The 72,089-nt window shown below is 36.4% G+C and overlaps 2 protein-coding genes across 4 annotated transcripts; one reads left to right on the plus strand and one right to left on the minus strand.

The window, feature by feature from the left end:
- Window positions 1-776: 776 nt before the first annotated feature.
- Window positions 777-34,801, minus strand: LOC149821295 (zinc finger CCCH domain-containing protein 11-like). 3 transcript variants are annotated; one of them, XM_089982760.1, is made up of 9 exons: window positions 34,432-34,801; window positions 34,225-34,309; window positions 33,984-34,129; window positions 33,826-33,914; window positions 28,959-29,052; window positions 19,926-20,114; window positions 19,489-19,619; window positions 19,281-19,383; window positions 777-1,228 (listed from the first exon to the last, which is right to left on the minus strand). In XM_089982760.1, the coding sequence occupies exons 1-9, from the start codon at window positions 34,603-34,605 to the stop codon at window positions 1,052-1,054; spliced, it is 1,188 nt and encodes a 395-aa protein (XP_089838886.1). In that variant the 5' UTR covers window positions 34,606-34,801; the 3' UTR covers window positions 777-1,051. The 3 variants fall into 3 exon arrangements, with proteins under 3 accessions (XP_089838886.1, XP_089838887.1, XP_089838888.1); XM_089982762.1 differs by lacking the exon at window positions 777-1,228 and adding an exon at window positions 16,721-16,788; XM_089982761.1 differs by lacking the exon at window positions 28,959-29,052 and having other exon boundaries at window positions 33,989-34,129.
- A 15,959-nt stretch (window positions 34,802-50,760) lies between these two features.
- LOC149821296 (ethylene receptor-like) lies at window positions 50,761-61,301 on the plus strand. Its single transcript, XM_089982276.1, has 6 exons — window positions 50,761-50,842; window positions 54,929-55,863; window positions 59,783-60,151; window positions 60,273-60,539; window positions 60,697-60,824; window positions 61,000-61,301. Exons 2-6 carry the CDS (start codon window positions 54,958-54,960, stop codon window positions 61,238-61,240), a joined length of 1,911 nt encoding a protein of 636 aa, XP_089838402.1. The 5' UTR covers window positions 50,761-50,842; window positions 54,929-54,957; the 3' UTR covers window positions 61,241-61,301.
- Window positions 61,302-72,089: the final 10,788 nt, after the last annotated feature.

Here is a 72,089-nt window from a genome sequence, read left to right on the forward strand (position 1 = left end):
CCAAGACTGATGGTTTGGTAATGAGAAAAAAACACAAACCAAACAAATTTCTCAGAGTGAACATGCCAGCAAAATTTTGTTTGATTATTTCATAGCCCCTTAACAGCTCTGCATCAACCTACTGCAGACCAAGTCAATTTGGCACAGATTTTTCTTTGAATTCACTCATTTGTAACCATGATTAGATGTTGTTTATGTTTAAATAGAATCACTATTTATTAGCAACACTTAAGCTCAAAAGAATCCGATTCACCTTGTGGAGTCTTTGTTGGATTTTATTAAATTCACGAAGGAACTAAACATGTTATCAAAAGCTATATAGGAATTTTTATACGATTTACAGTTGGGATCTGATTGAAACATGGATCACAACGTTTTCAAGTTAAAACCTAAATAGTTGTGTGATAACCCATGTGAGCTCTTCTTAACCCTTTATTGAAAAAAAATGAATTGATTTTACGATAATACTACAATTAAAAAAAACACAAAAGAAAACATCTCCCCTTATTTATAAAAATTAGGGCTTCCTACTTGTGTTTCTTTGTTGAACAGAAAAAACAACAAAGTTCATCCAAACAACTATTCTGTTCCAAATAAACAATATAAATATAAACCAAGTACATTCAAAATTTACCTAGATTTTCAAACCAAATCAATTGCAGAACTCCAAAATTAACTTTGCCTAGATGATATGTTAGGATAGACATCTGGACAAGAGAATTAAACCAACACTCCTAAATTGGACACAACAATAACTGATTGAAAATGGGCAAAAGTAAACTCAATAATTGCAAAGCTGCACTCATCCACATTAAGCTTAATCAAGAGTATCCGCAGTGCAGTTTTGTTTGCAATTACCACACAAGACACATTGTCTACAAAAGATACCTAAAATACTAGACAATTCACCAAAAAATGTTGATGACATCAAGATCAAGAATCAAGCTATATGTCCGAGAAAGGACAATCAACCATGATCACTGATAAAGATTGTGTTTTCCAGCTTGCTGCCAGTGTTATTGAGACAGACCAGGGTCTAATACAAACAGGGTCAAGACGATGTTTTTATGCCTGGTTCACAAATCTGGATTGAAGTTCTTGATAAGCTGGCTTCGAGCTCATTTAGCTCATCCATGTCCAATTCATCATCATCATCATCATCAGGAAGCACTTCATCTTCATCAGCAATTGATGTACTTTGTCCCTCTGGGGCTGGACCATCCTTAACCTTAACAAAGATTCACCAAATGCATTTAATATATATATGATACATAGTAATGAACATGCTCGCATTCACTGCGAAAATGAACAAGATTCATATCCTTAGACAGTACTCAAGATCAAAATGGGTTATCATAAATTTCGAAAATATTAATTTATGGAACTTGACACAAACCATAAAAAATAGGCAGCATATTCCTGACCTATCCACCAAAGATAAAATGAGTAGCAAGGGATGATGTCAATGGTTGATGCAGAGTGCAGGTCGATCATTTAGGTCAAGCTATCACGGACTCCACTGATTCATGTGGACAGTATGCTCCACTGCTTGCAATTAATTCAGTGTTCCTCCATAATTCATTCATTATCAAATAAATGGTAAACTCATTAGGGATAGTGTCAAAGTGTAATGAAAAATTCAAGACTGTTCAGTTAGGTTAAGGCTGTGCTACACTACCTACAATTGGTTCATCAAAGAATGAATGCAGCACCAAGAAATATGACAAATCAGTAGTCTACCAAAAAGCTGTACTAACAGAAAACAGAACAGTGCCTGCTGAAAAAAACCACAAAATAAATAAACCGATACTGACTGCCAAGTGGACCAGTAGATTATTCTCACAGTGCACATATAGGTTCAAGAAAACAGAGACGGCTGATCTTAAATTGTTCATTATTTTGATTATTTGCATGACCATGAGATGCTATGTTGCGAGTGCTTTGTATTAATAGATAATGTCAGTTGGATCTGGATATTGGATCCAGATCCATATCTGGATCCAGTATTCAGATCCAATGATAAGAAAACAGAATCAGACGTTATGTGTGTGTTGCTTTCCTATTTTGTACTCTTCTTTATTGATTCCTTTTATCTCAGTTTCATCCAGATCCAATGATAAGAAAACAAAATCAGACGTTGTGTGTTACTTTCCTACTTTGTATTCTTTCCTATTTTGTACTCTTCTTTATTGCTTCCTTAAGGACTCCTATGTAAAGAATATTGTAATGTTGTGCTTTATAAATAGAGCATTAAACCCCATTAGGGATGCACATGAGCCGAGCCTGGGCTGTTCCAACTCAGCTCATTTCAAAGTTACTATGTTCAAGCTCGACTCGATCTCGGAGCCGAGTTTGAATGGTACTGTCCAGGCTCTGCTCGGTTCCAAGCTCGAGCTGAGCCGAGCTTAAACAGTATATTCCAAAAAGTAAATTGTAAACAATATTTGAGAAGCTGGGTTTCGATCCCTGACCTCTCCAAACATTGCACAAACAATGCGCCACTACGCTAGATATTTTTTTTTATTCTAACAGCCCAAAAAAATTATAAAAAATTAAAAATTCCGTAGATTATCATGCAGGAAAAAAAGCGTGTTACACTGCAGTATTCGAACTCCGCACCTGTTGAAGAAAAGGTAAGCGCCCTACCCATTAAGGTAACAATAGCTTGTCGATTATTTTTGCAAATATATTATATGCATACATTAACACGAGCTTAATCGAGCTTTTCGAGCCCAGATGAATTTAGCAGATTGATCAGGCTCGGTTCATTTATGCACACCGAGCCTGGACTTGTATTCAAGCTTGGCTCATTTATATTCACGAACGAGCTCGAGTCGAGCTTAAACGAATCAAGTCTAAGCCGAGCTAGCTCGGCTCATTGTGCATCCCTAAACCCCATGATTTCCCTATTGGGAATCAGTGCAACAGCAACTCCTCTTCTTTTTAGGATCCATATACAAGGTACGACCACTCGCAAGATAAAGCCCAACGTTGAAGATTTCGAGCTTCTAGTACAGCTGATCCCTGCTCAACGGAGAATAAAAGATGTGCAACTTGAAGAGCAGACCCCACAATTCTTTCATCTTATATTCAAATCTGGTTTTCTAATCAAAACTTTTTCGGATAAAACCCTCTTTTGGTTTTCAAAATTTCTGGATCAACAAAATGGTGATCATGGTGGGACCGCTCGCTTAGACATCAAAATCAGTATCTTCAGGATATTAGCACTGCGAGGTTAGTTTTACTAATTTCTTTATATTTTCGAAGACCCGAATCCAAAATCTAATTCTGTTTCATTTTCCTATCTATATCCTTTTATCTGTAAGTTGCATTTAGCCATTAGAAAATAGACGGCCATCACTATGTTTCTCATTTTCGGCATGGATTCGAATTTTGACTCTAAGGCCTCTGAAAATGTACGAAAATCAAGAAAACAGTTAGTTGTCTGATTGTTTTCTATTGACCTGCTTTTGTTCTTTGAACCATATCTCAGCACTCCGATTTGGAAAATCGACGTTTTCACAGCCATTGGAAAGCTAAGATCTGAGTTGAAACTCTTCTATTTTGAGTTAGAACTGAAAACATTGCTAGGGTCATCATTTTTTAGTTGAAATACTACACTCTGTTTTCACATTATAAATATGTTGCACTTGAATATTTTGAATTACAAGTGGGAAGCACCCTGACTATAATTCTTTACGGGCCTATGGATGCATTTACTATGTTCACATAGACAAGTCTCTGAGGAATAAATTTAAACCTATTGTAAATTCGTTGGTTAAGATAATAATTATAAAGGTTTTAGATGCTATGATGTCAAAAATAAATATCTACGGATTTCTAGAAATGTAGTATTTGATGAGAGTTCTTTTGAATATGATCTTGGTGCAGAACGGGTTCAAAAGGAAAAAAAGAAGCAAATTTCAACACCCATTGATGATATCTCACAACAAAAAGAGCCTCGGATAGTCTTGGGTAGCAAGGGGAGATCTCTACTATTGAAGAAAATGCAGCTAGAGAGGGCAGATGAGCAATGATGAAATCGCAGCCAACCAACATAATGAAATGGTTAAAATGGGTGACAACCGAAATTCAGAAGATCAAATATGAAGAGACTTTCAATCCTGTGGTTAAAATGGGAACAATAAGAATCATTTTATCTCTAGCAGTGGATCATGGCCCTGAATCAACTTATGTCAAGAATGCATTCTTACATGGAGACTTGAAAAAAGAAGTTTACATGGAACAACCACAGAGATACAGTGAAAATAATCCGCGTAAATATGTTTGTAAACTTAAGAGGGCAATATATGGGTTAAATCAGGCTTCACGTTCGTGGCTTAAGAGTTTCTCCTTAAAAATACAAAAATATGGCTTCTACAAATCTTCTCTTGATCATTCACTATTTATCCACAAAGGCAAAGGATACATGATTGTTTTGCTTATATACATCGCTGATATCATTGTTACATGGAACTCAGATAAGCATATTCAAGAAATAAAAGAAGTGTTGAACAAACGTTTTAAGATGAAGGATCTTGGTGAGTTGAAAAAATTCTTGGGAATTGAGGTTGATAAAAAAAAAAGATGGGTTGATCCTAACTTAATATTAGTATATTGTGGATCTCTTCCGTAAGACAGGTATGTGCGACTGTAAACCTCTACTAACGTATGTTCCAATGTGTTAAATATATATATAACTAGGTTAGTTTAGGTTTTTACTTTTTTTGTTTGATTCCAACTAGTCAACAAATGTTGACTAGTCAAACTTAAGGGACGTTGGGAGGGTCCAACGGCTCTCTTTGGAGGCTCTTTGGAATGTGTATATAAAGGGGTGAAACCCCCTCACTTAAGTAATGCTTCTTGCATATTTTAGTTAATAAAATATTATTTTTTAAGCTTGTTTCAGCGACCTTTGGTGGGTTGTGTGTGAGCCCATTTATGGCTTTGTGTGTTCTTTTGGTGCTTTGGTGGAACTCTTTTTGAGTGTTCACTTCGATGATTTGGTGAACATCTTCGGAGGAACTCATTTTCTTACATGGTAGAAGAGCTTTCTGATCAAGATGATTTCATTTTTAGTGCATTGGTAAGCATACTACTCAAGTTTTGAAAGAGTATAGCGATTGTGTTTCAAGAAAAAAGATTGGTGGTGCTCATTTTGTAGAGTGTTTGTGCTCTCTATTAGTGGTGAAGCACGATAGGGGACCCAGCCCTTGCCGTTCTGTAGGGAAGACAGAAGGCAGCAGGGGCTAAGTCCCCTGCCGACCTTTTGTTATAGCAAACAGGGGCAGGGGCTTGGCCCCTTGCCGACCTGCTGAGAGGTAGAAAAACGACAGGGCTCAGCCCCTACCATCTTGCAGAAGACAAGAAGGACTCGGCTCCTGCCGACCTACCGCAAGCAAGAAGGTGACAGCAGCGGCAGGGGCATTGCCCCTGCCTGCCGACCGGTCAAGGGGGAACAGGGGACGACAGGCCTTGATCTTGCTGACCCATCGAGACAAGCACAGGAGACAGGGGCTTGGCCCCTGCCAACCTTGCCAAGAGACGACTGGCAAGGCAAAAGCCCCTACCCGACCAAGGTGAGCCAGGGCTTCGCCCCGCCCACCGAGAATCTCAAGCGGCAAGGGCAAAACCCCTGCTAGAAAGAGACTCAAGAGGCAGGGGTGAAGCCCCTACCAAAAAATCGATAGAGGCAGGCCCCCGCCGTGCCTGCCCTAAAGGTCCGATCGACCGGGGTTGCGGCCCCCTGGGGTTCCTTTCTGTAGGCAGGGTGAGGCCCTGCCTCTTCGTTTAGGCAGAGGCCTTGGCCCTGCCATTAACGCACTCTGGCAGGCAGAGTCAAGCCCTGCCCCTTCCCCATCCGACAGGGGGCCGCAACCCCGGCCAATCAAACCTTTAGGGCAAGCAGGGTGGGGGCCTGCCTCTATCGATTTTTCGGCAGGGGCTTCGCCCCTACCTCTTGAGTCTCTTTCTAGCAGGGGTTTCGCCCTTGCCGCTTGAGATTCTCGGTGGGCGGGGCGAAGCCCTGGCTCACCTTGGTCGGGTAGGGGCTTTTGCCTTGCCAGTCGTCTCTTGGCAAGGTTGGCAGGGGCCAAGCCCCTGTCTCCTGTGCTTGTCTCGATGGGTCAGCAAGATCAAGGCCTGTCGTCCCCTGTTCCCCCTTGACCGGTCGGCAGGCAGGGGCAATGCCCCTGCCGCTGCTGTCACCTTCTTGCTTGCGGTAGGTCGGCAGGAGCCGAGTCCTTCTTGTCTTCTGCAAGATGGTAGGGGCTGAGCCCTGTCGTTTTTTTGCCTTTCAGCAGGTCGGCAGGGGGCCAAGCCTCTGCCCCTGTTTGCGATAACAGAAGGTCGATAGGAGACTTAGCCCCTGTTGCCTTCTGTCTTCCCTACAGAATGGCAAGGGTTGGGTCCCCTGTCGTTCTCCGACACCCTCTATAGCTTCAGTAGGTCGGCAGCGGCGAAGCCGCTATCTCTGCCTCCCTTAATGAATGCCAGGTTGGGTCGGGCTCACAGACGAGATCGCCCTGCCCCTCTCGTTTCTTTACAAATTGCTAACTATTTACCTTTTTGCAGCTTGCACGACGGATCCCGCTCGTGCTCCACGATCCGAGCTCTACATCACCTACACGTGTAGGCGCACACAGTGACGCAACCTTCTGAGGTAGGGGAAAGTCGCACAGGGACTTTGGATGAATTAAATAAAGTAGTTAAACCCTGAGATAAGAACAATTGATATTTTCATGCATGTGTTCATATAGATGAATATGACTTATAATTGCTTGTTCTTTACTTGCCTTTATTTTTCTGAAATTACATGTTTTCTTATAGTTTAGTTCTGCAGTTAGTCTTCTGTCATTACTTTCCTTTAATTGCTTCTTGTTGTCGTCATACTGCACATGCTTAGATTTGCTAGTATTAGTTCTAGCTTGTGTTCCATCTGTGCGTTGCTAGATGCAACTAATTGTACCCTGAGTCGATTACTCGAAAGGAATGATTGGATCCACGACAATCCCAAGACTTAGTTTGAGATTTTTTGTTTCGTAGTGATTGAGCATGCCAAGTATATTACTACTTTTAAGTTATACGAAACATTGTGTGGGGTTATCCTTCGAGAAACCCATGACCTACTATTATCGTTAAACCTTTTTTACTGGTACGGTATATTCATTACAAAGAGTAGTATCAGATGTTGTTGAGCACCTCGAGTTGTGTCTCTGTTGAAATAAATAAAAATAATGATGTTCGTCTCTACAGGCCAAATGCTCAAAGAATAATGCATGTCAAGTTTGAACTAAATGAATTGCAATATATTAAATGTTATCCTTTCATCGTAGTCGTACCTTTGGACAGGTACGATCGTACCTTTGAAGAGGTATATCTAGTTTGTGTTACGATGATTGGATGATGGGGTTGTGGCAACCTCGAAACGTGTAAATAACACAATGTTGAGATCACATAAATGGTGATGATTCGCCTTCACAGGCAAGATGCTCGAGTTGGTTGAAGACCAAAGCATACGTACTCATTCGAACCGCTGACTCCCATTAAAAGAGAAGACGGGAAGGTATAAAACTCTGATGGACAGGCCATTAATGACATTTACAGGCAAAAGACTTGGCTTCCCCAATCATCGAAGTTAGGGGAAAGGGGCTATAAAAGTTAGCTCAACACTTCTACAGAAGTTTGATGCATCCTTTGAAACAAGTGGAACGAGTGGCCTTTGGGGAATTCTCTCTTGGCCACTGATCATCCCCTTAAGAGATGACTGAACTAGCTATTTGGGGTATTGAAAATACATGGCATAATAGACCCCTGAACTAGTCTCAGTTGTTGTTAGAAAGTGGCTTTGAATACATTAGGTTCAATAAAGAACCCATACACATGCACATGAAGTGCGAATAAACCCATTAAAGGGAACAACACAAGCACATAATGTGCTAACACATAAACCCACACAAGGGGCAAAAATATGACATAAAGTCATAAGTTGAATATTATTGAAAAAGAAGGAAGAAGGGGGTATAAAGCCCATACAATGGAGCATAAGCTCCTCTAAGGAGAGTAAAGAATACAAAGGGGGAGACCCCTATTTATAACACAAGAGAGGGGCCACCAAGGGGGCTCCCAAAGGAGTCGTTGGGAGCCCCCAACGGTCACATTTGTGACCGTTGGGGGCTCCCCAATGACTCTTTGGGGAGCCTCCCTAGGTGGCGCAAACCACAAAAAAGGGAAAAATAAAAAAGAAAATTAAAAATAAAATTACAAACATATTCCAAATGGAATATGCGTAAAAACTGTGAAATGTCTAAACTACCCCTATGCCTATAAATAGATAAATATATATTATATATATATATATAATTAGGATAATACATATGCATATATACCATATATGAATATGTATTATCATTTATATATATATAAAATATATATAATATTACAATTGTCGAATGATACATTTTAACACCCCCCCTCAAGCTTTGCGTGGGGGAACGAAAAGATTGAAGAAAGCAAGAGGAAGAATCTCAAGGCTTCAAGAGCCTTCAGGACGAATGCCATTGTAAATGTCTCCCTCCAATGTCTTTAACGATGAGCACCTTCCATGATCTATCCAAGGTACTTCTTTTCCTCTTATCTTCAAGATCCTGAGGAACAACAACAAAGAACAAGTAAAAAATATCTTTGCACTTTACTCAAAAAGGAACATTCCTAACAAGGTGCAAAATTTATGCATAATAGGATTAATTACTTTAGCATGAAAAGAAAATTTAGAAAACCAAAGTTTTCAAAATCATATATCATGTTTAAAGAGTGAGCGGAAACATATTGCAAGAATGCATAATGCATTCATAAGGTACAAACACAACCCCATAATGGGAGAATAACAAAATAGCCCACTAAGGGACACCACAATAATCCTACGAAGAGGCATAAGCAACATATACTTTATTGAATGAGATCCTAAAAGGCCATAAAGAGCATATGCATATATTATCATGAAATGAATTAATACGTAAAGGAATCATTAATGAACATGCTTCAAACATGTAATGAAGTGCCAAACAAGAGAAACGAAGTCTCCAAGCATACATTAGACAAAAAATAAACACAAGAGTTCACAAGGTTTTAAATCCATTTACGAGACAAAACGAATAGTGTTATTTGAGTAGAGAATCTTACCCATTTAGGAAAATCTCACTCAATTGACAAAAAAGGACATATTTTGCATACAAAAGTGGCCAAAATACCATAAGCACTTAGTATATAGATTAAATGCCAAAAAATCAACTTGATTTTAAAATATGCATATCAAAAATATGATTCACTTGAATATCTTTAAAACACAAGTCATGAATGAAATTTTGCAAATTTCAACAATAGTTCATCCATTACAAACAACTACCTCATTAGTCCTCCAAAACCCATAAATCAAGTGTATAAGCTACTAGATCAAGAATATAAATATAATGTTATTAAAGGCCAAAGACACAAACAAAGGTGTGCAAAAGAATCTCTTGTCTATAATATAATAATACTTGAAATGAGTGCATGTACGACAAGAACAAGAGAATACACGCCAACATAGACCAAAAGCATCGCTTGTCTACGTAAAAATACACTCAAAACCAAGTATGTTCAGCTACTAGAACAAGAGTAACAAGCCAACCATGGGCTAAAACACAATACATCTCTTGTCTACATAAGATGGCACTTGAAATGAGTGAAATAAGTCAACCATGGGCATACATCTCAGCGACTAGAGCAATGACACAAACGCCAACATGGACTAAAATCACACACCATGGTGTGAATCAACGTGCCTTGTCTACATAAAATAACACTCAAGACAAGTGTGTTCAGCTACTAGACCAAGAGAGCAAAAGCCAACAAAGGGCTACCAACACACGAAGGTATAATAAAATTCTTGTCTACATATGATGACACTTAGATAAGGGGCATAAAAGGAGAAGACTTTTGAGGTAATCAAACTTGTAATGACAAACATATATATATAAATCAAACCTTGAATCAATAAAACAATATTCTTCAAAAAAGAATACCCATAAAAACAACATTTTGGAATAAACTATGTAAAACTATCTTCAACAAGATACAATAACCGATAGTTAAATATTCTTGAAAATAAATGTGTGAACATACGCACACCAAGAACATATGGAACACTTGTGCACAAAAGCACAAAATCACAAATGTGCAAATGCACTCATAATTTTCATAAACAATGGAAGGTTGGGCAATAATCCCTAAAACCTTGATTTCAATATACCTTAAAACATTTTAAGGTTTCAAATATCATATATCCATCACATTTATATATAAATAAGAGCATCCATAAGATCAATGGCCAACATCAAACTAGTGACACACTCATATACCAAATCATTCTAGAGTCTCAAGGTGCCCATAACTCACCTCAACCCCCATCTATAATATGGTAAGTGGACAATCTAAAAAGACATAACAACGAGTGTCACACTCATAATTAGAGATCATATACCAAATCATTTTAGAGTCCCAAGGTGCCCATAACTCACCTCAACCACCATCTATAATATGGCAATTTGGACAATCTAAAATGATATAACACGAGGTGCCCATAACTCACCTCAACAAACATTTCTAATAAAACAATAATAAGGCCAAAACAATGATGCATTAAAGAAACATGTGATGGACAAATATAAATGCCACAAAAAGGCAATAAACACTTTAGGAATCATTTTTCAAAGAAAAGAGGACCGATTAAAAATTGAATCAAAGGTCCAATATAATCCATCACAATAATATGCTTTATAACAACAATTTTGCATAAACATGAATTATGCTTAATCCTAAAAAGAAGTCATTTATACAAAAAAGACTTATTATGCAACTAACACAATTATGAAATATTAAGCAACATCATGCGTAAGAACCGATTTGGAATAATCAAATAATCAAAAACAAGCCTCAACTATGATAGATATAAAGTGCAATTAAATACACACCAAATGATAATAGATGCACTTTTATGCAATGCAAGATTTTTAAATGACAATAATCTTGAATAAGCAAATAACAAACTTAGGCCAATATAGACATTCATAAAGATGGTGAAGTTTGAAAAATCTTATGAAATCCACTATTGTAACTTAAAAAATGATGCTCACAACCAATCTCAAAAGATCCACAAAGGGTTACAAGTATTAATGAATCGTTGAAGGATATTATGCAAGGAAAAAGATACTCACAAACAATCTTCTCACAACAACCATGAAATCTTCATAAAAGAGTATATACTCACAAGAAGATTATAAGGACTGAAAGGCTCCTTAAAGAGAGCTCAAAACACACAAAATTCCTAAAGAAGGGGGAAACTCCACTAAAGTGAGAGAAATTCCAACAAAGAAGAATAATAGATTTGTTAAAAAAACCTTATGATAAAGTAAGATTGTACTATGGCATAAATCTATAAAATTAAACATTTATTGAGGAAAAATTCAAAAGCTTTTAAGTTTTATCAAAAAACATGACTTAATAGATTATTACGAACTCCTAATGTAATAAGTACGCAACAAACATTAGTGAAGACCATAAATTTTATAATGAGACAAGCTCTTTAAATCAAATTGAAAAATCTTTTAAGAGTATAAAGATGCAAAAAAAATCACCATATTCCATAAGACTATTTTAAAACTTAATTCAACCAGAATTATATAAAAAAAAAACTTTCTTAATTAAATATTGCTCATATAAAAAGGACACATTGGGTAAGTGAATCAAAACTTATTAAGGAATTTAGCATTTTTCGAAAAACTACATCTCACAAACATTTTAATCTTAACATACCTTTCTTTAAAGACTTACCATATATAAAAGGTATTCTTATAAACAAAGTTAGATTTAAAATATAAATTCAAGGCTCCAACGGTCATAAATCTTTACCGACCCATTAAGTTTTGATCAATCATATATCTAATTTTTTTTCGCCAAACAAGTTATCATTTTCAAATTTTTCAAAGAAAAACATACGAAAAAGTATGTATACGAAAAAGATTCAATAGAGTATCAAGTAACTCAAATTTTTATAAAAAGACATAATGACAAAGAGTACACATAAAAAAAACACATTAAATTCTTCATACAATACTTAAGGAAATAGAATGCATACCTAATAACTTTAAGAAAGAAAAGAGAGAGAAATAAATACTTCACCATTTTTCTTTAAAAATTTCTTGAATACCACGCTTCCCGATGCACCAAAGAGCAACTCAATCTCAACTTGGCTTTGATACCATGTTAGAAAGTGGCTTTGAATACATTAGGTTCAATAAAGAACCCATATACATGCACATGAAGTGCGAATAAACCCATTAAAGGGAACAACACAAGCACATAATGTGCTAACACATAAACCCACACAAGGGGCAAAAATATGACATAAAGTCATAAGTTGAATATTATTGAAGAAGAAGGAAGGGGGTATAAACCCCATACAATGGAGCATAAGCTCCTCTAAGGAGAGTAAAGAATACAAAGGGGGAGACCCCTATTTATAACTCAAGAGAGGGGCCACCAAGGGGGCTCCCAAAGGAGTCGTTGGGAGCCCCCAACGGTCACATTTGTGACCGTTGGGGGCTCCCCAACGACTCTTTGGGGAGCCTCCCTAGGTGGCGCAAACCACAAAAAAGGGAAAAATTAAAAATAAAATTACAAACATATTCCAAATGGAATATGCATAAAAACTGTGAAATGTCTAAACTACCCCTATGCCTATAAATAGATAAATATATATTATATATATATATATATATATATATAATTAGGATAATACATATGCATATATACCATATATGAATATGTATTATCCTTTATATATATAAAATATATATAATATTACAATTGTTGAATGATACATTTTAACAGTTGTTTCTACGATTTGTGCCTTATGCGTACCCTCAAGGCCAGCTAATATCGAAACATAAAATTAATTTATTCTCATTGCTAGTCGAACTGTTTATGCCTGTTGTGGCATTACACTTGTTAGTTAAACTACTAACGTCGTTCTTTACTTATAATAACTAGCTATTCAGGCTAGCTAACTGCTTATAATGATGCTTACACCTTGTGTTGGACATTCCCTTCAGTTTAGTTGCTCTTTGCTTATGGTGCTCATGCTAGAATAGATGTAATTTCTCGCAATTCAATTATACATGTTATCATTGTCTTTAATGAAATAAATTGTTTATCTTATGAATCTCCTGCTTTATTTATTTTATATTGTCTATCTGTACACCTACCAGTTAGTCATAAAACTGACCTATTTCATGGGCAGGTGATGAGTAGTACTTTTCAGACGGTCGATGGTGCGATGCAACATGGCTCGAGATCATCCTCTTTCTGCTGACATCCTGGCTATTCTTTGTAAGTAAAATTGATTTGTAAGCTAACGTGCCCATAATTGTCAACTTGTTTTCCTCTCTAAAAGAAAATTGTTTCCGCTTACGATTTGAAAGATCAAAATCCTTAACTTTGAAAGGTTTTCTCTAAATGTTTGCAAAATTTACAAGTTGAAAATTTTGGGGCATTACACACATGGAGTTGTCCCTCTTACATCCAATCGGCTTCCAGATCATGTTCCAATAGAAAAAAAAACTTCCAAAAGGAATCCCCTCCTAACGGAAAAGGGAAGAATGTCCTCCCTATCTCCCCATGTTGGAATGTCTTGATCATCAGAGCATCCTATCGTCTACAAGGCGATCTTTCCTCTATCTAAAAGAGAAGAGAGACCAAGCGAGTGAAGAAAGAGACTTTGGCATTTTCTTCGAATATGAGGAATTGAATGCCCATGCCTTTCTTTGAAAACCAACCGTCAAAAGAGCCACAATTCTTAGGTGAAGATACATTCGTTGATCAACTTTACCTTTTTTCCATTCTTCTTGCCACCTCTTCCTCTCCCCATCTCACCTTGGAAGCAAAAGACTCGACAAGAGCCTTTCTAAGAGGGAGGGACGACCTACCCTTCAAACTCTACTACTATATTTATGGAATGAATGTTTGAATCATGCCCTTCTACTGAGAATCCACACTCCCTTTGAATCTGAAGGATCCCTCACAAAGCCTTGATACCCGAATAGAATCCAAACCTCTAGTTGTTTGTCGCTTCAACAGTATGTCGTCTCTGTAGCGACAGGAACCATCTGGTCAAATGATAAAAAGCACCAAGGAGAATGAGAGTAGGATTTGAAACAACTGCTTATGCCTGCCCGGAAGACTTTCCATCTTATTTTGTCCCAGGAACCTTTATCCTGCTCCCTATGGCTATTCACCAAGAGCTTGGTTTGAAAGGCTTAGGGAAGCCATTATACACTTTGGCTGAAAAAAAAAGTATAAGTGATCATATGCCCTTTGTTAAGAGAGGTAAGAAAACATCAACATTAATTGTTTATGTGGATGACATTGTTATCACAATTGATAATGAAGAAGAAATACAAAGGTTGAAGTAATACTTACATGAAGTGTTTGACATCAAAGACATTGGATCATTGCAATATTTTTTAGGTTTAGAAGTATTGAGGTCAAAGAAGGGCATACTTCTATCTCAAAGAAATATGTCTCAGACTAAGTCACAGGGACTCGGCAAAGCAGGTGCTGCACCTGCGTCGACGCGACGCGGGTGCGCATGCGGGTGCGGCACCCAGTGCGGTCAACACGATTCTGGGTGTGGTCAACGCACCTAGGGTTGTTTTCATCCAATTTTTTAACGTAACTTGTGTTTTCTTCTTGTAACTTGTGTTTGGTTGGTAAATACTAGCCGATACATGTTCCTATGCATCATGGAAAAAATAAGGATGTTACCACTAATGGTTACTTAAAGGAGTTTCATAGAAAATGAAAGAAGAATTAATTTTACATGATTTTTAGTTACTTTTATCTCGGGAATTAATTGTACAAAGGAACAGACTGCTCAGTTCCCATTAATTACTCTATCTCTCTCTATATATAAGTAATCAATAAATGCATTAGAAAAGTTAATTGCTTTGACCGGTAAAATATCATGTCCACTTATGTTTTACGCCCTGCAGTATGGGGATGAAAGTGGGGTTGGGTAGACCTGACCCAACCCGAATTGACCTAGCTTGACTCGGTCATGCCCAAGATGAACATTCATTAATGTTAATGTTGTTAACTGTTAAAACTTAAAAATTATATATATATATATTTTTTTTTTTGCCTCAACCCCGCACCCAAGGTTTTTGAAAGTGCCGCACCCGCACCCGCACCCATGTGACATAGGTCTCAGATCTACTTGCTGAAGTAGGAATATCAAGACGTGAAATAACTGACACCCCATTGAGAAAAATCATAAATTGGGGTCACCTAAAGCTAATACAATAGAAGATACAGAAAAATATAAAAGGCTTGTGGGAAAACTACTATACCTGACTATAACTAGGGATGACATTGCATATGTTGAGAGCATGGAGAGCCATTTCATGCATTCACCTTCCACAACCCATATGAACACTGCACCATATCTTGAGATATTTGAAGCTGAACCCAGGAAAAGAAATTCTTTATGCTGACCATGAACATTTTGATATGCAACTGTATGTGGATACCGATTGGACAGGAGCAGTGGAAATAAAAGATGCACTTATGGGTATTGTGCATTAATTGGTGGGAAATTACTTTTGTGAAAGAGAAAAAACGAAGTTGGCAAGGTCAAGTGCAAAGACCAAGTAACGAACTATTGCCCGTGGTATATGTGAAGGCTTGTGGTTGAGATATCCACACAGAATTGAGCAATGGTGTTAAAAACCTCATTCGTTTATTTTGTGACAACAAGGCTGACATTCAAATTACATTAGATCGGGTATGCCATGAGAGAACCAAGGACATACAGATGGATTGCCACTTTATTAGAGAAAAAATTGAGGAAAAACTCTTTTTCATGTGTCATGTTCCTACACAACTTCAACTAGCTGATATTTTGACAAAGGAGTAAAGAAGACAGGATTACAGGAGATTATCATCAAGTTCAGGATGTTAGACATTTTCTGCCCAACTTGAGGTGGGTGTTAAAAAGTATGTTAAAGAACACAGTTGCCATATTTTGTTGTATTAGGTGCATTCTTGTCCTTATTAATTAAAGTGGTAAATAGTCCATTGTATAGTTTTATAAAGGGGAGATTTAAATAGCCACAAATAGCATGAATGAAAGAATCTAATGGGCCCTATGTAACATGGGTACTTCTACCAGCCCTTCATACTCTAGTTGTACCCACACTGGTACTTGGTTACTTTGGGTATGGGTCAACTGAGTTTCAGACTTGATTCAACCCATTTTATCCATTTAATTATTTAACGAATATGTAGTTCACACTCGGAATCAAATGAGTCTAATGTTAACTATATACTTTTTCACTATGAATTGTTAGTTATATTTCGTTAACATGTTTTAAATCTTTAGTTTGTATTTACACTCCAACTTCATGTGTAAAGCATTTTGCCAAATATAGTACAGTTATATATATATATATATATATATATGTATATATATGGCTGTACCTCTGTATCCATCATTTCAGAAATTCCGGAGTCGTACCCTGTACCCACGCCCGTACCTATGTGACATAGATTGAGCCCTATTCCTCTTTTTCTTCTTCACCTATGATTCCATTTCTCTTTCTACCTATTCTTTCCTTCTCGTTTTCCTTCACCTGGTATTCATTATTGTGAGTAGGGAATTACACCTCGGCAATTTAAACAGAGTACCATGGTAATCTGGATATTTAACACAAGCAATATGTCAGATTCGTAAATACAACCAAATATGGAGCTAAAGCCACCTGCATAACAATATAATAATGATGTTATAGAGCAGTTAACAAGAAGAGAAAGTAGGTCCAAACATGGGAAAGCAATTATCAACATATGGTTCAACAGAATATATACATGTACATAATACTTTCTGCACAGCAATGAAATTATATGTTATCCTAGTTTCAACGCTAGTATAATGTCAGTTGTTTAAAATTATTATCCTCAGAAGTGTTGGTAATAATTAGTTGTCTTTTTAGAACACCTTTACTACTAACCTTCAGCTTAGTCCAATAACAAACTGCAGTATATGCTCAAAGGTTCAGCCATTATTTGGTAAATTTTATCTTGTGTTTTCCCTAAAAAAACACCGACCACAGTATGCAGCATAAATTATGCACAAAAACTGTGTCTCTATTTCTGACTGAATGCAATCATTGTCTTTCTCAAGATTCCCAAACTTTAACATGTTAGCAGGATTGTTCTAAGTATCTCATAATCATAGTCACCGGAATCGCTTATGCAACTTGGGAATCACGATTCCCAGGAAGAGGAATCAGAATCAGTCAATCGGTCAGGAATTGTGATTCCTAGTAATGGGAATCACGTAGGAATCGTGATTCTCATACAGGGAAATCTTGATTCCCATGATATGGGAATACCAATTCCCATGACTGGAAATCCTGATTCCTTCAAGAATCCCGGTTCTCATAAGATGAAATCCTGATTCCTTTACATGAGAATCCTGATTCCCTTAAGAATCCCCATTCCTTTGTTCACAAAAAGCAATTCCCTCTAGAATTCTGATTCTTTCAGGAATCCCGACTCTTATGCTCGTACAATATTGTTTACTGCTTCCTAAATGACTCCCCATACTGCTTCCTACTCACTTCCCATTTCCTGAATCCTTTAAAATTTTGAAATGACCACTTCTCAATTCTGATTCTTGTACCGCTTCCCGATTCCAATTCCCACTGGTAACTATGCTCATAACTGCCATTAGATCTCTTGCACTTTTTCTTTCTGAGGTTTTTTTCCTCCCATTAGATGCAAAATTGTCAAGTTCAAATACTACATCTGATGCAAAAAAATGGTCCAATTGCTGTATCTCTTCACTTTTCTTCCCATTTTACATCAGAAAATTCACTCATCTCTCATCTTTGAATCCCTTCAGAACTTCCCAATGCTGATGAAAGCATGATACATCCACTATGATAGTGATACAGCTAAAAACTAGTTATGAAATACCAGTAGAAAGAACAGTTTGACCTCATCAACAAAAGAAATGTGAAAGAGATCTTTTGCTGAATAAGAAAAAAAAATGACGAAGTGACCCTTTTAATATGAGATGCAGGAAAAAAATCAAACCTATGTATAGCATAGGTCAAACAAAACTAGAAAATAAGTGATAAAGATATCCATAAATTGTATACTCAGGTTAAAAAAATTTCAAGTGTTGGAATATTACCAAAAGGGTAACAGAGAATGCCCGCACACAAGGAGCTCCAAGTGGAAAAAACTAAGGGTATGCTTGCAACTAGGGGTGGCAAAACCTGACACGACCCGCCAACCCGCCTCTTAGGCGGGTTCGGGTTTGACTTAAACTAACCCGTTTAATAAACGGGTCGACCCACCTAACCTGTTTATTAAACGGGTCGGGTTCATGTTAGGGGTATGCCAACCCGGCTGACCCGTTTAATAAACGGGTTAGGCGGGCGGGTCAACCCGTTTACCCGAACCCGACCCGCCAACCTGTTTACCCGACCCCGACCCGCCCGCCAACCCGCCCGCTAACCCGCCAACCCATTTACCCGACCCAACCCGTTTATTAAACGGGTTGGTGGGTCGTGTCGGGTTACCCGTTTAATAAACGGGTCGGGTTCGTGTTTGCCACAGCCGACCCGTTTATTAAACGGGTCGGGTTCGGGTTGAGGTATGCTGACCCGGCGGGTCGACCCGCCAACCCGACCCGATTCCCACCCCTACTTGCAACACCTGTGATTTTGTAGCTTTCACAGGTTTCTTGTGATTATGAATCACATTTTAGAACTTTCACAGGGGCATTGCAAACATGCAAAAATGCAACCTGTGAATGTGATTCCCATATGTGAACGTTGAAGCCTTAAAACTTGTGCAAGTTTTAGACAAGTCTGACGGTGTATAAAACATTCACAAGCATTAAAGCTTAGCTGTGAATGTGTTCAAAGTAATGACATGACATAACATGACACATTCTTACATGATAGATTTTCACACAAGTCAAATTCACAACCTAAAAGTGAACATGAGAAAGTTAATGATTGAGAATGTGAACCACATAAATCACTTTCACAGGGGCAAAACTTTTACAGCTACAGTAACCTGTGATCAAAACAAACATGCCCTAAAACTCAATCCTTTTACACAACACATTCACAAGCTAAAGTTCAGCAAGGACCAGCAGCTAACAATCTTACCGACTCTTCATTTGCATCAGATTCTTCCTCTCTCTGATACTTCTCATAAGCCTCAGCATCATCCACAAACAAGCTAGCATCTGACAGAAACAACTCACGGCCACTACAAGGAAGCCAGATTATCAAATGCACAGCCAAGAGCAAAGTAGAAATGATAAAGGGGGAAAATAGAAAAGATGAAGAGAAAGAGAAAAGGAACTACAATCACCTCAAACGATCATTTTTAGCTCTCTCAGCTCGCAAAGCAGCTAACCCAGCTTCTCTTTCCTCCACCTTTTTCTCTTTCCATTGCATGAACAGCTCCGGAGTGAGTGGTGTAGAGGCAGTCAATTTTGCACGCTATTTAACACAAAAAAAATTTAATTATGCAACAGAGGATTAACTATAATATACATTTTTGACCGAGCATCAGTCACCAATGCTAAAATTTATTAATCAGGAGCCTTTCTTGCAAAAGTGTACCACTTAGTATGTAAGAAGTTATTTACACTTGCAATGTAGTTCAACTGCCAACTAACTAATGTCTAATTATGACTCCAGGAAACTCCAGTAATAGGATCAACTCTTTTCAAATACACAAATTTTACAGCATGCCACAACAAAACAGCATACATCAAAACTATAATGAATGAAGGGAATGATCACCTGGTTTTCAATCTCTTCTTCTACTGATATCTTCTCAGTCTCCGCCTCCAATAGAGCCTTCATCTGGGATTTCAACACATATCCAGGAGGAAGAGCATGCCTATAATGGCAGTCTTTACCACCATTTGGACAAACCCAGAACCAACCATACTGTTTCTTCTCAACTGCTTCCAAAAAGTATTTACAGACCTGCAATCAACTCTATAAGTGATCAAAAAACTGTGCCCATCCAGATGAATGAAATGCAGCAGTGTCATCTAAAATGGGTCTACCAAAAGATACAAACATGGAAACTCTTTCTTGGTTGACATGCAAAGAGGTATGATGACTAGTGTGGTAATGAGTATCTAAAAACTTTTTTTTTGAAAAGGCATAGAGTATCTAAGAACTAACATGTCAAACAACAGACAAAATTATGAACAGTATGTGAAAGGGTAGATAAGCCCTAAGCTTCAAAACAATATGCAGTTTTGCTTTATATACTTATTCCACAAAAGCTAGGTAGCATTCTAGAGGTGCTGGTGTGCCCCTTGTACTCCGATAAATCCATTATAAGTTTCAGGTGTTGGAAGCTGACTAAATTCCAGTTCAGCCAGGGTTTATGCCAGAGTTGCCAGTCAAGGAAGTGGGAGCGGGAAGCGATACGGGAACCGAAGCACTTTCAAAATTTTATGAAGCGGGAAGCGTGAGAAGACTTAGAAGCAAACTAGGAATCGTCTCCGAAGCGACCTAAGAAGCGAACCGGAAGCGAAGGGGAAGCGAAAAAAAGAGAAAAATAAATAAATAAATAAAATAAAATAAAAGGGGGAAGCGAGGGGGAAGCGTGCTTCCCCTAAATTGGGAAGGGTGCTTCCCCTAAATGGGATGTGTGCTTCCCCACTCCATATGACTCTTCCGGTAACTCTGGTTTATGTGATTGCCAACAGTCCACTAAATTCCAGCCCCAATCCAGTTGGCAAAAAACTATTTAATTTACATATTGTTGAGTACATTCCCTTTGATTGACCATCCAGCATGAACAGAATCATCCAAAAAGAGGCTCCCTTTATAGGTTCTATCGTGGTCGGACATATTGACTCACTTATAGTTGTCTCCAGCACAAATGACTTCCAAATGAAGGTTATATGGGATCAGCCTCACTTGTGATTGCTATTTTCTATGGATGGTGTCAAGTAAAAGGTTGGAGCATTAACGAAAAAGGTAACATGGAATTTTAATTTATCCCTTAGTGCCAGGTGATTGCTACTTGTTAAAGGATGCTGTCAAGTATGAGGCTGGTGCCTTCCTCAAAAAACAAATTTAGAATTTTAGTTTATTCCATAGAGCCAGGTGATTTCCTAAGGCTAGTTGGTTCTCAGTCTGTAAATCTGCAATGTGCTCCACCTATCCAAGGAAAATCAATTTTTTGCTAAGCATGACCCAGATTTATAGGCCATCTAGCCCAGACCCATAGCATCAAATCCTGTTCGTGTGTACCGTAGGATGGAAACATAGGCAACAAGTGGCTTTTGTACACTTAGCTAGTACAATGTTTATAACAATGCCACTAAAACCGATTTAAAGAGCAAATCATTTTCTCAAGTGACCCCTATATTGGATTGAATTGGATAGGATTGAGTTGATTTAGAAAAAATTCATAATAAAAAGTCGATAAAATAAAAATCTGCAAAAATTTTAAAAAAGAGATATATGAGAAAATGAAAAACGAAGGATCACGCATGGGATGAAATTAAATCATAAAAGTTGAAGTATAGCAAAAAACCTTTTGAATGGAAAGACAAAACTTCCATTAAAAAATTAGGAAGGAATACAATGACGAGACGTCCCTGTCTAAAGGATACAGTAGTTAGTATTAAAATGTAAATATTAGAAAAACAGAAATATAAAGCTGATAATGAAGTCAAGATATTCTTCTAACTTGAGTGCCCTTGACCCAAGTCAATTGCTGCTGAAGGACCCTGTCTGTCAATATTACCTCAAGCCCATTTCTACTTAGCATATTAAGAAGAATTGGAACTGGATGCAACTACATATCACCAGAACATACGTGCCTTCTCCCTTGAATAACCTCCTATTCCTCTCACACCAAATCAGCCACCATGAGAAAAAGATCCACCATTTCCACGTAAGACTGCCAATTTTCCTTTTCCTCCTCGCTGAAGGAGCCAAAATAATACGCCTAAAGGAGGATATATCTCATTGGTCAAGAAACCAATCTGACCAGGCTAGATTAAGGAGGATTTGGAAGGTTGAACAGGTCCAAAGAAGGTGCCAGGTGTTTCCTCAGCTGCACCACACATATAGCACCAAGAAGTCATTTGAAAGCCTCTACTTTTAAGGTTAGTGTGCATTACAATTCTTTCCTGAGATACCAGCCAGCAAGAAATTATAGATTTCAGATTCAGATGAGATCCCCATACATGTTTTGGGGGAGGGGTTATTCAAAGGTACAAAATTACAAATAGGGAGAGCTAGCATGAATTGATATTGAAACTACCCATCTTCAAGCATTTCCAAACAATAGAATCTTCTGAAGGATTTAGGTGTATGGAAGTGAGTACATGAATGAGAAGGGCTGAGTCATGAAGTTCATGTGAAGATAGCTTCCTGTGAAACATGATGCCCCATATCCAACCTTCCAACCAACAAATGGTGACGGGTCCTCTATTATTTGCCAAAAGTTACAGCCCTAAGAAAGTTGTCTTCAAAACTTTTCCATCTGCCATGGATCCAACCAAAATGTTGATTTTTCCCCATTTCCTAGCTTTAGACTGATCCTCTCCTTGAAGTCAGCCATAACCTTGCACCTTCTTCCATAAACTAGAGTATTTCTTACCAACCGAATTTCAATGCCAATTATAACCATCTCTTTTACTTCATATTTATTTTCACCATCTCTGACCACCAGTCGATTTTATGAAAAAGTTTTCACCACCATTTTAATAAAAAAAGCCTTATTAGGGGTGCCTAGTCCAAGATCTCCTCTTTCAGCCCGCAAGTTGATTGTATTCCAGTCAGCTAGGTGCATCATATTCTCATCCCCCACACCATTTCAAAAGAATGCCAAGAAAGTTTGGGTGTCTTTTATTTTCTTTTGTGTCTCAAGGAGAGTGAAAAGGCAGGCAAGAAATTGTTGAGAACATGTTTAACCATCGTGATTTTGCAGCTAGAGATCGATATTGTGGTTTTGATCAATGTTGTATCGTTACTATAAGGAATATTGATACGATACGCACTCGTATCACGATACGAGTGTGTATCATAGTTGTATCATATGTATCGTACGATACAGTCATACACGCCTGTATAGTACGATATGGGGTGTATAGTTCAATACGGGGTGTATAGTACGATATAGGATGTATCGTACGATATAGGTTCAACAAATTTAAAAAGGAGTCTAATCGTAATTTTTAAATTTTGGGTTTTAAAGACCTCTTGAGGGCCGACTCCCTCATTTGTGTAAAAGTCATTAGAGAGGTATTCACACACTCTAAGACTCGTGAGAGCAATTTAGGGGTCGATATGTACGCAATGGAGATGGTTTTTGCGGTTTGCTAAAGTAAAAGTGCATTTCCACCATTTTTTCACTTAAGGAAGTGGATTAAGGTAAAAAAATCTTTATTATGAGTAAAATTACAAAGTTACCCTCCAAAAAATTTTCACCTCGGGGGCACTACTCCTTGCAATCCCCCGCCAACTTACCACAAAGTTGGATCCGCAAAAAAAAACGATTTCTATCAAGATAGAAATCAGGCTCCACACTCTTCCAACAAATATGGCATCAGATAATTCAACATGGCAATGGGGCACTCAAGTAATGAGTGAAAACCGATTGAAAATCGAGTGCAATTATTGACATAATATTTTTTTATGTAGTATTGTGGCATGTTCTTAATTGCAAGATATTTAATATTTTACATTGTTCTTGTGAGATAGTTGATGTTTGATGATGTCTTATGCAGCTCATAGAGACATAAATGCTTCATATGTGATTTTACGGTTGTATTTTGTACAATTCATCATTGTTTTATGTGTGATAAATTTTTTAGATTTTTTGCTAGATTTTTCATGGTTTTTTTAGAATTTTTTATTAAAAAATTGTGATTTTTATGATACGATATGATACGTATCTTATTTTTGGGCCGACCGATATGGGTAATTACACAATACTTACAACCTTGGTTTTAATGACTATAGCTTCTTGAATATCTATAAGGCAAGATTCCACTAATGAGACTCACACCCTGGTAATTCATAGGTAATAAACCTATTTTACACTCAAAGATATCAGCAGCCAATGATTTGAATGAGTCTGATACATCTAACAAAATTAGCTCACTTTTATTTTCATTTGGGTAGATTGGACAATAAAGAGAAGCACTCAAACAGTAACCATAACAACTAAATCAATTCAGGACTTCTTCAGTTTCACCAGAAACCATTAGGTCATTCACTAAGAAGATGTGAACGAGTGGAGGAAAGCTCAATATCTTGACTCTAGTAAAATTACATTTCATCACAGTTTTCAAGAGAACACTCAACCCTTCACATCTATGTCACATGGGTGCGGGTGCGGGTGCGGGTGCGAGTGCGGGGATTCGGCACTTCCAAAAAACCCGGGTGCGGGGGTGCGGCAGGGGCAAAAATGTAAAAAAAAAAAAATATATATATATATATATATATATATATATATATATATATATATATATATATATATATATGTATATATATATAGTCTATATGTATGAATGTATGGTAGCTGTTAAGGTCCATGACATTTATGCCCAACTTACTTTTTACCATTTTTTTATCTTATATGGTTGTCCCCAAAGATGAAAGTGATGAGTTGTGGAGCCTGATTCATTGTTTTTGCCCTTGCAGAAAGGGGGGTCCGGGGGCTCCCCCCGGCGCGGGATTTTTTTTTAAATTCCGCAGCCTATTTCATAGGGCAAAAAAAAAATTTTAAATCCAAAAAAAAATTGGACAAAAATGACCCTGGGTGCGATCAACGCACCCAGGATCGGGTTGACCGCACCCGCACCCGCGTCGAGTCGCATCGACGCGGGTGCGGCACCCTGCTAGCCGAATCCCTGTGACATAGCTTCACATACAATATCAAAAAGCAAGGGTGATAGAGGATCTCCTTGCCACAACCCACTACACATCAAGAAGTAAGAGCTTGATTTAGATGATGCTTCAGACCATAACTCCACTAAACAAAGTAAAGCCTTATGGAAGTCAACCTTGAGCATAAGGGTTTTCACTTTCGTTTTGCAGATAGGTGGGTCATTTCATTCACAAAATAAAGCATTTGTGAACGACACGTTTTGGTAGCGTAGTTTTCAGCCTTTTCGTGAGGGTCTTCCTGACAATCTTGAAGCAGCTATATAAAAGAGATGAATTTGTCAATGCTATCAGCACCTTTGTTTTGAGGAAGATTTATGATCAACCTACTAAATTCCTTCAGCACCCTCCCATTCACTTGAAAATGTAGAAAGATGTCCACAATGTCACTTCTGAAAACAGTCCAGAAGGTGTGGTAGAGCTCCATGGGTAATTCATCCAGACCTAAGAATTTGTTCCCCGACATGCTTCATATCGCACCTTTAATCTCCTCCTCTAGAAAGGGTGCAACCAGGTTATTTCTGTCCAGATTTGATAACTTTGTAAAAGCAACCGATCCAGGTCTGCTACAATAGGTTGCCTTCGAAATTTGTTCTGAAGTATTCTACTGTGGCCATAAGTAAATTTGGTTCTGCCAAGCACCGATTTCCAAGGGATAAAGTTATATAGTTAATTTCTGACCTCACTGAGGCATTTTGGTGGAAACTTTAGTATTTAAATCATTGCCAACAGCCAAGCAATCCTTGAACTCTATTTCCAGTGAATTTCCCTTTATCCATTAATCTTTTTGCTGAGTGAGTTCATGTAATTGTAGAGTTTATCCCATTATGAGACTTCAATGGAGGTGATTTTTCTTTTTTAGTCTTGTAATTTACAGTCCCAATCCTCGATCTACTTAAATTCTTCTATCCCAAATGTTTTCCTCCAGAGAAAAATGTCTTCTTAATGAAGTCTAATTCGTGTGTGAGCCTATATGAAGCCCATTTCCAAAATTGTTCAGCTTCCAGCATTCTTGTATCAGTTGCTAAAACATGAAACTCTAAGCCACCAGAGTTCTGAATGGAAGAGGCTTTGTCTATTAAAGCTTCCTCCATGATTAATCTGAAATCTATGTCACAGGGACTCTTCAACTAGGTGTTGCACCCGTGTCGCACCCGCACCCGATGCGGTCAACCTGACCATGGGTGCAGTCAACGCACCCAGGGTCATTTATGTCCAACTTTTGGACTTTATATATATAATTTTTTATATTTTTGCCACACCCCCACACCCGCACCCTCACCCATGTGACATAGTCTGAAATCCATAATAGTATGAGAGATTCCTCTGTTAGACCTTCCCTCTGAGATCATGAAGGAAGCTAGTGGTGTTGTCAGAAACCAAAAAGAGATCAAGTTTTTCAGGAAACAGTGCTTCCTATACTTAGACCCGGTGTATCGGTCGCCATATAAAGGATTGTCCACCAGTTCCCAACAGTCAACAAAATTCCTAAAGCTAACCATATTAGAGGACTAACAGAGTTGAAAATTATTGTTTGTGAGGTTCAGCATTGAGCCAAAATCACCACCAATGCACCACGAGAGACAATAATCATACCTCAAATCATCCATTTCAATCCAAAGCTCCTTCTTCATACTCATCATAGGCACATAGGTGAATGTATATAGCAATTGTCTATGTCACAAAGATATAGGCATAACCCGACACCCAACTCGTTCGACACACAAGTTCAAAAATTTATTGAAAAGTAGGATACAGAAACATGGATTTTTTATTTTTAAATTAGTAAAAAAACTATCATTTTTTATATTTTAGCATATACAAATATATTTTTATCAAAATAATATTAAAATAATGTCCACACGTGTCAAGGTTATGTTAGTGTGTCATAGCGTGTCTGACTCATGTCACTGTGAGATAGGCAGTTGTCCTCCCTAAAAGCTATTATCGAAAATGATGGACATGTAATTTTTCACCTTCTGCAAAGAGCCCACTAGATTTTGTTTTCACAGTGATCGCATGTTTGTTGCTTTGTCGAAGAAATTGTAGCCCCTTCAAATCTCCACCACAGTCCGGTGGTCCACGTCTCAATTTTTGTTTCAAACACAAAAATATTGAATGTATGTTGTTTTCTAAATTTTGTGTGCATGATGGCTCCTCTCAGACTCCTTGATGCTGTTCAAATTCCAAGAGCCAATCTTCATTTCAAGGGAATTGAGGATCCAAATTTTCAAGATGTTCTCAATTCCTCGGCTTTGGGGAATGCATTTGTCAGTAGTGTCTTAAGCTCCCGCTTCAACTTTTTCTAAGGCAAAAAATTTAGCCATATAAAATTTAAGTCAACCTTGTCATTCGTTAGCTTGTGAGAGGAACTGGAGTACATTTGCTGCAGCCAATAGAAGGAAGATAACCCACCTTTGACGAAATAAGAAAATATATGGACATGAATAAGCACATGAACAACAAGGTCTCAAAGATAGATCAATGCAAATTCAATTGATATTGACAAAATAGATTTGGTTGAGAGAATAAACCGAGGCAGAGGAGTTTATGAAAGTGAAGAAAACAGTGATGCTTGACAATGAGAAAGCGATGAATACTCTCTAGAAAACGATCTTGCTAATGTTTGATTGAGTCGATCAAAGTGAAGAAAACAGGGATGCTTGACAATGCGAAACCGATGAATACTCTCTAGTCAATATTCTTGATAATGTTGAATTTTTATTTCCTTTCATTCTTGTTGGGGGCTGTAATGATGTTATGAAATTGGGATAGATATTAGGACTCCTATAGCCAATTTATCTACTATTAATAGCATTGATATTTTTAATACTTAATGGTTAATCTCCACTACCGTTCTTGTTGATTTACTTGTGCATAATTGCTTTATTTTTTTTAATGCTAATTCTTCATTCATTTTAAACACAATACCTACATCTGCAAATTAATGAAAATTCAGGTTGGACAACCTCATTCTTTATCATATTAAAGGCTCTTCGGTTAACTTTTATTTCTCCGTACTTTTTATTTTTTCCTGCTTTTAAAAAAGGTAGTTTTCTCAAATTTTCTTCAGATTTATCAAAAAAGAACTAGTCTAAGAATTTCCTCGTCAAGATGTAGAAGACTAAGGCTAGAAACCATGTTCCACCCTCTACCCCTGCCTCCCAACAAACAACCACAATTACATCAATACATATTTTGTGTGTGTGCATGTATCTGCAAGGGTGTAAATGTGTAAGTGCGTGTGTGAAAAAAAAAACTTTGGGGGGAGTGTGGTTGGGAGGTAACGGAATACTATTTGGTCATGTTATGTATCCTATTATCCAGTGAGATCTCATAGGTCTGAGATTAATTTGCTCAATATGCCCCATAGACGCATTCAACATCATCTGTTTAGTAGGAAATACACTTTGGATCAAGTGACATCGACTGAAAATTTTGATTTTTTTAATCATAAAAATTTTTGTGCATTTGTGACCCATTGATATTTGAAGTTCTTAAGAAATCTGGTTGATTTTTGAAGTTAAGAAATCTGTTTACGCATGATGATCACACAATTTAAAGCACATTTCTCACTTAAGACACTATACAGATCACATATGTATGGCTTGATCCACAAAGCAAAAGAAGGTTAACCAACTAGTAGGTTCCACCAGATAGTATGGTACTAATGACACGATCAAATATTATCCCTATAATATCTCTTCCTAGGTCTCTCTCGATAGAGTTGAAACTTTAGCTTTGTAAATGAAATACCTATTACTCTGATCATGCAAAGGCATCTCATTGATGGAGAGTTATAGCAGTTCAATCTGATCATAATGCGATGTGCCAAACGGGTACCATGCTCCAGGTTTTACTCTAGTTACAGAGTTTATACAGGATTACACAGTTTTTTTCACAAACTTCCAATTGTTTTTGCCATCCAACTTCATGAATAAATAAAGAAAGAGCAACTTCCGGACTGCAGAATACCAAATTTAACATTTCTTCCTCATACCTAAAAGTAATGTAATGCGTAAGAGCGGATCAAATGAAACATGATAACAGAGACGGAGGGAGCATGTAATACCCATCATTTTTATTAGATAAATAAATTTAGATTTTAAGTCATTAAGGTGATACACGAATATTTTATTGTTTTAATTATTTAGTCGTAATTGGATCTTGGATAACCTATTTGGATCCTTGAAGTAAATCAGATTTTAATGAGAAAATTTCTACAACACTTTAGTGGGAATTGGTATAGCTTAAGGCGATGTTCAGATCCACAAAATTGCATTTGGATCTTCGATATCAGAATTTCAATATTAATCTGGATCCTTGTATTGAAACCATAGAGATCAATGTACATTTAGCTGGATCCATAATAATTCATTTGGATCCATAGTTCGAAACCAGAGTATGATCAAAACTTCAGATTTCTGGATCCGAATTTATTAAAAGGATTGACGAAGCACAATGGATCTTGGATCCATATTAATTTATGTCAATTTTTGGATAACATAAATGGACCTATATTAACCTATAAAAGACCCACAAGATCATATCGAAGAATAAACCAAATGTATTAAGAATATAGTAATTTAAAACTTGTAATATTTTGAATCCTCAGACGGATCCAAATTGCCCAACTAGGTGCGTTCATTAAAAGATTGAGTGGCGGGTCTCGGTGGTGGCCAAACCGAAACCGTACCCAATTGGGGTGTAATATATATATATATATATATATATATATATATATATATATATATATATAAGATAGTAATAATAATAATAAGTATAAATAAAAATATATGCATCAGTATGGGTCCAAATAACAGACCCAAACTATCGATGGGCCACATATCCAAACCGTGGCTAGATCACGGGTCATGGATCCGGTCGATCCGCGCCCCGCACCTTACTGAGCGTTAAAAAAAAAAAAAAAAGGGCCCCTACCCGATAAATCAAGTGTTAGGGTTCATTTTTTTGAACCCTAACTCGTCGTGAGGGGTGGCTGGGGAACGATGATGCGCAGCCGAGAGGGTGAAGGAGGTAACCACCTCCTTCCTTTTCGAAGGCACACCCTCCTACTTAAGTCCTTTCTCTTCTCACCTCGCAGCCCCTCTCCTCCTCCACTTTCTCTCTCGTTCCCCCTCTTTGCTGCATCTCCGATGAGCCTTGCGCAATCCCTCCCCAACAGCCGCTGCCGACGTTCCCTTCTCCGGTAGCCTTGCCAGCGACCCCCAACAGCGTCAGCCTCCTGCTCTTGTCACCCTCTTTGCTTTACACCCACTGTCTCTCTCTTCTCCCCGTTCCTCTTGTCCGTGCTCGATAGTGGAGCAGTGAACACCGGCGACATCCCAATCGTGGCAGCCTCCTCCCTCTCGCCGGAACAGGTAGGATCTCTGTAGCTTTTCCTGTAGCTATACATATGCTCGGATGTGTGCATGGGAAAACCAAAAAAGGAAAACCCCCAAATCAAATCTTTGGAATTTAGGTAAAGGGTTTCGGTGTTTTTCATGTGTGGATGTCCCGTATGCATGGTATTGTGATGTGAAAAGTTTCTTTATGGGATTTCGATTTTCCTGTCGATGTTTCCATGATTCAGTAGAACGATTATCTCAAGTACTTTATGAGAAATTATCCAGTCATTCGGGTGGACTGAGTTTTGAACAATAGTCTACAAAATATGCCATACGGCTTACTGATATGCTTGCTCACATATAATACAAAATCTGTATCATACACATATGTTGAATCTGTAGAGTGACATTAGAAAAAAAAATTAATACATTTTTCATTGTTAGCCTGATCTTAACATGGATTGTGGGAGGTATGGATTTCGACAGAAACTGGTGCGGATGGGGTTTGATGACAATGAAGTTTGAATGCACTGGTTTCAATCGAATTCTGTTTGAACTAAATGATGCAGGAAATATTGTTTTGTTGGGTACAGGGCAGCTACCATTCCGTTGTTGTTCCTCTTGTTAAAATCAATCACTGCATTATTGTAAGTAGCCAAAAGATGTGGTAAGGTCTTATCAAAACTGCATACAAAACTCAATTAGGGAGTTTCTTTTGAAATTATAACGGTCCGAAGAGGTGACCTTTGAAAGAAAAAGATATAGTTGTATGGAATGTTGGGTTGGTTGCTGGGACTTCCTGAACCCAATTAAATAGGACTGGAGGAAGTGCCCTACATGTTCTCAATTGATAAATAGGGGTAAACGTAAGGGTTGAATGACTTAGACGGGGTAGGTTATTAGCAGAAATTAAATTGCTCCATGGCAAAACTATGTTTCAATGTTAAATTCTGGGCACAAGCTGTACGCCATATACTGTTTCTATTTCTGTCATTCCCTGTGATTTTCTGTACATAGGGTAACTGGAATAGCATGCCTTGTAAATTGCTGATAAGTTAGAGTTAACTTACTACCTTGTTAGGTGCTGAACACTTAGTGTTAATTGAAGTCCTGTTAATGTTAACTGACCACCATGTTATCGACTGATCAATTAATATTGATTTTGTATCCTGTTATACCTTGACTAACATATCTTGTTATCTTCTGGATAGATGTCGTTAACCTATTCAGAGCACTGTTTTCTTTTATTGCAACGGTATGGCCTGTTTTCACCATACTGATTGTTAGTGTACTATTATGGTTTACTTTCACAGTTCAGAGTTCTTGAATCAGTAGGAATTTAACTTCACTTGATTACAGCAGCATTGACTATAAGTTTTGTATTATGTTGCACCGTTTCGTTTAACTGCGTGTTTGGTTCAGACATATGGGGTATGCTGCTAGGTTATATTATGAAAATACTTATGATATGTAGATACTCATGATCCAATGCCCATTAAGTGTATATCATCTATAAGGTTCAAATGGCCATTAAGATGTTTATTCTCCAATGTTCTTATGCATGTTAAGCTGTATATTTTTCTGAAGTACTATTGCCTAACACTACATATTTGCTGGAAGTATCAAACGCCAACTAAGCTGTATATCTTGTGGAATGTTCAAATGAGAATGTGTTTGGAGAAATGTATATAGTTGTATTACCAAATCTCTAAGATTACTCTGCATGCTCAATAAAGGACACCAACAGTGTCTCTACTTGTATAGCGGAGCTTTTAATACATGCCACCCTGTGTTGGTATGTCACAAGTCAAAACCTAATGGTACGTTGAGGCAATTTGTTATCGAAGAATAAATAAATAATAATAATGATGATTAATGATGATCTGGTAACCGAACCTATGGGTCGGTTGGTTGTGGACATATGAATGTCAAGCCAGTGTGTTGAGGGTCATGCATAGACCATCAAAGTTATGATGTGAATCCACATGAAAATGAAAATATAATATTGTTGCCTGACTGGTTTAAAGGCACTGGGGCATTCGTGCTCAACTGGTTTAAAGGCACCGAAGCACTTTGGGTAATAACCATAACATTAATGAGAAACTTAAATTTAATTTCTATGGCCTGACTGGTTTAAAGGTACCGAGGCTTGTGTGCTTGACTGGTTTAAAGGCACCGGACCACTTTGAGTGGGTTTAAGCAATCAATATGGAAACAGGATTTGAATGGTTTATTCACCTTGGTAAAATGACTAAGGTTGGGATTCTACTGCTATGATAGTAGAAGGAAGTTGGGGGAAATGCCCCATACTTTGGGAAAATAATTAAATGAAAAGATTAACCCACTCATATTCGGGCTTACCTTGGAGAGGGTAGGTGGTACAAACTCCGGGGACATGTGTTTAACTGTTTCGAGCTAAAGTGACTCGATGGTCCCCAATCCTCGGAATTGGGGGGACCCGGACTACCAATATGTCCTAGGTGGTAGCTCTTTGTTCTTCTGCAGAAGTTAGGGATGCATCCTGTTTTGGTTTTGGCCTTTGGGAGTTTCTCTCGGTCACTGGCCGCTCCCTTGGGATTTCAGTCTCAGTTAAAATGTTCGGGTTAATAAAATACCCTTGAATAATATACCCTCGAACGTTTTCTTCTGACATGGTTGCCTTGGCCCACGTGTACCCGTGGGATAAGAAAAGATAAACATAAATTAGAACAGTTAGGTATCACTGTGATGGAGTCATTAAAGAGACATTTGCATATTTTTCAGCATGCTTTATATTGTGAAATTGTAATGATCTGAAATCCTGAAATGGGTAAATACGAGGTGATTGAACTATTACATGAAAGTTATGCATGTTATTGTTATTGTTGTTGCATCGCCTACCTCACTTGCTTATTAATGTTGCATACTATGCCTTACCTGCTCAGTTATTGTTATTGCATAATTGTTTACCTGCTCAGTTATTGTTATTGCATAATTGTTTACCTGCTCCTGTATATTACTGTTGATTTCTGTTGTTGCTTACTTGCTTATGTATATGTTGAAAAATCACCCATGACACCCACATCTCATACTGGACTCATGATATACTTGCATTAAGAGTTACAGTTTTCCTACTTAGACGTGGTAGTCTAATTCCAATCAATTTACTATTTTTCAGGTAAAGAATAGGGTTTATGAGCGGCTGCGGGATGAGGCATCGGATCGAGATTTTTGAATTTATTGTTTCAGGGATCGCTTGGGTTTCTTTTATGATTTTAACTCTGATGATTTTCATTGATATTGAAATGAATTAAATGTGTTGAGTTTTTCTCCACCGTAATGTCTCAAAATACTCAACCCTATATTCTTTCTTGTTTCTGCTCATATGAAAAAAAAAAATCCTCTTAAATTTGGGTTAAAATTTTGGGGCATTACAGAGCACGTACAATTTCGGTTGGTTTATTTTGGTTGTACTCCTCCTTCTTCGACTCCACAACCTTCTCCAACATCTCCTGGTCCCAATCCTCCATCGTTTCTAAAAAAAACAAATCTTGTTAGAATCTATAAAACAAAAAATCACATCCAATTCACCAATTCCATTCACCTCACCTTGATCACGCTTATCGCTATAGATATCGATCTTCTCTCCTTTTCGCTGAACGTTCAAATCATGCGAGAACTTGCACTTGAAACCCTTTGCGCACTGACCCACTTTGTAAAACTCACACAATATGGACTTGGGATCAACCCCTTCACCATTCACATCCCGAGAAAACCACATCAAATGCAAGACCCCAATAAAAAACGACAAAAATGAGAAACACCTATGCAAAATGAAAGCATACCAACAGGAACTTTGGGCTGACTCACGGCAATCTTGAAGAGATCATTCAGCTCCTTCTCTCTAACCTTCTCCTCCTCTTTCTTTTTCTGAACAACAAAAAAAAGGAAAAACAACGCCTGAATCACAAACTATTAACAAAAATAGGGGGAAATAATTTGTTGGTGACGGGTTTATAGAGAGAAGAGAGGGAGTAGGTTGGTGGGGATGCCTTTGCAGCAATCTTAGAGGGATCGGGCTTCGGCTGCACGGACTGCTGGAGCGACTGGACGTACTTCTGGACATTCTTACTCTTGTTCTTGTTCTTGAGACCGAAGGTCTTATCCTCGACGATCTTCTGCTTCTTCGCTAACTCTGTTTTCGACGGTTGCTGCTTCGGCGGCATCTCCTACTCACCCACTACGCATCAAAATCGATCGGATTCTCCACCAAATATCAAAAAGGGATCAGCTAAAAAACAAAGGATTTTCTCTCTAATTGATCCTTGGTGCCTCTACAAGATTTGGATTCGTTTTATCTCAGCCTATGAGATTTGGATTGCACACATTGTTTGATTGATTGCTACTCTCTCTCTCTCTCTCTCTCTCTCTCTCTCTCTCTCTCTCTCTCTCTCTTCTGTTTTCGTGTAAATGGTTTCATGTTTTGCTGTTGTGTTTGTGCTCGTGGGACTCAACGCTTTGTTGAGTTTCACTTCTAATTAGGGGTGGCAATCGGGTCGGGTCTGCCAGGTTGGCGGGTCAGAATACCTCAACACGAACATGATTCGTTTATTAAACGGGTCGGATGTGGCAAACACTAACACGACCCATTTATTAAACGGGTAACCCGACACGACACGGTTAACCCGTTTAATAAACAGGTCGGGTCGACTCGACAAGATTACACAATATGGTGACCCGTTTATTAAACGGGTCAACCCGATAACATAGACACGATAACCAACCCGAATAACCTGTCTAGTTGGTGGATGAGGAGATTGGCGACGGTAAGGAGGATCCTCTAATGAATCAGACGATGGAGGTAGACGTAGGAGCTCTTGATCATGTTGATAACTCAGCAGGAGTCGAATTCGATGAGAAAATCACCCGATCAAAAGACGGCAGCCATGGATGCTGACATAATAGAGAAGCATATTGGCAACAGGGCTACCCGCATTGCCGAAAGTAAGCCACTGCAGGAGGTGAGAAACCCTCAATGTCTTTGTCATTGCTTTGTCGAGAAGGAGCCGTGAGAGGCAACAACTGATAAGGACATCGTCGTCATCGTCGCTCCTCTGAGCTGGAGAGGGTTCGGTCCATCTCGTTCATCGGAGATCACTCGCAGCTTCGACTACTCTTCTCCCTCTCTCTCATTTTCTCAAAGAAACTAAAAGGGGAACCCGATTAGGGTTTCCTTTTCATTTTTACTTGTAAGCATTTATTTAAAATAAATAATTTCAGTTTTGGTGTTGAAAATTTTCAAAAATTCTAGATCAAGTCTCATATATTATTAATAGATTGTCCCGAATAACATAATTAGAAACACAAAAATGGGTTGCGGGTTGACGGGTTCGTATAAACAAATTGACCTGCCCGCCTAACCCATTTATTAAACGGGTCAAACGGGTTGGCGGGTTGGCATACCCCTAAACACGAACATGACCCGTTTAATAAACGGGTTAGGCGGGTCAACCCGTTTACGACACGAACCCGTTTAAGCCAAACCCCAACCTGACTAAGAAGCGGGTTGGCGGGTCAGGTTGGAGGGTCGGGTCAGATTTTGCCACCCCTACTTTTAAGTAATGTTGATCACTTTTCATGTCTCTCTCTCTCTCTCTCTCTCTCTCTCTCTCTCTCTCTCTATATATATATATATATATATATATATATATATAAAAGTTTGGATTGCAGATCTCCCTCTCTCTCTCGTGAGAATTTTATCAAGGGCGTTGGGTTGGGTTCCGCATTTTCATAGTAAAACGGGTGTACAGGGTGAAAATGAATAGGGTTCGATTGAACCTCTGATCCGAACCCGACACTATATTTCTGTATACAGACTCTCAAAGCAAGAGCGGGAATGGTATCTGGATCGGATTTGGATTTACCCATTCCAGTTCTTTTGAGATCCGGGTGGGATTTGGATCAACATTCTAATTTGGATTTGCATCTAGATTTGGATATGATCCAATCCATTTTGAATATTTTACATGAAAATCCTTATTTTGGACCTTCTTTAACCGGATCCAGTATTACCCTATATAATTCCATATCCAAATTCAATTTTACATTGTTGGATCATTTGGATTTGGATCTATAGTACAAAAGTTTCTATTTTGATTCAAAATAGTTAGGATCTGTCCCGTTTTGCAGCCCTAGTACTGATCTTCGTTATCAATGGATCATGTGAACAGAGTGGATACTTGTACCTATACATCATACACGCATATGGATCCCTAGATTAAGATCCAAATGTTCCTTAAAATTAGATTTGAATTACAATTCTTGTACTAGGGTTTGGCAAAGTATAATGTCATTTATTTTATTCAACAGAAAATGACCATATTATCCTGGAAATTTGGCACGTTGTCGCAAATATCTACTATGTGCCAAAATTCTTTGTCTATCAGAAAATGTCGATTCTCAACTTTTTTGAACCATTTTACACTTCACGTGTTTCACATGGACCTCTGACAATCGCACCAATTTGTAGTTTATCTTCCATATACCCGAACCTGCATCATGGATTCACAGTTTTATAAGGTGTACCTGCGGATGTCTTGAGGTTCGTGCAAACTACGTGCACATCTCTCTTCAGAAGTTCAAAAGACATCTCTCTCATTCGAACAATCGTGTTTCATCAGGTTTTTCCTACGAAGGTGAGGAGGACCCACATATAATTTTAACAACTTAAGACCCTCTTCCACTATCGTGGCTTACCCCTTAGTCCTAAGAAGCATGCTTGATTTCTTAGGGATTTATTGTGAATATCAACAAATTCAATCATAATTTTGAAAAAACCAGTGAGCTTCTTCGAGTAACACGTTTCATGCTTTCTTAGGGTACACGGGTTGCATAATCATTTGCGATAGATGGACAAACAAAAGTTTTTTTACTTCATTCACTTTGTGGGTTACTTGTTCTCGAGGTACAATGTTTGTAAAGGTGTAATGCCCCAATATTATATTAGAATTTTTAAGATTTTTTTTGTTAATATCAACACCACAGCAAAATAAATTCTTTTGAAATCTGAATCAATTTTGGACGGGCTACAATAACTCAACTCCACTTACACTAAATCTAAGCATTAACTTTTAGATTTAGTATCATTTCATGCTTAAATAATTCAGTGTTTATATTTCAATATGAAAAAGACAAAGCAGTCCAAAAATATTGTTAGATTCCTCGAGAAAGAAGAACTTGATTATCCGCCTGACTGCGGTCGAGCAATCATCTATCACCCCAACTTAAGTGTTACTTTTAAAATGTTAAAATATGAGCATCAAACCAATAGATTGCACCAATCACATAAACACAAATATCACTCAAAGCAAGAAATACGCATTGACACAATCACATATGTAAATTAAAACATGCATCATGACATATAATTAGTTATCATTGCTATACCCAAACATGCATCATGACATATAATTAGTTATCATTGCTATACCCACTCATGCTGGCAGTTAAGTTCAGAGATAATACACTGATAAAGCAGGAAAATAACATAAAAATTTAGTTAACTATTGTTTATTTTGTAAGTGATTTCAACTCATTATTATTGTTACTCTTTCCTAACCTATAAGGGTAGACGCTCATACCATTCCTAACTCTGACTCAACCAATTCAATGTAAGGTATATTATGCTATGTATTTTATTAACCTCATTGAATTGAAAACTCTGAACGCCTTTATCGTACCACTGGAGCAGTCTGTGACTGAGAGAATCTCCTAATAGTGCAACACGAAATTGATTTCTCTTCGGAGATTTTGGGCATACCACCTATGCCACAGTGTAGTCTAGCCCCCTACAACCGACGACTTTGGGACCACGGAGACACCATGCTCTCCAAAACCAAAATACGGTCATCTGGTCGTGTGTATCACTCACCCTCTCTAAGGTGTTCATCTGAATTTGAATGAATTATAGGTGTTATTAGTTATTAGGCTCATTTATTTTAATTACAAGTGCACTCAGCACACACGGACCAATTTTGCCCAAGCCTCACCCAGAGAGATCCTGTATCATGTGATCATTTTAACCCATCCAAATTGCTTGTTGTTCAACTCCTCATGGAGTAACATCTCAAGTATCATCCCTCACGAGGCATTTAAGTGTCTATGGCATGTTTTATCTAGTTTCTCGCTTAGTGCTTTGCAAGTACCCTTGGGTCCTTCCAACCCGGCTCCCACATGAACCAAGACCATACTCATTACACTCATTCACATGTACCATGTCATATGCACACCTACAATTGTACTTGTATTCATTTTATTCATTTATGATATGACATATGCATCTATTCATTCATTAATTTTTCATTGCTCATGTTTCATAATACACTTGCACAATTGGATATAAATTCATAGCATACATAAATTAACATAAACAACAACTAATTAGCACAAATATCAACTCATTGGCATGCCTATTGCAATTTATCTCAATTAAGATATGTAATTAACAATTAAACAAACCATTCATGACAAATTGTAATTTAGGTCGCTATTAAACAGATTTTAGAAAATTCACTGAGACTCACATGAATTTGATTTAGCTCTCAAAATTTAACTAGGGTTGCCCCAACAATTCAGGGACACAACAAGAAACAAAACATTAAAATCAGTTATAATAAAATCAAGAAAATTCTAAGACTGAACCCTATTCAGAAAATTTTATAAACTAGTTTTTGTAATCTACAAAAAATCCTCCAATTTTGGGAATTTCTTGAGACCTACTGTTAACTCTTTTTAAAAAACCCTTCTTACCGAGTCTTCCTCTGTATGTAGACTCTCACCTAGATTTTTTAAAGAATTAAATAAGCCATTTTGAATTGGTTTTCCTAACTATCAAAATAATTGGTAAGAACAGCCATGTAACCAGTGTTCTGTTATAGAGGAAAGAACTCCCTCAAAATAGACTCAATTAGGACAAGTTAAGAGGCTTAAGTCAAGCTCCGAAGGTGTATAACATCCTACTATTTTTATTTTCTTTTTCTAATTTATATTCTAGGAGATATGGATTTTTTTTTTAAAACTTGTCAGATTAAAAAGAGACAGTATCACAGTCAGTCTTGTTGTCAGAGTAAAAAACTTATGTTATATTGTAGAAGTTGTTTTAGCCTCAAACCTTACTCAAATAAAATAAATAAGGGCTCTGAAATCAAGCCCCAAATGTGTAGAATATGATAGTATCCTTATTTATATTTATTGGACTCGTATTCACTGAGTTATCATTTTTTTTTAAAACATATTAGGACCAAAAATGTGAATAGCATAACAAGGATTTAAATACTTAAATCCTTTATTAATCAATGTTAAGCAGGGCACAAAAACTGTATAACATGATCATAGTACAATACAATAATTAATCATAGATTTCTTATGCTAAATTACATCAATTTGAGCACTACTCATACATGATTCATAAAAATAACACATAGGATTCAATTTAGGCATGCTCTCTTAACAAAATCCTAATCAAACAAACATCATTCACATACTAACATGATTTGTAACATGCATTCACAGATCTAAACATCCTAAATATGCTCTATTTACAAGGATCAAAATACACATTCCAACATATAAACTGATTTCATTAAACCCCTTTTCTAAAAATTGTTTTTTTATAAAAATACATTGGTGATGTATTTTCTCCAAAAAATGTTTTTTAAAACTTAAGAAAACTCAATTTTTCAATCATTCTATGGTTTGATCCACCTTGGATAAGATCTGGGAATTGGTCCTATGCATATTCCATATGTTGAGATCAATTTATGCCTATGTGATAGGTGAACATACCACGTTCGAGTTTTCGAATCAATGAAATCCTTCATCTCCCATCTTGAATTTGCCAACCAATGTCTTCAAGCTTGGCTGGAACACCAATGGATGTTGGACTAACCTCCACCAAGAAGAAGAAGATGGAGATGGAGATGGAGATGAGTGCTAGTCGATTTTCTTTGTTCTCTCTCTTTCTCACAAAGGGCTGAGCAAGGATTTCTAAAATCCTTGCTTAGCTCTAGAATTAAGGAGGAAGGAAAGTGGGTCGTGCCCCCCCTTCTTTCCTAATTCTAATCAATAACCAAGGCAAATAATTCTTGCCTTATTACTTTTATTTTTCCTTGCTTATTTTGTTTATTTTTATTTTTTTTCCTTTATCTTACTTTCCTTATTCTTAATTCCTCCTTAGCTTAGGCAAGGGGTAGGGACAGCCCATCTGGTCCCTTTCTAATCCCTAACTTAGCTATTGAGTTCTTTGACTCATGGCTCATGCCAAGTTAAGGCTTACTAAATTTTTTTGGTAAGTTTTGACTTTGCCAAAATTTTCTAAGTCTTTTTAATTTTTTTCCTTACATTGAGTTGTACTTTACTTTTTAGAAAGCAAGTCCAGCATGGGTATGGGACCACCTAGGGGATGGCCCACTCACTACTTCTTAATTAAATAATTTATTTAATTAATTAATAAATAATTTCCAAAAACCTTAAATCATCTCTATAGGGTTTTAAAATTCTAAATTAAATCCAAATGCAAATCAAACCCAAATGTGAAATTCAAATTTGTTTGAAATTCAAATCCACATCAAATTCATCTACATTTTATTAAAATTTCATTGTTGCTTGAATTTAACCCCAAGCTAAATTTGAGCTTCGCTTCTGAATGTATTTTATAATTTTGATTTATTTAAGATTTTAGTTTTGAATAATCTACATAGTTAAACCTAAATTTGAACTTCATACTTAAATAAAATAACTCTCAATTAGGACAAAAAAAAGTATCTTTATTTTATTTAAATAATCATCGAAAAATTGTGGGTGTTACATCCTCTCTCCCTTAAAAAGGAATTTTGTCCACGAAATTCAATACAATTACACATCAAACAAGTGGGGGTATTTATCCCGTATTGCGGCTTCTGGTTCCCAAGTACATTCCTCTATGTCATGATGTTACCAACATACTTTTACTAGAGTAATAGTCTTCATCCTCAATACCTTCTTCTTACGATCCATAATCTCGATTAGGTGATCTTCTGTAGTTAAATCCTCTCATACCTTGACATCCTTGTACATGATCACATGTGATGGATCAGGTACATACTTCTTCAATAATGATACATGAAACACATCATAGATTTTTGCATACTGAGATGGTAATTCCAGTTGATAAGCTACTCCACCAATCTTTTCCATCACTTTGAAAGGTCTAACATATCAGGGTCTGAGTTTTCCTTTCTTGCCAAACCTGAATATGCTCTTAGTAGGAGAAACTCGCACAAACACAAAATCATTGACCTCAAAACTAAGCTTTCACCTTTGTTGGTCCACATAACTCTTCTACCTACTTTGGGACGTCAGTAATCTATCACAAATCTTGCATACCTGCTCAGTCTATTGGGATGAAGTTGGTGCGCAAAGTCTAGACACACCAATACTCGCATGGTAACTATTGTTGTAGGCGAACTTTGCTAATATAACATGTTGAAAAGCCGAAAGTGAATTGATGTTGATCATAGCTAAGGACATTTTTAAAGACAATTCTTCTGGTAATAAGGCAGTGAAAGTATCTTGCGCGATAAATAATCCACTCAATTTCATCAATCATTCAAGCTCAAAGTGTTATCTGCAAAAGGGATCTCTCAACTATTACCAAGTTGAAGGTTGATAGGCAAGCTTAGACCTTTGAGGACAAAGAAAACTTGGATCAACTCTAAGTTGAAAAAGGATGAAACGTGTGCTTCTAGGAAAAGTTCAGATCATCGCTAAGTTGAAGGCTGATGCAATGAACCTCCCGACAAACCCTAAAAAGACTTTCAACTAAAGAGGCAATTTCATGACATGAATCTAATCCCTGGGAACAAAGAAGGCTTCGATCATCTTCGAGTTGAAGGAGGATGTGACACATTCTTCTAGGAAAAATTACAACATAACCAAGTTGAAGGTTGATGTGATGAACTTTCTGCCAAGCCTCAAAAGAGCTCAGGTCTATATGTCAAAGAGTGTAAAGATATCATAATGGGTAAACCCCAGATATCAAACTGCCAAATTGTCAGGAGTCATCTTTACCTATGTGAAATTATTAGCAATATCATTTCATCCACTTACTTTTATGAAACCGAGGACAATTTTCTATCTTTTCATATCATGGATAGTCTCTTTAAATAAACCCAACAACAACAAATTTGAATTTGATTCTAGATTCTATGGAGTTAGCCCAATTGGAGGTAATATTCTAGGTAGAAAAAAATGAATATCTTTCACACATATGTGCACATTTCTAACATTTTTAAATCAACTACAATTTATGTCTTATTGGCAATATTTCCTTGTTATCCTCACAGGAAGCGAGAGCTTGATATCCTTTTGACGTATCTTGGCATTGTTTATCCCTCTAGGACTTGATAACCTGGGTTTTCAGGGTCCTTCCCTTCTTTTTTATTTAAGCGTCTGAGCTCTCAGAACCGTATATTTTCCTGCTTTCCCCACTGTCCCGCCATACACAATTCATTTTCAGGTTGAGGTCAAACCTGCTATTTTTCATAAAAGGTCATTTTTAAAAGCTATTTCTTTGTCTCAGTCATGAAACACCCCATCTTCAAAGCTTTTTAGGACCCCCATTTTTCCTTACTTTTTGCAACCCCTTTCAGATTCTTTATGCAAAATTCAGAGGTTTCATCATTCGAGGATTTCATATATCCATACCCGTTCAGGTAAGGGTTAAGCATGAACCTCATTCCATGAGGTATATTCACACTCGTTCAGGTAAGGGTTAAGCATGAACCTCATTCCATGAGGTATATTCACACTTGTTCAGGTAAGGGTTAAGCCATAACCTTATTCCATGAGGTATATTCATACCTGTTCAAGTAAGGGTTAAGCCTAAACCTCATTCCATGAGGTATATCCATACCCGTTTAGGTAAGGGTTAAGCTTAAACTTCATTTCATGAGGTATATCCATACCCGTTTAGAAAGGGTTAAGCCTGAGCCTCATTCCATGAGGTGAGTTTTTCTTCGCCATTCAGGATAAGGTACTAAACCTAAACCTCATTTTATAAGGGTCATTCAAAATCAATTTTTTCACACTCAGTTCAGATTTTCTGACTGGGGCATTTTATTTTGAAATTTTGTGTGTTTTTCTTAGCCACTAAGCTCGACTTTCAACTGACTTAGTAGCAAAGAGGGGCATCTGTAAACACCCCAAATTTTCCAGGTCCATTCTGGACACCCACCTTTCACATATGCCAACCCCCTGCAGTACAGTGTAGGAGTCTCACCCCTAGGTCCATTCCAGTTTAGAGGTCATTTAACCCCATTTTTTTAATAAAATTATTATTTTACCCCTAGGTCATCCTAAACCCTTGTCAGTTAGACCCAACCAAGCTCATTTTAAGTTCAGAAGAGTTAGAATGTCAGTTATTTATAGCTCCTTTGAGCTCACGATGAGCAGTGTCATTTTATTTCAGCTAAATTTGGTTCATTTCAAGCGAATGAGTTCATTTCTAGCTCAAATTTCACCCAATTGTCTCCAAGTCAGTCAAACTCTAGTAGATCCTATTCTCTTGTATCTAATTTGAGCTCATCAGAAGTTTGAATGGTCCAGTTCCAATTCAAGGTTACTTCTCACATTCTTATAACTCATTTCAGCTCATTTTTAGCTCATTTCAGCCAAAATTGAGCTAACCCCAGTCAACCTAGCTAGTGTTTTAGCTCAAGATTTAGTTCACCTCAGTATAACTGACCTTCAATTCAGTTCAATTTAGTTCTATCCAGTTCAAGCCAGTTCAAACCAATCCAGTGTCACTTTACACCCAACAGGGCAAAGAAAATTTCTTGGTCATTTTGTTCAGAACATCAATTCTATCAATTTCCAAGCTGGGACAATTCCCAATCTAGACTCGGATCAAATTTTTATCTATATTTGAGATCCAATCCATATTTCAATTTGGATATTAGATCCAATATTGAATCCAATATCCAAATTTTGATCTTGGGCTCACAATTTCCAATCAATTCATTCTATTGTCTATATCCGATGCCTGGCCATCATTCGGGAGTCGCCCCATCATTTCACCTATCATTCAAGATCCAGATCCAATTTTATTCAAAACTTCAGATCCAGATCTAATTTTAAAATCCAATTTTGATCCAAGATCAAAATCCAATTTTTATCTAATTTCAAAATCAATCCTTGCAATTCAAATTCAAAACCAATGTTTTGAAAAGCTTTTTTTGTAAAAAAAAAATAATTTGGATCCAATTTAAAACTTCAATTTGGATTTCATTCTAAAGACTAAATTTCAAAATGGATCCTAGATCCACTTCAATTTTAGATCCCAAATAATGTTCAATATCCATTTTTTATTCTGAACCTGAATCATTTATCCAATTCATTCTATTATCTATATCGAGAGTCCAATTTACTTTCTGAACTTGGATTATCTCATTAGATATCCAGGATCCAACCAATCATTTTTGGATCCATTCCTCATTTTTCAGGATTCAAGATCCATTTTCATCTTGATTCAGATCTAATTTACAATTCTATCTTTATATCCAGGATCCAGTTTATTCTTTTCATCACACGGGATCCATTTTTTAGTGTTTTCATCCCCAATCTAGGATTCCTTTATTATTTTCAAACATGGATTTTGACTCATGATCCGAGATCCAGATCCATTTGTCATTTTCAAACTTTGGATCCTGATCTGAATTCAAACTGTCTTCTAATTTCAAACTTGGGTTCAAAATAGATCTTTTAAATCCAAAATCCAAATCTAAAATTCAATTGGGTAAATCCAAATTTATTCCAAGAAGGATCCAAATTCATTTTAAAAAAGATCAAGATCCATTTTTTTTAAATCAAATTGGATACAAAATTAATTAGGGAAGATCAATTAAAGAAGCAACCTAATTTAGAGAGAATTCAACTGGAGAAAATCAAGTAGAGAATTCAATTAGGAAAAATCAATTAGGAAAATCAATTAGAGAATTAACTTAGGAAGATCAATTAAAGAGAATCACAATTGGACAATCTAATAATCCAAATCCAAAACTCTATTTGTTCAAAAACCCATAATCATTCCAAAAATCTAACTTATATAAAAAATCTTCCTTTTAATTAAGTGAACCACAACTATCCGAATTACTTGACTTTGGGCATGATTATAGTGATCATTTTTGCATGGTTTTGTTCTAAAAGAAAAATGATTTACACATCATTCGAATTTTTAGCATTCATTCTCCCATATTCACATAAATCAATTTCAAAAATTTAAGTAGGATCAAGACACATCCTTTCACATGAATTTTCAAGAGTATTATTTCCCTATTGCCATTAGCACATGGATTCCACAAATCCTTTAAATTGGAATGAAACATGACTAGCATAAATGAAAATGTATGAATATAATATCAAGAAAATTTTCTCTTAATACCAATTAACCTTTCTATGACAATGATCTAGCATTAGGACATGAACATCATTCTTCTTGTTATAAAAACTTAATAAGAAAAATCGTGTATCTTGAGAAAAAAAAACAAATTAATAATTCAATTTTCAACACTATATATGAAAATGTTTTCCTATATGGATGAAAATAGGGATTAGGAAAAAAATAAAAAATTGAATGATATCAAGATGCATAAGGGATAATTTCACTTACCTTAACTTGGGATCTAGGCTTGAACATCTTCTTGCTTGGACTCTTTCAAAGTACTAAGAAATTAGGAAAGAGTTCTTAGAGAGGCAACCTTCACCATTCTTAAGTAAAGAAAGAAGAAAACTAAAAACTAAAAGGAGAAAATAAAACAAGAGAGAGAAGAAAGCGAGAAGCGCTTGGATGCTTGAAACTCTCAATTTGATGGGGTATTTATAGGGGGGGAGTCATGATTACTTTCCAAACGGAGGGTTGAGATGAATTTTAAGGAATCAAGGATGGAGATTAAATCATCTTACTTTTTCAACATTTTTCTCCCAAGCATAACCCTTGACCCTATTGAGAAGACTTATCAAGCTAGCCTTTCTAGCTTTTTAAAAGATATTTTGAATTTTTAACAGATATTTTAGAGATTTGATTGGATTTAAAAATCCAATCTAATCATTAGGCAAAATCGCCCCCCCCCCCCCCATAGTGTACTTGCTTTTAGTTTAAATCTAATTGGTATTTTCTCTATAATGTGTACTTTTTGTTACTTTTTAGTTACTTTAAATTTTATATTATTTATTGTAATTAGATTCTAACTATTTAGTTGCCTTTTTCATTTACTCTAACTATGTAGTTTTTATTCTTTGGAATATTCTTACTTTATGAAAATCTCAATTTTGAATCTCATATTTTCAAAAATTCAATTATAATGCTATACTTTCAAAAATTCATTTATAAGGTTATACTTTTTAAAAATTCAAATACAAGGTTATATTTTTCCAAAATTCACATAAATGTTATATTTTTTCCAAAATTCCAATACAAGGCTATATTTTCTCAAAATTCAAATACAAGGTTATATTTTTTCTAAATTCATATCAAAGGTTATATTTTTCCAAAATTTTAATACAAGGCTATATTTTTCTAAAATTCAAATACAAGTTTTTTTTCCTAAATTCATATCAAGGGTTATATTTTTTTTAAAATTCAAATACAAGGCTATGTTTTTCTAAAAATTCATTTTTGACTAATCATTCTAGGTTTAATTAGTCCTATCAGTTTCTCATTCTATATCTTAGAAACTTGAATTATAAATAATAAAAAAATACCTGATATTTTTTGGGTCTTACATTTTCATATAAACATAATAAAGAAAATTGCGTATCTTGAGAAGGGATAAAAATAAATAGAAAGTATAACAACGACTCATTTCCTAACCCTACATGTGTTATAAAAACACTTGCCTATATAGATGGGAATAGGGATTAGGAGAGAGAATATAATTAAATAATATCAAGATGCATAACGAATAACTTTACTTACCTTGACTTGAGACTTAGGCTTGAACTTCTTCTTGCTTGGATTCTTTAAGGCACTAAGAGAATAGAGAAGAGTTATTAGAGAAGCACCCTTCACTATTCTTAAGTAAAGAAAGAAGTAAAAATCAAAAAACTAAAAGGAGAGAAGAAAGCAAAAGAGAGAAGGAAGAGATAAGCTCTTGGATGCTTGAAACTTTCAGTTTGATGGGGTATTTATAAAGGGAGGGTAATGATTACTTCATAAATGGAGGGTTGAGATGAATTACAAAGAATAAAGGATTGAGATTAAATCATCTCAATCCATCAACACTTTTCTCCCAAGCATAACCCTTGACCCTATTAAGATAGCTATTTTAGCTTCTTAGAAGATATTTTGAATATTCAATAGATTTTTTTAAGATTTTATTGGATTTTAGAATCCAATCTAATCATTAGGCAAAATCACCCCTCTCTAGTATACTTGTTTTAGTTTGAATTCAATTGGTAATTCTTACCTAATGTGTACTTTTTAGTTACTTTAAATTTTATATTATTTCTTTTGATTAGATTTTAACTATTTAGTTATCTTTTCTATTTACTTTAACTATGTACCTTTTATTCCTTAGAATATTCTTTACTCGCTTTAAGATAATTCCATGTTCAATCTTGTACTTTCCAAAATTTAATTACAATGCTATACTTTTAAAAATTCATTTACAAGGTCATACTTTTCAAAATTCATATACAAGGTCATATTTTTCCAAAATTCAAATACAAGGTTATATTTTTTTTAAAATTCAAATACAAGGCTATATTTTCCTAAAATTTAAATACAAGGTTATATTTTTCCAAAATTTAAATATGAGGCTATTTTTTCCAAAATTCAAATACAAGGTTATATTTTCCCAAAATTCAAATACAAGGTTATATTTTTCTAATTTTCAGATAAAAATTTATATTTTTACAAAAAATTCCAATATAAGGTTATATTTTTTTTTAAGTTCAAATGCAAGGTTGTATTTTTCCAAAATTCAATTACAAGGCTATATTTTTTCTAAAATTCATTTCTCACTAATTATTCTAGGTTTAATTAGTCCTATCAGTTTTTTATTCTAGATCTTAGAGACATGAATTATAAATAAGAGAAATATAAGAAGATTACCTGAAATTTTATGGGTCTTACATGCCTGAATGACACAATGATGCCCTGTTGTGAGAACACTATCAAAATGGCTCGTTCCACCTTTGCCTATAAGGGCACTCTACTAGTAAGGGCTGATGCACCAAAGTAGTTGTTGCACCTTGATTAGGCCAAGTGCTCGTTGTGGCTATATACGCTCAACAGTCGATCCGTTGAGATTGTGGCATATGCATGATCATCTGAAATACTGTTATACAACAAGACTCGTAAGGGCCAGAGTGCCAGAGTTCGTTGTTCACCCGAAAGAGGTGAAATGCTTATGATAGCCGTAGATGCCGAGACTAGAGTCAAACATGCATATGAATAAAACTTAATTTAGCCATTACACAGTCTGACATAATCCGAATCAGATTCAGATTTGAAAGATGAATTCAATTAAAATCGAATCCAGATTTGACTAACTTAAAATCTAATATTTATACATTATTCAATTTGGATTTTTTCACATCCAGATCTTAGCAAGCTTTAAATTTGGACTCAAATGTGAAACTCAATAACGAAACTAGATCAGAATTTGGCTACCAAATTCAACAAATCAAATTCAGATTTGGGTCAGATATCAGATTGCATTCAACCTGCTAACATCCTTCGTCCCACCCAATCCCTACATGGCCAACTGGACCCATAAATTTAGACTAGTCCTTGGGTCCGAGAATGACATCCAATACCCATAGATCACCTTCTGAGAAAAATTTTGTGACACCCCGAAAATCTTGACCCAAAAAAATTGAAAATTTATGTTTCAAACTTTCGAACAACGAAAAAATGGGTTTTTATTACTTGAAGTTTGTATAGGATGATTCGGGAGAGTCACAGGTCGAGAAAATAGTTTTCAGAAATCAAAGTGTAAGCAAAGTTCTATAACAAAATATGCACACACACACATATAAGAGTTTCAACGGTTGTTTTATAACTTTAAAAGACTTAGGATTCAAAATAATAATACAAAAAGTATCATAGGCTCGTCCTAAGATCTTGAAAGTTGCTGCATTTGCCTTGTATCATCTTCTGTTCACTGCTCACCTTTAATTTTACAATAACAATGTCAAACTTGTGACAAGTAAAGGTATCTTATCAATTCAAAGTAAAAAACATAACATCTAATATTTATAATAAAGTGTTCATAAAACTAGAGAGTTTGACTTGTGGCATAACTTGACATGTTGTAGTGTGATTTTTGTTAAACTTGAGTTTTAATATTTAACTCTCACTGTGAGTACTCACAAAGAAAACTTTGAGTCAGCTGAGATCATGGGATAGTTTATTATGCTGTGTGTTTTAATACCCTGTATGACTAAGGTATGTGGTCCATCAAGGCTCTTGAGTGCCCAAGAGAATCAAACACATAAATAAAATACTTACTAAGAAAGAAAAACTCTCTGTCAAAGCTTGGCCTACCTTGAAGGAAGTAGGAGGTACAAACTCCAATGGATATTGTTGTTAATATGCTCTTCGAGTGATAATGACTCAACATCCCTAGCCATCAGAGATATAGAAATTGATCTACCGCAAATGAATCCTAAGTGGGTAGTTTTCATACTTATGTAGAAAGTTAAGGTGAAGTTTACATTTCAGCCAGGCTGAAATAAGTGATGTCAGTATCGACTCAACGATAAAAAATGACCTGATTCAGATTTGTTTTTAAATAAGTAAAAAAATGTTTAACATAAATTTTAATAATTTTAATATAATTTTAATATTTTTATGATACGTGTCAACTGTTGGTTAAAAGTTTGACCGATTCTGTAACGATTCCAGAGCCGATACCAATCTGACAATAGCGGCTGGGACAAAGGACAGGGGAGGGGTGGGAGGGCTTGAAAGGTAAGCGTAAGAAGGAAGGGGACACGTGTTCACTTTGGAACGAGCTACGATGCCCCCACTAACCTCAAGGATTGTACGATCACTGTAGAACCAACCTTACCCTCTTTCTTCCTTTGATTAAGATTTCGTCATTTCACCGGAAAAGCAAAAAGTGACTCTCTCTATCTATAAATATATATATATATATATATTTATTTATTTATTGGAAAGAGAAAAAATGAAAAAACTTTCCCATCTAAAGTTTCCACCAATAAGAGAAAAAAGTAAAACAAAAAATCTCTCTGGCTTAATAATAAAATGTGATAACTTTTGCCTAATTAAACACAACACCCTTTAAGTCCCAACATTAAATGGGAAACCTTAACCCCCAAACTCTCTCTCTCTTAAAAGAACCCTTCTAAATTTCCGGCTTAGGAATAGGACGACAAATGAGGAGATAAGCATGAAATCCGACGGTACGTAACTCCTCTTTCCGACGAATGTTTTGAGGTTCTGTTTTTTTTATTTTCCTTTTTTTTTGGGATCGGCTATTAGGTCTTCAGCTGCTTTCTACACTTTGTGTGGTCCTTAACTTTTATCCTTTACTCAGGCTCAAAACTTGGACGGATTTGTTCTTCTTTTCTTGTTGGATACTATTTTTCTTTTTCCATTTTTAAGGGATTTAATTAAACTTCTGTTTTTGACGATCGTTTGGTTGAAGAAAATAAGTAGGCGATCTTTTAGGGTCTTATTCTCATGATGGTCGTCTCTTTGATTCCTTTATAGGTTTCCCCAACTTGGACTAGATTAATTTCTTACGTTAATTTGTTTCTTTTTTCTTTTCATTTATTTGTTACTGTTAAAATTTCTCAAGGACGCCACTCTGTGGAATCACTGGTTTCCATTTTTTCTTCCTTTTTATTTCTTTTTCACATTTTTTGTTTCAGTTCTTCTACTTTTTTTAGTTAATTTCGTTGGGGTTTGAATTTTATACCATTAGAAGTAATAGGGGATTTATTCAGCTTTTAATATTCTTTATGAGCATGCTGGTTTTATTCAAGAGTTAGTTTTATTCTTTATTCTTTATTCTTTAATTGTGCATTTGTGTTAATTTGCTTCTCCTGAAAAGTGGTCTGAATTGGGGCATTGCATTGTGAGGGGCAATGCAATTTCCCTGTTTTCCCCACTTTTCTGGATATGTGTCTGCACCCACCAAATAGGGCTTAGATATGTAACTTCGTATCCAGAAATGTTGGATAAGTGGGATATCACTTGGTTGAAACACATTGCATTGCTCAGCTCGTCCCACTTTTCTGGATAAGTGGTGCCTCTGAAACCTGCGTAACGTAACAAAGATAATCTATAAAATCTGATAGTTTTCTTTTAATTTTTTGACCACCGCGTTTGGTAGCTTTATTAGAAGCATTAGTGCACGGGCAGTACAATCAAAGTTGACTTCATCTTTGTTGCGATTTGGTAGCTTCGTTAGAAGCATAAGAGTTACAGTTTTAAGTCGTCACGGGGATAGGCAAAGAACTCTTCATCTCTCTTGAGTGCCACCACTGCACGCATAAGTGAAACAGTTTTTAAGTCATTACGGGGATAGGCAAAGAACTCTTCATCTCTCTTTAGTGCCACCACTGAACGATACTTTAATGCCAATATTTTGGAAGAGAATTGGCAAAGAAGCCTTTTCCTTTCTTGAGTGCTGCCACTGGACGGTACTTTTACCATTAATGCTTTGCAAGAGAATTGGCAAAGAAGCCTTTTTCTTTCTTGAGTGCCGCCACTGGATGGTACTTTTAACGTTAATGCTTTGCAAGAGAAATGGCAAAAAAACTTTTTTCTTTCCTGAGTGCTGCTGCTGGACTATTGGTCTACTAGGAAGATCAGCATAAGAAGCTAGATGCAAAAAATATTAACCATCAAGATGGGAAATTGTGCCTGATATGATGGCAAATTGTGGTGCCCATCAAACCTTCAATGTCATGGAATGCATTCTAAACTTGCCATGCCTTGACCTGGGCTATGGGTGCTGTATCTCCCTTCTGGCCCCCAAATCTCACAGTATTTTGAAGCTGTACTTGTAATTTTTTCTTTTACTAAAACTTAAAATATGAACGACATATCAATATTCTGGAAAGGGCGTAGACTTGAGAATGTGACAACAATATTGCAATGTTTTAGAGAGATTCAGCGCTTCAAATTTTTGAAATATTCCATTTTGTCAATTATTAGTCCCTCAGATTTTACCAAGAGTAACCTTTTATCAGTGGTTCCTTCTTCAATTTGTTTTTAAATTCTCCTAAGAAAGACCCTCTGCCAATATCATTGCTATGACAATATTGGTGATTATGGTTCAGGTATAGCTACAAGCAGTTCAGTTTTTATGGTTAGCTTTCTTCTTTAGCTATGAAACAACAAAAGCACCTACCGGCCTTCTGAAGTCTACTAGATGGTTGAGAAGCCCGCTTTCTGGAAACTCGCTTCAGAAGCACAATACTCCTCGCTTCTGAAACTCGATGAGAAACTTGATTCTCCCACACTTCTGCAATGCTTTCCACATGCATCATCTATTATTTTTAAATGTTTTCTCACTCTACTTTTCATGTTTTTATGTGTTTTCTCTCTCACTTCACATTCACTTTCATGTGCTTTCTCTAAATTAGCAGTCATCTTTTTTAGATTTTGTTAAAAATTTAATTCTTACACTAAAAAATCATGAAATTTAAGAATAGTCACTTTTATTTTAGTTTTTATTTGCATTCTATTTTGGTTCCCATTCAGTTCTTATATTGTATTTTTTTATAAATTTCTTGCTTCCCGCTTCCTATACATTTTAAAATGCATCGCTTCTCACTTCCGCTTCCCATATCGTTTCCCGCCTTCGCTTCCTAATCTGGCAACCTTGGATAAAACCTAAGTCACACGGACTCGGCTAGGGAAGCGCCGCACCCGAGTCGACACGCTCCGACACGGGTGCGGCTTAGGACACGGCCCAGACTCGGCCCGGACTCGGTCAACGAATCGAGGCTGAGTCTGTTCTCGTTTTGGACTCGGTCAACGTTGACCGAGTTAAAAAATATCCATTTTTAGGGCAGACAACAAAAAAATGATCTTTTTATATATTTAACTATATATATATGTATATATATATATATATATATATATATATATATATATATATATATATATATATATATAGCATGAGTCTCAAACATAAGCCCCAGAAAAAAAAAATTGGGGGGGGGGGGCGCTGCCCCCCTACGGCCCCGCATTGGGAGGAGCCCCCGGACCCCCCTTTCTGCAAGGGCAAAAGTACAATTTGCAAAGTTTGTAAAAACACTCATGCTGGTGCCAAACTTTAGAGGACAATATCCACATATATCCACACACTGGATATATATTATATATATATATTTAAAAAAAAAAAATATATATATATATATATATATATACATATATATGCCGACCCCAATTGTTTTGGGATGAAGGCGTAATTGTTGTTGTATATATATATATATATATATATATATATATATATAGCCGTGTCCCCATATCCAAAATTTTTGAAATTGCGCCGCACTCGTGTCGCACCCGCACCCGCACCCATGTGACATAGGATAAAACTGAATAAAGTTTGATAGTGCCTTCCAAAACATATTTCCTAACCTTTTGAACTCTATTAGAAATTTGAAGGAGAAAATTAAAATAAAGAAAAGGTTATAAGGAATTTCTTGGGCCAGCGAAGTGTTGCTAACTCGTTCTATCCTCCAAATTGGGTTTCACCTAAATGCATTTTTACGAGAACAAGAGGAAAAAAAAAGGAAAAAGAAAAAGCTCATTGAGCATTTTTTTTCCCTATCTTGTTTTGATTTGAAGTATACCCTTGTTTAAAGCCCTAAGTTGGTCATTATTTACACTAAACTCTAACATGGTTTCATTGCTTCAATGAGTGTTTCAGGTTATTTTCTTGAACATCTATGGCACGTAACAATGTCAATTCGTTAAAACTTTCCTGCATAAATTAAAAAAACATGCAAATCTAAATAAAATCATGGTAAATGTAATCTATTTTATTTTAATTTAATGTGTTTATGTTTTTAACCTATTTCTTTTGTACTTTTAACTTTCTTTTTTTCTTTAAAATACCATGATTTTCCCCAAAACAACTTTTTAAAATTTTGCAAGATTTTCTTGGTGTGAAATACTTGAGAACAAGATTTGTGACTATGGAGAGGAATATGATACCTAAAGGTGGTTAATAGTTAATAGCAACAAATTGTGATGTATGAACACGGACATAAAACCTACATCTTAGAATTTTGGCCTTGTCGTTGCATCAAAGATCATTTAACATGTTTGCTATATGTAAGTCACATAGTTGAAAGCTTCATGATTTCCTGTGGATTACCAGCTGTTCCTTGCACGCAAGCATGAACACAATCATCATTCTTTCCTTCAGCATGTAAAATTAATTTTCCTTGCTTGATATTTTCTCTCCATTGCATTTACAACCATTAAACAGCACTAATTTTTATAAGGTTATTGGCTGTTCTCAGGAATATAGCATCGCGTACTTGATTACAAGATGGAGTTATGTGACTGTATTGATCCTCAATGGCCAGCGGATGGGCTATTGATGAAATATCAATATATATCGGACTTTTTTATTGCTCTTGCTTACTTCTCCATCCCTCTTGAGCTTATTTATTTTGTGAAAAAGTCAGCAGTTTTCCCATACAGATGGGTTCTGGTGCAGTTTGGTGCATTTATTGTTCTTTGTGGGGCAACTCATCTTATAAATTTGTGGACATTTACCATGCACTCAAAAATAGTGGCAATTGTAATGACAATTGCTAAAGCTCTTACTGCTATTGTGTCATGTGTAACAGCATTGATGCTTGTTCACATTATCCCTGATTTGTTAAGTGTGAAAACACGAGAATTATTTTTGAAGAACAAAGCTGCAGAGCTTGATAGAGAAATGGGCTTGATACGTACTCAGGAAGAAACAGGTCGACATGTGAGAATGCTTACTCATGAAATTAGAAGCACTCTTGATAGAGATACTATATTGAAGACCACTCTTGTTGAACTTGGTAGAACTTTGGCATTGGAAGAGTGTGCTCTATGGATGCCTTCACGAACAGGTTTAGACCTTCAGCTTTCTCATGCCCTTCGTTATCAGAATACAGTTGGATCAGTTGTGCACATTCAACATCCAGTTGTGAATCAAATCTTCACTAGTAATCGTGCTGTGAAAATTTCACCAATGTGTCCATTGGCTAGGGTCAGACCACTTACAGGGAGATACATGCCAGGGGAGGTTGTGGCAGTGCGTGTGCCACTTTTACATCTGTCAAATTTTCAAATAAATGACTGGCCTGATTTTTCCACAAGACGCTATGCTTTAATGGTTCTGATGCTCCCTTCAGACAGTGCAAGACAGTGGCATGTCCACGAACTGGAGCTTGTTGAAGTGGTTGCTGACCAGGTTAGTTTCAGGCATTTTTGGTTTATACTTCAATGGCATGCCATATTTCAAATCTTCTGAGTTTATGACACATCTTTTATGGTTGGTTCATGGACACCCTTAATTTTGTTAATGTTTTGATGAATAGAATGACACAACTGTCAAAACCACCATCTTATTTGCTGAACGGAAGGCTAAATCTGTCAATTTTAATAGCTAACAGAGTTAGGTGAATAGAAAGTAACTCAGGCAGTCACCTTAGAATTTTCTTAAAAAGTTAGGCGTTTATCTTATATATTTGAAACCCGAGGCATTTAAACGTGAAGTTTCCATATGTTAGGCACCTATATATAGATTACCCTAATTATCCTAATAATAATAAATAAGCCTGGGAATCAAGAAGCATCAGGTGAACTGGGGATAAATGTTGATAGTAGAAGCATATCTGATGAGTAGGCTCACAAAGCAGTGGTGTAATCCCTCCAATAGGTTACACACCTTTACATTTTTTAGCTGATTGATTGTCTAATTCACTTAAGATATATTGGTCTGCAGCCTTTTTGCTTTTCTGCATAGCTGCAGATAGCTTTGTATATGACCATGGAACAGTTCAAACATCGGGTCCAACAGGCATGTGGCTTGATACTCTGCCCATGTAACTTGCAAACAGTCCACACTCTACAATTTCTGTATCTGTCAAGAAGCTGAATTCCTTCAATCTCTGAAGATAATTTTTGGCTGTGCAAACCGAAGGAAAGTTGACCATTTGTAGCATTAAATGACTAAAACAAGTGGACTTACTCTCTACCATATCTATGTGTTGTCACATTCTCTTCATCTGACTAATGTGATGTTTTGAGAATTGAAAGGTTTTTGGGATTGAGTTTAAGTCTTGCAGATATTCTACTTTGGATTCTTTAATGTGTTTTTTCTAAGAATGTTATTCTTAAAATAAAAAAGCAAACAGAATTCTTGTTTTTCTCCAAACACATTCACTTTGTGAATCTGTTAAAATACCTTGTTGATGTTGTCTTTATTTTAGAACAATTTTCATGAAGAAAATTTGCTTGTGTTTCTTGTGGTTGTGGTCATCAATTGACAGCAAACACTTAGCTGGTGTTTTCTGTCATTTAGACTGGGTAAAATCTTCTGTGCTGCAGAGGTCTTTGATCTATAGATTTCTCTTTATGTTTATTTTTTCATCTGTACTTGTGAAGGGTAAGTGGTTGCTACCTGCTAGTGCTATGTTGGAACCCCTTGCATTTCCTCATGCTGGTTCTTGTTTGTCAGGGATGCGTAGAAAGTTACTTACCGAATCTGTATGCTCTGGTTTTCATTTATGTTTTCATTTTTATGTTATAATTGGATTCTGTTTCTTTAAAAAACAATGCATCCTGTAACTTTTCCTTATTGACATTCTTAATCAAGCCTACATTAGCACAATGAATGTGAAAAACTGTGCAGTAACTGGTAAATGAGGTTTTTAGTTCTAGAGATGCATCATGTGTCACTATTGTAGCACAATTAGGGTGCTGAAGGCGAGTAATCATGGATGCCAGGAATTGTTGTTATAGCAAGTCTTATGGACCTATTTTGATTTTTTTCTTGTTTAATGGTGGAATAAAATTTGAAACCCCTCTGGATTGCCCATGGCTGGTTGGCATGCTGGGCCACCACCTACCAGAGTAGTAGCCATTGAGGCCATCATTTTGTCATATCAACTGCACTTCAAGTGACTTACTTTGTCATGGTATGATAGGCTTATTTGTGGATGCTTGTTCATGGATTCAATTTGGTGATATCAGAAAGTTTGTACTTTTATTATGTATATATTTTTGTTTCTTCCCATGTAAAACTGTTTGATCCATCCATTTGAAATCTAACCATGAATCCAATTTCTCAGAACAGGTTGAATACAGATCTAAAATAGTATTAGCCTAAATGTGTCATTTTAGCATGCGACTATGGATTTGTGGTCCCACCTGTTGATTGACTCTCTGCTTAGGATGTAGGGCATCGCCTAACTGTAGATGCATTTTGTTTTGTGCTCATACTTCACCTCTATGTCACATAGGTGTGGGTGCGGCAACGCGGCAATTTAAAAAAACTTGGGTGCGGGGGTACGAGAGGGTATATATATTTCATGCTTTTTAAATTCCATTAAAGAAGGTAGAGGCTTCACAGGACCACCTCTTTCATACACTCACAAAGGCAACTTTTTTAGCATTTAAACAACATTGAGAATACAAGCATATACAATCTCAACCACCAAAATAAAGGCATTACCAAACCCTTTTTTTTGGTAATATAGTCAAGCTGGGTTATAGCCCCGTTTAGGATCCAACCCAAGACCCCTTCGGTTAGGATAGCTTAACTGTAATTAGTCAATCTATCATATTTGAAACCCTATTACCGAACTTAAGGTTACAAATGTGCCAGACATTCCTGATGGCCCATCCTGTTCTGAGATAAGTTCAAGTAGCTACACAAGGATGTAGCAGAATGGATCAAACCTAAGAGGCATTTTAGGCTTCCGTAGAGTGGTTTTGAAAGAGCTTAGGTCATCTTGTATAGAACCCCAATCTAGGTTAACCTTAGCCTCCTGTCCGGAGTCCTTAACCATAATACCTACTTGGGTATCTTTGGCAAGGATAGACCAAGACTGCTAACAACAGTAAATTGCTATTTGGCATTCCCTAGAGACTGGGTGTGTGACATGAAACCAACTAGATGTGATTAAGCAACAAAGGTTACGACATAATAAAACATGATTGGATTAGGAATACATGGCAACAACCAATAATGATTAGTAACATAAATATTCTCATGTGATGATCATACATATCTTACAGTTTCCAGAATAGGTGGTTCATCACTAAATTAACAGGCTTCTCATATGGAATAACAGTGGATATTGGTTGGACATAGCTTTAAGATATATCAAGGAGACAACAGGCATGTATATTGATATCACAAGAACAAATACACTATGTTGGGCATAACCAACAAAGTTGCACTAAACAAGAGACTAATCTCAGCCACCCCCTTCCGGCATGCCTCAGGAAGAAGAGGAGGTTGGGAAGAGAGGGAGAGATATGCAGAGGGGACAGAGAGAGAGAGAGGCGGGGCGGGGTTTTAGCCGAGAAGAGCGAGAGAGACGGGGGGGAGAGAGAGATTGAGAGAGAGACATACCTGCAGTCGCCGCGCTGGAGGAGATGGGCTGGGTTGGAGAGGACTCAGAGGAGAAGGGGAGGCGTCGGGGGCTAAATTTTTTTGCCATAATCCCTCGCCCAGCCCCCATTTCATAGTAATTTTTTTTCGAGTCCAAATTTGGACTGTTATGACCCTAGGTGCGTTGACCGCACCCAAGGTTGGCTTGACCGAACCGGGTGCCGCACCTGCACCTGCACCTGCACCCGAGTCGCGTCGCGTCACGTCAACGCGGGTGCGGCACCCTGCTGGCCGAATCCCTGTGACATAGCTTCACCTATGACACCACTTGTCTATGCTACCATGAATGGCTTTTGAGTTTATTCATTTTTGTTGGGACAACTGCTCTTTTAGCATGTGAGACCGCAACCATGGGTTCAAGGCTTCAAGCCCTATAACTAGCTTACCTCAAAGATTTTTATTTTTGTGGTGCCTAACCAGATGGAACTGAACTTTTGACCTGATAGTTTCACAGTGTAATAATAATGAATTATTTCAAAGATTCTTAGCATTTTGGACAACAATGTACTAGTTGTATGAATTTATAGTCGATAATTACATAATTCTTGACTGCTTTCAGTTCTTTTTTAAATGCATTAATCATGATTTTCTGTTGTTTTTTGTTTAATTGTGGACATGATATCCTTTATTGGTGAAAGTTTTGATCAGTAAGCATTCTATTGTTTTCTTTTTCATTTTTTTTTCTGTTCTCTTTTTTTCATTGGTTCAGGTTGCAGTAGCACTTTCCCATGCTGCAATTTTAGAAGAATCAATGCGTGCCAGGGATCAGCTCATGGAGCAAAATGTTGCACTGGATTCGGCACGTAGGGAGGCAGAAATGGCTATCCGTGCTCGGAATGATTTTTTGGCTGTTATGAACCATGAAATGCGAACTCCTATGCATGCAATCATTGCTTTGTCTTCTTTACTTCTAGAAACTGAACTCACTCCAGAACAGCGTTTGATGGTGGAGACCATTCTCAAGAGTAGCAATCTTTTGGCGACACTTGTAAATGATGTTTTGGACCTTTCAAGACTTGAAGATGGAAGCCTTGAACTTGAGATTGAAACGTTCAACCTTCATTCTAGTTTCAGAGAGGTACTTTTTTGGTTATCAATTATGTAGGCCTATGGGTTTGGACTTTAGATTTGAGTTTTGCTTTTTATGTAGGCAAGCATCTATAAAATCTAAATGTCTTGTTTTCTGATACCTATTGCAGGTTGTTAATCTGATAAAGCCCATTGCTTCTGTGAAAAAATTGTCAGTGTCATTGAGTTTGGCTTCAGATTTGCCAGAAAATGCTGTTGGTGATGAGAAACGCCTTATGCAGATTCTTCTGAATGTTGTTGGTAATTCAGTCAAGTTTTCAAAGGAAGGAAGCATCTCTGTTGCAGCTGGTATTGCAAAACTAGAATCTTTAAAAGATGCACGGTTTCCTGATCTTCATCCTGTGTTAAGTGATCATCACTTCTATATGCGAGTGCAGGTTGATGAACAGTGTTAACTTCACACTAAAATTTTATTTGATTACCCCGAATGTGTGTGTGTGTGTGTGTGTGTGTGTGTGTGTGTGTGTGTGTGTGTGTGTGTGTGTGTGTGTGTGTGTGTGTACCTGACAAAGTGGTGACTGTATATCACTACAGGTTAAGGATTCTGGTACAGGAATTAGTCTTCAGGATATTCCAAATTTGTTCAACAAGTTTGCACAGTCTCATAACTCGGCAAGTAGAAATTCTTGTGGCACAGGGCTCGGGCTTGCCATCTGTAAAAGGTATTGCCAGTTGAACTTGGTGCTCTTGACATAGTAAACTGTTCAAATTTGGATGGAGATAATTAACTTCGTTTGCTTACTGAGGCTTCCATGCTCCTTATTGTCTAATGATTTCTGTTTGTTGAATTCAAGTTGATTGGATGTATAACACTCATTTTCAAAATGCTGCAATCAGGTTTGTAAATTTGATGGGAGGACACATTTGGCTTGAGAGTGAGGGTTTGGGAAAGGGGTCTACTGCTATCTTCTTTGTAAAATTGGGGATCCCTGATCATTCAAATGAGTGTATGTCACAATTTGTCTCTACAATGCGGTCAAATTATGTCCGGTCAGATAATTCTGGAGTGCAACTTCTTGGAACAGGCAACAGTGGGTTAGTGGTTTCCACAAAACCTCGGTATGAAATAAATGTATAAGTATATTATTATTTGGAATTTTCTACATGGAATATCTAAATCCCCTTTCTGGGTGTTGATGGAATGGTATACACGAACTAGCATGTAGTTTAGCGTGCTTGCTAGTTTTCATTGCTAAGGTGCATAGAAAGGTGGTGTACAAAATGATATTTACTGTAACAGCCTGTTTGAATCTTGTATAATTTATTTGGGCAACTTGTACACAACTCTGACCTGTGTGATCAAATCATAACGATCAGAGGCTGCAGTATCAACATATCCGTCTCTACCACTAAATAAGAGGTCCCACTTGCCGAGTTTGGCTGCAGAGGAAATGTTTTCCTGTTCATCTAAGCCATTGCAAGATGTCGGAACATTATAATGAAAAACTGTGTATGAGGTCAAAATTAATGAGTGAGCAACAACAGCATCTTGTCATATGAAAAATTTAGTTTTAGAATTTTTTTCATGTAAAAAGCTCTCCCAATTGCATTTTTTTCTTTTCCACTCATTTTTCCTATCATCTTCCCACTTTCAAATGTGCCCTAAGTAAACATGTTTGTTAACAGGTCATTTATTAAATAAACATACCTGAGCAGAGGTTTCACTTAACTGAGCTCACAATCGGCCAACTTGTCTCATCATGTAGCACTGATAGAGGGCACATGGATCTAGGTCAACTAGGTTCCCATTCGAGTGTAACGCTTTTTTATTGTATATGGATTTTTACATGAGATCGGAAGTTATCAAGAAAAGGAAGAAAAAAGATGGGTTCCAATGGTATAATTCACATAAAAAATTACACGTTTTTTTTAAAATGCCTTACAAATTTCAAAATTTGCGCAACGTTCAAATTTGTAAATGTCTGGCTTTAAAAGGACCATTTTAACTTTCACACGAGTGAATTTCCTAAAGTTTGCGTGATATATTGGTATGCTTCCCGTGTATCACAAACTCTCACTAAAATGTGGATTCACACTCTTTTTTCGGACCTTAAGAAGTTTGCATAGCCACATTTGCGAACTTCCTGTAATTGAAACATAGAAACTTTACAAAAACTTTACTAAATCCACATACATAGTAAAAAGTTTGCATAACCATAATTGTAAATTTTCTATAACTGAAACATGTAGAAACTTCACAAATATTTTACTAAATTCGCATATATATAATATGAAGTTTACATATAAATGTATAGATCTCATTTAAGTAATGGAGAGCAAATAAGGGGCAATCAACGATTATATACGTTGTGAAGTTTCTTGAAATTCACACTCCAAAACAATTACTGCAAAAAAGGTACTTTTCCTGTGAATTCACCTTTTCATTGTTTATTTTCCTTAGATTTTTTATCTTCTGTCTATTGATGCATCATATGCAATATCGGTCTGCTTGTAGCAGCACCGATTTGCATTTTGCAACAGAATTTTGACCCTCTTTTGGGTTACATTTCTTTTCTTATCATTTACACATTCTCTATGCTTTTATCCGTATCATTCGTTTGTGGCATTCTCATGTTTCATTTTCTGTTACTCAGCATTTAGCATCTATTTTTATTGCCGTTTCTCACTTTGCATTTCATTGCCAGCATTCTATTACAATTCTATGCATTTTCTCTTTAACGTTGAGTTTGATATGCCTTTCATATGATTGGTTTCTGTCCATCTTTGCCTGAAAAGCATGAAAGCAGTAGAGACCGATCTGCTTCACAGGTAGATGCAATATGTGATGATCTGAGATCAGATCACATAAGTGGTTGCGGTTTTCTCTTGTTCAGATTTGCATTAACAAAAGAAAAGAAAAGAAAAGAGAGAAGACAAGTCTAATGGTCGTGAAATCTGAGGGATCCCCCCCCTGGAAATTCTGTTGCGGATATTCATTCCCACATCCGTATCCACTCATATCTCCTTTCATCTCATTAGCACCCATCGACCTCTCACTGTGAATTCCAGGCTGTTTGATGCGCAGGATACCCATGTCGAGTTGTATATACTCTGTACAGGGTCATCTTGTATCATGGGCTTCATTTCATCAATTAGTTCATTTGTTCATCATCATCACTCTTGTATTTTCATTACACATCTGTTAATTACATGCTTTCTGCTGTCTTGCATTATTATATATCATCTTGTCCTGTCCTTCATCTCATAAATTGCGCATTGAATTGATATTTGCATCGGTTTTATTCTTATAATCCCATTAGAACACAATCATCATCTATTATCATTTCCATTTGGTGACTTTTGTTACATTTTTATGTTGGTCAAACCTTATTGAACCTCTGACTTCATGTTACTGAACAATACCACCTATGCAAGGTAACCTAATAAGGCATTCATTACATTATCTATGTTGGTTCCTTCGTCTCGTTTCATCTCATCCATACATTGTATGTCCTTACATTCATTACACTTGCTATATTTGAATCAGTACCTAACTGGCTTCATTCCATTCATATACGTATATGCCCTACATCTTGAGATAGCTTCCGTTGCCTTCAGGGTTATGCAGCATTTTCATTCCAGCACCATCCATTCCTGCATAACACCAAGACTCATTGGTTCTACACCTACGTTGAATAGTCTATCTGTTCCATCCTCATGTGCATTTATAGGCTTCGATTAACATCCATTTTCAACATTATCGTTCCTATACAATCTGCATAAACCAGCATCTTGCATCTTCAATTCAGCATATACATTTGTTGCCATTTTATTCTGCGCTATTTATCAGTTTCTGTACCTGTCTCCCATTTTTGTTTGCCACTTTCTGTGGGTTGTTATGGCATTCCATCCCATCACCTGTGCACCACTACCCCATCCAATGTATTTGATTCGTTTCCTGTACTCACAGCATATTCTTGCGAGATGGTAGATGCAACAGGAGTACGAATAATGCATTTTATTGCTTTGTCTGGTAGCTTTGATCTACAAGTTAGAGATTGGTTTGACAACCTGACTAAACATGCTCTGTTGGTGCGTGCATTCTTTCCAAATGAGGCTTTTCAATATTCCTTTTAAAGGGCTGGAACAGGAACCCAATCATGGAAACTCTAGGGGAATATAGCACCTTTTATTAAGACCATCTTCAATAGCACCTATACTCCAATATATTACTTTACACCATTCACTGCATATTCCCCTGCACACGTGCACACACCCATTTGTATATGGTTACATAGATACATGCACGTGGATTGTTGTACCATAACTTGGATCAGTTATAAATTTGACTAGATTGGGTTATTAAGTTATTCTTGGGCAACTGGGTCAGACCCAATGATTAAAAGCTCAAATTTCAGGTGGGTGGTAGTCAGGCCACAGGGGCTAAAGCACGAACTTTGAGATACTCTCAGGCATTATTTTTTCCCTCTTGAAAAAGATGAAGGATTGGAAAAGTATATACACACATCTCATGTACACACACAAATATAAATACATGCGTGGGTGTATGGATACATAAGTTGCATATGTACCTAGATGCATAATGGGCATGTGTGTGTCATACCAAGGAGTAAAAGAGTATCTTATAAACATTTCAAGATTGGCTTTATCTTATTAGTTTGCGAAGTTGGGTTTCTAATAACCTTTGTTTGCTAACAAAGCGGTGTTGTGGGTGACCCTTGCCGGATCATGAATATATCAACAGGTATGTTATATCATAATTGTGATGGGGCCTGTTTCCAACATGGAGGTTTACTGTTCCACTCAAAGTCTGTTTTACAACCTATCAAATTTGACTAGTTTCCCACAGTTTCTTTGGAAGTGAAGAATTACTGCATTCCGGCAGTGAAAATGTAACCTTGTTTGACTGGAGAAATGCACCTGAATTTTTGCAGATCAGGCTTTCATCTTGTTATGTGTAGATTCATTTATAGACATCGTGGTAGGAGCACTGACAAGAGGCATGTCAGATCATCCATTGTCCTGAATAAACTTTTCCAGAGAGGTTGTGGGCAGCTTATGTGAGGGTCTGCCTCCTTTTATTGTATATGTGCCTGATGCATTCTGCATATTAACGTCTCCACCATCCTCTGTCATGTCATCTGCCCTCCTCATTTTCACTATTACACTTACACATCTCCTGCAACATTTTCACAGTTCATCAACACCTATGTTCACTGTGCCTGCTGACCAACACATCACCTCTATGACAATCACCATCTTCACCACCTCACATTTAGCATCTATGTTTCCTTCCTGCACCTATGCTCTCTAACCTCACTATCCACCTACCCACAACATATCTTCACAACCTTTCCATGTACACACCCTTCCACTTATCACCTGCAGTGCACTCACTACACTCACAACACCTATATTGCCACCCTGCAACTACACTCCCCAGTTGCACCTACCTGCTACATCCATATATCACATTGCTGCTCTCACACCATTCACTACACCATGCACAGTATCTCCACCACCTGTTGTGACTCCCGCAACAGCACACCCTCCATTTACCACTTCTTACATCTTCATACACCTACAACAACACTTCCACCACACTCCAATTCTTACCAGCACACTTCTCACACCACTTGCACTGTTGCATCTGTGTGTTCATTAGGACACCTTCATCCCCTACACCTGTGCACAGCATCTACCTGCACCTTTCATTATATTGCTGCCACCACAGCATATCATCCTCGTCACCTGCTGCCCTAAACTCACTTCATCCCTACACGACATTTCCTCACACGCTGTTCACTGTCACATTTCTAGTACTCACCTCCACCTGCACAGAACCCTTCACAAACACAATATACTTCCAGCTCACTCCATCCCACTGCTGTAACACCTTGCCATGTACACACCTTGCGCACAATGTCCATCATCTGCTGCACCTCTGTGGCTTCCTACACTCATTCCACCTACTGTATGTATCTTCCCATCTCACAACACAGCCTCCCCATGAGTGGCTGTAACTTCATAAACACCTCCTAGCAATTCGTGAATTGCTATATTTCCATCACTATGGCATACATACACCTCTCATTAGGCATAAACATTTTCCATTAAGTTTAGTGCATTACATACGTATTTCCCCATGTATTTTCTCATCAACATATGCATTTTCATGTGCATCTCTTATTTAGCATAAATATAACATTTTGCATATGTATTCTTCATTAGAATATGTATAATCATATGCATTTTCGTTTTCAATATAACAATTTTCCATATTTTGCGTTTTGCCTTATGCTAACTCAGTTTTTGCAGGAAAATGTGAAAAATATAGATTTCCTTTCTTAGATTAGGAATTTTTGATCTTTCAATTTCAATTCAAGGTTGTAATAAATCGATATTAATGAAAATTCTTTACTTTCCAGTTTAGAATAGAATGTATGAGCATGTAATTCTCGTAAATACCTATTTCATCCCATTTTTACTTTCATTTCAAAAATCCACAATGATGAGACACGAATGACACACACACTTTTTTCAGTAAGAGGTAAATAATTCTAAGTAAATGATTTACATTTATGGCCATAGTCAAAATGTGGGCAATACTTAGGATTTTTATTTTTTATGGAATAACATTTGACCTCCACTTAGGTCTCTTTTAAAAATCATCATATTTTTCTGAAATATTCTTTCCTTTATCAGAATTTAATATGTGAATTAACTTGAGATATATTTGTGGCCACAGTCATAGATATATTAAAAGTTAATTTCATTTTAAATCCTATAAAGGCACCAAATATTTATTTTATTCTTTATTAGAATTCAAATATAGATTATATTATAATATGTTTGTGATTATAGTCATGAATGTATTATGATTTAATCTTATTTTAATTCTATTAAAGAATAAAATATACTTTAAAATCCCAATATTTAAATGAATTTCAGAGCATTCATCATTTAGGATAAAATTGCATTCTTTTCCATATTATTTCAAATCATCTTCTAAAAATCCAAGTGATTTTGAAATAAACTTTTAAAAACTCAGTTTTATTTTCTAAATTCAAATTCATTTTCAGCTTCCATTCGAAAATTCAGATTTTATCCTTTTATTCTAAAAAATCCATCTTATTTCAAATTTCAACTCTCAAAATTCCCTCCTGATTTCAAATTCAAAATTCTATTCTCAATCCAATTTTAATCTTAAAGTCTAAATTCAAACTTCAATTTCCAAACTCATTTCTAAAATTCAAAATTCAAAATTCAAAATTCAATTTCAAAATCAATTCAATATTTCAATTTTAAAGTTCAATTCAACTTTGAAATTCCATTCTGATTTTGAATTTTATCTTTAATTCTAATTTCCAAATTCATTTTCAAAGTTCAAAATTCAATTTGAAAATCATTTACAAAATCTAAAATTTCTAAAGCATTTCTCAAAAGCATACATCTTTGCATTTTCATTGCACAAGCATGATTCAATGTGCATTTTAAGATTTCAGAATAATTATTTAGACAAATTTAGGCAAAGTAAAAGACATTAATTCGATCATTGGTTCAATTACCCCTGGTAAAGGCGTTAGGAACAGTTGAACCTCGTACCGACGAGTGAATCCCGTCTCTCTAATTTTCTCGCAAATTTTTAAAAAAATAAAGGCGAGTTAAATTTTCAAAATCTTTTTCAAATAAAGGTCAAGTGAGACTTTGTAAAAGAGTTTCTTTTCTTTCTTTCTCTTCTCTCTTCTTTCTTCCTTTTTTTCCCCTTCAAAAAAGGAAAATGGTCGAGAAAAGAAAAAGAGAGGAAGGAAAAGCGAATTTTTTTTGCAACGATCACAAAGGAGCACTTCTTTATTAGACATGTCCCAATCCAGCCTCCATTGGACATGTTTTACAGTGCATAAAATTCTTACAAAGAATTTGCAAATTCCAGCATACTAAAAATTGAAAGGCAAGAGGTTGTAAACAAAATTCTTATTGGATCTTTCATGATATACTCAAATTAAGGTTTTGGGTTCTGCGAAGGGGTTACCAGTTTCCTTGGTTCACAATCGATATACCCAAGCTAAAGGCTTTTAGTACAAGTGGGAGGATCCGAAGATAAAAAATGATAGAACGAGTTGGCAGGTTTTGAAAATCTACATAAAAAATCAGAGTCTCTAAATCAAACTCCTAAGAAAGAGGATAAAACATTGAGAACACACACGAAGTATTGTCTTCAAACAAAGTGATTTCTATTCTTGTTGGAGGTTCAAAATTTTCCTAAAAAATTCTAAGTGTCATGCAAATCTCCAAGTTAGATCTAAGTTATTTTTCTAAATCTAAAACAATAAAGCAAACATGCAATCTACCTATTATTTTTACTTAGAAAAAACAAAAAATGCACACGAGAAAACACTGTGATTTTATATTCAAAATAATTTTCACACGAAAAATGAAACGGATGAAATCTTTGGATTTGGATATAGGCCTTATCCAAAAGGTATACTCAGGTCCAAACACCACACAACAAAAAAGATAGGATGTAGACACGGGTTTTAGGAACCAGGGTTCAAAAACCCAAAGAAAATCAAATCCAATCTAATTGAGAGTGTTTTTCTTAAAAAAATTTAAGTCAAGAAACAATATTAGACTTTGCTATTGATTTTTGACTATGAAAATGACAAAATTTAGATAAATTCCTAACAAAGAAAAAAAAACAAAAAAAATATTTTTAAAGGCATATGGCATGCTAAAAACTGACAGAAGGGTACTAAGATATGGCCCAAGAAGCGCTCCTAAAGATAGGTGCTGAACAGGTGCTAGGATGCTTATTTTGACTATTCTAGCATATTTTTTGATCACTTGCAATGAAAATCCAAAAAAATAGCAGAAGGAACATTGAAAAATAAGTTTGTTATCTTTCCAATGCCACCAAAATCACAATGATCTGATAAGTGGTTGAGACGATAAGCCTCCAGGAATGCTGGCTAGTTGACTGTTTAACAACACGAAAAATACCAGTACTAAATTCTAAACCAGAAAAAAGAATACCCTATAGGAGTTTTTGGCTCTGGCTCTGGCTCATAACTAGTTAGACTTAGATTTAAGTCTTAGCTTTTCAATGAGCTTGAAAACACGAGTTTTTGTCACTGAATGGCTGAGATACATATAAAAACAATGAACTTCAGTCACCAAAATGATTGTTTCTTACCATTTGTGCTTATTTTCATAGGTCGTAAAGATAAAATCTAAAAATGAGCCAAACATGTGAAACATATCCACATTCATTAGCTTTTTGATAAGCCTAAGAACATGGAAAAACAAGATATGAGCACAAAGATATGCCTCTGTCACTGTGATGGTGCCAGAAACAGAAGACAAAAACAAAAATAGAAAATATAGATTTAGATCCGAGGTTGATATAGATCTGAAAAATAGGCAAACGGGTACCAACCTTGCAATGCTATCTTGACAACTTCGATTCTCAGATCATGCGAACGGTCCCACCATGATCGTCATTCTGTAAATCCTGAGTTTTTTAATAACTAAAAACACAAGTTTCCCATAAAAAATATTTTAAAAATAGATTCAAGATTTAGATCCAAATATTAGAAGAAAATGAGAACTGTTCTTCAAGATTTTATGCCTTTCCTCCTCCATTGAGCAGGGATAAGCCACATCAAGAATGTCGGATCATTGTTGCTGGAGTTGTGTTGCAAAGAAGAAGCATACCTTGAACACTAAAACCTAGAAAAAGCGAGTTCAATGGTGGAAGCTATACAGACATTAGACAAATATAAGCTTATAATAATGTATAAAATCATTGAAATAACAACAAATATATACTTAAACTTACCACGTGCTTAGGTAGCCCTCTCTATGATCATCGACTGTGGGGGAGCACATACGATAATTCAGCTTCATTCGAGCTTCAAAAGGGGATAAGTTAGGTGATTTGGACCCTAGAATAGGCTAGATAGGCTTGGTAGGCTTACACTAGGCTAGGTCGTGAAATAGTTTTTGCAAAATAAGGTTGATTATGATTTTTAATTTCAGATCCTCAAAATAGGGAGAAGGCACTCTTATTTATAGAATTTGAGTGGATCTGGATATGTTTTTTATATATCCGAGATCCAAAGGTAGATCTAGGGTTGTGGTTAAAAGGATTTTAATAAAGGGATAAGATTTGATCTTGGAGAGAAGATTACGGGATAGAATCTTGGTTTTAAGAAGGTTATTAAGTGAAGGGGACAACTTGGGTTGTAAAAAAATGAATAAGGACGGGCTAGTATGTGCTTTTTTGAGTCTGTCGACATAAAAAAATGCAGGACATTTTAAAAAAGTAATAACGACAAATGGGTGAGATATAACGACATGAGTTGTTATAACTGTAGATATAGCGAAACATGTTGGAAAATAAGGTTATAATGACACATTTTAGAAAAAAAAGTTATAGCACATTAAATTGTCATTGCAAGAGTAATAACGATAATTCAAAAGGTAATAACAATAAATAAATTATCGTTAAAAAACTGGACTAAACAAGCTCGACATGTTAACTTGTTTCAGCCATAACTTCTTATTCGAATGTTGGTTTGAGGTAATTTTTAATGCATTGGAAAACTAATATCCTCAAATTCAATTAATTTTTAAGTGAAAAACTAAATTTGATCATTTATTAAACAAGTCACTTTATTTTGGTTATAACATTCTACTCTGATATCGTATTGACCTGATTTTTTGCTCATTGAAAAGCTAAGATCTTTTAATTTAATTTCTCTTTTGCACAATAATCTTGAGTATGCATTTTTGGAGGCCAAAAAAGCAATTGAAATTAACAAATCTTTAAAATATGCAAAAAATACTAGAGGTTTTGTGCATAAAATATCTTGGTCTAAAATTGGGTGTCTATAGAAGGATGTGGGTCAAGCTTATATGAAGTCTTTATGAACCAACAAAAAAAATAAAAAAAAATGATTCAATTTATCTAGAACATTAGAGCATAGGACTTGGATGGTTCGAGCCCGAGCCACCTGTACCGATAAATACAAGAGGGTCAGAAGAGCCCGAACCGAGTGTCAGACCAAAATTCAAAACCTTTACGACTCACTTGAGCTATATCCAATGGAAAAATGACTCCAAGCAAGAGGAAATAGTCAACCAAGACTATGATGCATGGGAAAACCAGCAAAGAGCATGTCGGGCTTGGGGCAGAATGAAAGAAAGCTAGAGGCAGTTCCTAGATCAAGCCCTCAGTGGGCTCTATCATGAGAAACAATGGTATGGGTCTCCTGAGCTCTTTCAATAGTATTTAGATAATCAAAAGAGGTGGGCCAAATTCTGCCAACCTCATGCTCACTTGGATATTAATCCTAACCCCTCTTTAGAGGTCCCATATCCTTATAACACTGTAGTCTCAAGAAAAACTAAAGAATCAAAGGAAAAATCTTTTGATGATGATGAATTAATTTAGGCACTCTCATTTGAGCCCAATCCTCTTTCCAATGAGTTTAGTATATGGGGTATCCATAAATACCAATCCAATGAGCTAACTTGCTATCTAAATACAACTACCAAGATCTAAGCAGAATATGAGGAATGAGACTGAAAGAAGGAGCCTTGGGATCATTCAACGCGATGACAATCTTAAATGCATAAACAAATACATATACACGTATATGCCGAAAGCAAAAACCTTGTCATCGTTTGACGCGACAATCTTAAAATCATTAGCAAATACATATATATTGCAGAAAGAAGGAGCCTTGCATCATTCGACGCAACAACAATCTTAAAAGCATAAGCAAATATATATGTATATTGCGAAAAGCAGGAGCCTTGAAATCATTTGACACAACGAAAATCTCAAAAGCATAAGCAAATACATATATATCAAGAAGAGTAGAACTTTGACATTATTTAGTGCGCAAACCGATCAGTTTATGCGATAGGGCTCCAATGAGCTAGTTGAGGCACTCTTAGGT

The sequence above is a fragment of the Nuphar pumila genome, chromosome 12 (assembly GCF_984573655.1).
Source record: "Nuphar pumila chromosome 12, dmNupPumi1.hap1.1, whole genome shotgun sequence".
In the NCBI taxonomy this organism is placed as follows: domain Eukaryota; kingdom Viridiplantae; phylum Streptophyta; class Magnoliopsida; order Nymphaeales; family Nymphaeaceae; genus Nuphar; species Nuphar pumila.

What these genes read in the sequence shown, in the direction of transcription:
- LOC149821295 (XM_089982760.1), bottom strand. Translation starts at nt 34,605, where the DNA reads ATGCCGCCGAAGCAGCAACCGTCGAAAACAGAGTTAGCGAAGAAGCAG. An exon ending in AAAATAAACCAACCGAAATT is followed by an intron (nt 29,053 to 33,825) that starts GTACGTGCTCTG and finishes CATTACTTTTAG; the next exon opens with GTATGAGGAAGAAATGTTAA. An exon ending in CTGATGCAAATGAAGAGTCG is followed by an intron (nt 1,229 to 19,280) that starts GTAAGATTGTTA and finishes ATCTTTGTTAAG; the next exon opens with GTTAAGGATGGTCCAGCCCC.
- LOC149821296 (XM_089982276.1), top strand. Translation starts at nt 54,958, where the DNA reads ATGGAGTTATGTGACTGTATTGATCCTCAATGGCCAGCGGATGGGCTA. An exon ending in ACTTCTATATGCGAGTGCAG is followed by an intron (nt 60,540 to 60,696) that starts GTTGATGAACAG and finishes ATATCACTACAG; the next exon opens with GTTAAGGATTCTGGTACAGG. An exon ending in GGGCTTGCCATCTGTAAAAG is followed by an intron (nt 60,825 to 60,999) that starts GTATTGCCAGTT and finishes TGCTGCAATCAG; the next exon opens with GTTTGTAAATTTGATGGGAG.